The 72,089-nt window shown below is 40.0% G+C and overlaps 3 protein-coding genes across 3 annotated transcripts; all 3 read left to right on the forward strand.

Moving 5' to 3' along the window:
* The first annotated feature begins 5,169 nt into the window (after positions 1-5,169).
* On the forward strand, positions 5,170-11,408 carry LOC104591144 (uncharacterized). The gene is made up of 2 exons (XM_088888170.1): positions 5,170-5,257; positions 8,064-11,408. Exons 1-2 carry the CDS (start codon positions 5,170-5,172, stop codon positions 11,159-11,161), a joined length of 3,186 nt encoding a protein of 1,061 aa, XP_088744296.1. The 3' UTR covers positions 11,162-11,408.
* A 23,355-nt stretch (positions 11,409-34,763) lies between these two features.
* Positions 34,764-58,580, forward strand: NFU4 (NFU domain protein 4). Its single transcript, XM_010272136.3, has 6 exons — positions 34,764-35,136; positions 36,187-36,348; positions 52,013-52,188; positions 57,638-57,741; positions 57,852-57,963; positions 58,179-58,580. The coding sequence occupies exons 1-6, from the start codon at positions 34,920-34,922 to the stop codon at positions 58,239-58,241; spliced, it is 834 nt and encodes a 277-aa protein (XP_010270438.1). The 5' UTR covers positions 34,764-34,919; the 3' UTR covers positions 58,242-58,580.
* Positions 58,581-68,003: 9,423 nt separating this feature from the next.
* LOC148791416 (uncharacterized) lies at positions 68,004-68,932 on the forward strand. Its single transcript, XM_088887345.1, has one exon. It carries the CDS (start codon positions 68,085-68,087, stop codon positions 68,667-68,669), a length of 585 nt encoding a protein of 194 aa, XP_088743471.1. The 5' UTR covers positions 68,004-68,084; the 3' UTR covers positions 68,670-68,932.
* Positions 68,933-72,089: the final 3,157 nt, after the last annotated feature.

Below are 72,089 nucleotides of genomic sequence, written 5' to 3' on the forward strand. Positions count from 1 at the left end.
GAGTTCTTGTGCACCTCTTGCTGGTGACAAAGTGGGAGGTGAAGACTTGCACGAACTGCACCCAGCTTCTTATCGATTCGGGCGCAAGGTTTCGATACCATGTGTGGGCCACCCCTTTGATGGTGGTGGAGAAGGCCACACACATACAGGATTCACTGGCCCTTGCCAGGTGCATCTGGGACAGGAAGGTGTCCACATAGTCCTTCGAATCGACGGATTCGTCGTACTTATCCAAAGGAGGAAGCTTGAAGTCCTTTGGCATAGGGACCGCAAGATGTTCTGATGACAGAGGGGAAGGGACTGAAAGAAGAGGAGTAGCTTTTACTTCATCTGAGCTTACCTCCTCCTTACCCTTGAGCTCGGGTAGGATGCGGGTAGCAGTTCGGCAAGCTCGTCGGCGCCTCCGCTGTTGCTTCGTCGGCTCGGCGTTGGTGCTGGTGGCTTTAGTGTTACTGATCTCGATGGACTCGAACTGCTGATGATAGCTATGAACCGAAGGGCCCTGCCTATAATCTGCGGCTAGGAGCTCGAACTGGTTTTCTGCGAGCGGGAGCTCGAACTGAAAGTGCTGAGGCGATGCGGGCCTGACTGGCTGGGAGGCCCCCGACCAGCTCGTAGGCTGTGAGGCGGGGGTGACTGGTCTCTCCTTCCTGCCGTGGGACGAGGCTTGGCTTTTGGAAGGATTCTAGGTTTGAGAGGCCTCTCCCCGACAAGGACATTTGCTCCGGCGGGAGGGCTTGGCTTGCTTCGAGGCCGGATGCCGAGGGGGAAGCAGCTACTGGGCCTGAGGTAGTGAAGGGAACTGCTGTTGGTACTGGTACTGAGAAACTTGATGCAACACTTGCTGCTGGTAGAGTTGAAACTGTTGGAACTGTTGCATTTGAGCTTGCATGGCTCGCATGCACTGCACCAGGTCTTCAAGCTGGTTTTGGTGGCTCACTAGGGGAACAACGGAAGGTTCAATAAAGGTTACTCCAATCGTGGAAGGGAGTAGAGCGTTCACAGGTGCCACTGTGTGAGGCACGTTCAAGCTAGGAACTCCGTCCACGGAGAGGGGGACGGTGAACTGTCCAATGCAGACAATGGGGAGCTGAGGTTGTTCCCCATAAGCGTTCTGTTCGGCACCACGTCCGGCATTACTAGAGGAAGCCATGAATGCTGAGTTTTTGAGAGAGTTGCAGAGACTAGAGGAAGGCTTTTTGAAGCGTTCCCATAGACGGCGCCAAATAATGTTGCGCGATCCAGGCACTCCTAGCTGGCGGACGCTTGGCTCCTAGCTGGCGACGAACGGTACCTAAAATGAGGAAGGCAAGGGATTCCCGAGGAGCTCGCCTGGTGGGAATACTCCGATGCTTAAGTTAGAATACTTGGGAGAGTTGTAATGGATGAAAAGAGAGCTAAGAGTACAGATAGCGCTAGATCAGTAAGATTCACGATTGATTCAAGATACCTTCGCCCCTTCGACCATAGGGCTTTTAAATGCAGATGTTCTTGTCAAATCGGGCGTAACCGCCACTGGCCCTCCGTCGCAGCCGTTACTTACCAGGGCTGCGTAGGTGACTATTGCAGAGTACTGCCCAATCGAATGAGAGACACGACCCGAAAAGGACAGACACGCCACCACCTGTCGAGAGACGTGGGTGCAGTCTGCTGGGCTGGCAGGGACTGCGCCGTCAGTCAGAAGACGTGATGCAGTATGACGGGTACGGTCTTGTCAGATAAGAAGCTTCCTAAGAATGTCGCGTCGCTTAACAGCGAGCTGCTTTGTAGCGAGCTATCCCATAGCGAGTTGCCCCGTAGCGAGCTGCCTTGTAGCGAGCTCTTGGATGTGTCCCGAGGTGATTCCGCCTGAGATTGCCTTTGGGCAGTCTTCTTGCTTAAGTAATGGAGCGAGCTGATTCTCTCAGCTCGCGATCTGGGATAGACTGGACTTAGAGTATTCCCTTTCTACACACCGGGGTCCGTGAGCTCGCGCTGTAGCGAGCTCATTCCGTGGCGAGCTGTAATGTAGCGAGTTGTCCTACGAGGACCTTAGCGAGCTCGTTACTCAGTTGTAGCTAGGCTGTCATGCTGAGTTGTTGCTTATGCTGAGTCACGTCCATGTGCCGCCTTCTTAGGAGGTCGGGTCAAATCACCCTCCATCAGATATGGTGCCACTAGAGCTCTAAGTGAAAGTGATTACAAAAGCAATGGTGGAGGTAAAGAATGGGTCTACACATGGCTATGGTGCTGTTGGGGGAGCAAATGGCAGTTCCCTCCGCCTGAGCAGTCCCACCCCTTTGCCTTCCCGCGGTTCCCAACCGGAGAGTGGGAAAACATCACCGACTTCACCGTGGCTTTGCGAAGGAGCCGAAAGTCGGTCTCCCATGAGGAGGTGTTCAGTTGGGGAGGGATGGACCCTAAGCAGCTCGCCAGGCTAGCCTCCGCTCACTGCATGGTGGTAAGTGGCTACTTTTTTCTTCTTTTCCCTTCTTCTCCTTCTTCTTTCTTTTTTGACCTCGACCTTTTGTTGGTAGGTGAACTCCACCATCCACACCATGGCCCTCTAGACCAACATTCACTCCAGCGACACTCTCGCTCAGAGGTCAACCGTGCAGAAGCACCAGGGCGAGCTCGACCGGGCCCGAGGTGAAGTCCTTCAGGCTCGAAAGGAGAGCGAGGCCCAGGAACTGCTCGTCCGGGACCAGGAGGCACAGATCGCCCGGCTATATGAGGAGAGCGCTTGCTACCGGGAGGAGTCATCGAGGGTGGCAGCGGAGAGGGAGTTTCTTCGTTAGTAGGTCCGGGACTTGGAGTCCACGCTTTAGCATCAGACTCAGAACTTCGACACCATGGTGGAAGCTCAGTGAGCTAAGGCGGTGTGGGACTTCAAGGACTCCCAAGAGTACCATGACCTCCAGGTAGAGTACGGCTCAAGCTCCTACCATTCTGGATTTAAACTCTGCCGCTGGCTGGTCTGGAAGAAGTTCTCCGGGCTCAACATTGAGGGCATAACGATGAAAGGTCTGGATCCAGAGACGACGGACTTGGCGGAGAAGGAGGAGCTTGACTCTCCGGAGGATGACGAGGACGTGGAGGCAGTGGATCCTTGAGGTTGACTGCTGCTCTTCTTTTTCTTTGAATGAATTCTGGTTGTTCCTGGGTGTTTGGACCCGGTTTTAAATATTTCTTCTCTTGATGAACTTTCTCGGGTTGTTAGGCCCTGTTTTTTATTTGTGTTCCGATGAACTTCTCCCGGGTTGTTAGGCTCTGTTTTTTGTTTATAAAAGTTAGTAATGAAATGTTTTGTCTTTTTCTGCTAAATATTGTGTGCTCTTTACTTTCTGCCAAAACGATTTTATCACTTGAGTTGTTAGAGCTACATGTACGAAGTAGGATCTTTCGGTAGTTGTTACCCCGAGTCGTTCCTCCATACTTGGGGTAGTCCTATGGTATACCCCGAGGTGGTTATCATTGTAAGCCCGAGCTGTGTGCACCTGGGTTGATTTGGCATAGGTTATCTCATATCGGGTTCAACTAGTATACCGAGGTGAGCTACGCTTCATAGGGTCCACACCCGAGCTGCCTGTGCCTTCAGTATTAATACCTAGCCTTTGCCGATGAAACAGTTAAGTCTTACACAGTACCGAGGTCTTAGTTAGATCGGCGTTGTAGCCCTTAGGCTGAGGGAGTGCCGAGGTCTATGTTAGCTTGGCAGTTTGGCCCTTAGGCTCTGGGAGTGACTCGTGGCCTACTCAGTAGTTCGCCAATGCCATAGAGGCGACTGGGTCTTATTGCACCGAGGTCGTCGTTAGATCGGCTTTTTCGCCCTTAGGCTCTGGGAGTGACTCGTGGTCTACTCAGTAGTTTATAGGTAATATTGCCTTAAGTTCACAATATTTCATGCCCGGGGTACTTGTTTCCCTTCTAGGGTTTCGAGCTCGTATGCTCCTTCCCCGAGCACTCGCTTTACTCAGTAGGGTCCTTCCCAATTTGTTCCGAGAATATCAACACCGGGCTGGCACCATAACTTTATGAAGGACCAAGTCGCCGATGCGGAGGTTCCGCTTCTTGATCCTAGCGTTATAGTACCAAGCTACTCTCTGCTAGTAGGCCGCGGTCCTAATATCTGCGAGGTCCCGTACTTCGTCAAGCAGGTCGAGGTTGGTGCGTAGCTCGCCTTCATTTGCCTTTGTCATCATATGCTTCTAGTCATAGCAAGGAAACCTCGATCTCGACTGGGATGACTGCTTCAGTGCCATAGGTGAGGTTGAAGGGAGTCTCGCCTGTAGCGGTCTTCACTGTGGTCCGATAAGCCCATAGAACACTGGGTAGCTCATCTGCCCATAGTCCTTTAGCTCGGTCCAGGCGTGCCTTCAATCCGCGGAGGATAACTATATTCATGACTTCCGCTTGGCCGTTTGCTTGAGGGTGTGCGACTGAGGTAAAGCTCAGTCGAATTCCCATGTCTTGGCACCAGTTCTGGAATTTAATGTCCTCGAACAGCTTACCATTGTCAGAGATCAGTACCCGAGGTAGCCCAAAGCGACACACTATACTTTTCCAAAAGAAGCTCTGTACGTTCCAAGCTTTGATCGCTACGAGAGGTTCGACTTCTACCCACTTAGTGAAATAATCAACTGCTACCACTAAGAACCTCCTCTGGCGTGTTGCTGGTGGAAACGGTCCGAGTATATCGATCCCTCACTATGCAAAAGGCCACGGGCTGGTGGAAGCTCTGCGTGTTGCTACCACTAAGAACCTCCTGTAGCGAGTTGCCCTGTAGCGAGCTATCCCATAGCGAGCTGCCTTATAGCGAGCTCTTGGATGTGTCCCGAGGTGATTCCGCCTGAGATTGCCTTTGGGCAGTCTTCTTGCTTAAGTAATGGAGCGAGCTGATTCTCTCAGCTCGCGATCTAGGATAGACTGGACTTAGAGTATTCCCTTTCTACACACCGGGGTCCGTGAGCTCGCGCTGTAGCGAGCTCATTCCGTGGCGAGTTGTAATGTAGCGAGTTGTCCTACGAGGACCTTAGCGAGCTCGTTACTCAGTTGTAGCTAGGCAGTCATGCTGAGTTGTTGCTTATGCTGAGTCACGTCCATGTGTCGCCTTCTTAGGAGGTCGGGTCAAATCACCCTCCATCAGATATGGTGCCACTGGAACTCTAAGTGAAAGTGATTACAAAAGCAATGGTGGAGGTAAAGAATGGGTCTACACATGGCTATGGTGCTGTTGGGGGAGCAAATGGCAGAGGTGGAGGAGGTGATAGGGGTTCTGGTAGTGGGTCTGGCTATTGTTAATGGTGGACGTGGCCACTAGCCAATACCCTAAGCTGTGTTTGGTTTGAAGGAAAAGGCTGCAGGAAACCTATATAAGGTTTGTACATATTTCCCTTCCTTTCCTTTCCTTTCCTTACCGGTTCCTTCAAACCAAACATATTAGCTAGGGGACCTAACCACATTCCATACAAAATAATCATTCACTTTCTAAAGTAGAGAGCTAGCTACTTTCCTTTTATAAACTATACTTATCTCTTCTTTGGATCATTGTTTTCAACCTATCGTTAACCCGGACGATTGAATTGTTCAAATCGACCTCTAGATTTGATTATTCAACTCAGTCACTGGGTCGCGGGTAGTACACGTAATGTATGTGCAAACTTTCGAAAGCCATAACTTTGCACTCCAATGTCCTATTAAGGTGATCTTTTTATTTTGGGTAACTTTTTGACCCTGCTAATTTCGCAAGAGAACCTCAAATTGTATTTTTTAATATTTTTTATAAAAATGAATTAAAAACATAAATTAAATATGAAATAATACATATGTTATATGTAAAACATAATTATACACTATTTATTGATAAAATATGCATTTATACACACACATATATATAGTATTGGTGTGGAACAGTTTGACCCAATGGTCGAACAAGTGACCCGCGACCCAAAGGCAAAAGCGGGTCACCCTTCGAATCGGTTTTTAAAACAACGCTTTGGATTTGTCACTACATTTTGTTTTTGTTACATATAGCAAAGGAATGGGGTGGGTACCTTAATCCCTCACTACACAAGACTGAGGAAGGTTTTTGCTGAACAATGATCACAATTAACTATTGATAAAATATATAGAATTAGCAAATTAATTGACTTCCCCGGCCATGAAAGATTTACAAGTCCCCAATTCCTTTAATTTCAGAAAGATTATAAATCCTCTTCACATTGTGAGTTCCATTCTTCTCTCTATTTAACTCTAAATTTTCCACTTATCCCAACCCAGATTGCCTTCCTCTTCTTGTGTCTTCCTGCATTTCAATGTTTGTACAGAACAAATGGTTCTATGGATGAAATTAAAGGAGGACATATAGTTAAGTTAAAAAAAAAAACAAGGATACTTCCATAAGAGAATATCTTGTTTATCGGATATTACAATTAAAAGAAATTTTTGAATTTTTTTCACCATTATGTACAATTGTGAAATGCTTGTAATTAATTACTATCATCAGATATATGATTTTAAATGTCTGAATTCTTTTTCAAACTTCAACCATCTTAGTTAGTTCCTATTAGTCGACTTATTAGCTACTTGTTGTAAATACACATGCAAGCTCAAGGGACTATAATTTCTTGTCAAGTTAGACTTCCCCTTCTGAAGCAATGCCACCGCTGCTCACAAAAATGAAAATATTTATTAGAGTTCTAATGTCTCAGTTATTTTTCAAACTTCAACAATCATCCATCCCTAGACTCCTATTAGGCTACTTAAATACACATGCAACAAGCTTAAAGGATTTCTCTTGTCAAGTTAGACTTCCCCTTATGAAGTAATGCCACCGCTGCTCACAAATATGAAATCATTTACTAGAGTTCTGCATCATAAACCCGCGCGCGCGTGATTATAAAATTGTGTACAGATAAGTTGATATCTGATCAATTACCCTATATAATTGAGATTGATTAGAATTCAATCCATCGATCGAATATAGAAAAACTCTCAAATTGAGATTTGAGTTCTAAACTCATAGCTCATACTCTTCGTTCACAAGCTTTCCATGCATCGACATTATAGCTTATATTTTATGAATTTATAGCTACAACTTAAAACACCCATTCAGTGCACGATTTGAATGGGAGAAGAGGTTAGGGTCAATGATCAATGTGGAAGCAGCCTACCATAGCAAGAAACGCGCAGAAGCCAAATGACCGAATTGGGAGTAGCGTCATTCGGCTTTTGGAGTGCCAAACAAGGAAGCCAACGCAACAAAACTTAAGCTACGTGCATGGTGACGAGCATCGCTGCACCACCAAGTTACAATCAGTGTAGAGACTGAGACGTAGAGGAGACAAAACCGTTGGCATTCTATTCCCTAAGAAGACGATCGACTACCACCATTAAACAATAAACATGCTCTGTGAACTTTGCAAACTGAAATTAAAGTAACGTAGCTTAACACATTCTATTCATTGATGAGTAACTCAGATCCTCGATCGGGACTCCATTTTTAATTTTTATATGGTTGCTAGATGAATCCAAATCTCCGTGCAAGGCCTAGATGAGTACAAGGGGACTAACGGGGGAAGTGGCGATTCTGGTGGTAATTGACAAAGAAATTTGACTTTGTTCACATGATCTTTATTCTAGATTTTTATTGACCCTATAGTCAACAATAACTTAGGGATAGAAAATTTTCCCCAGCTCACGTGGTAGAGTTGTACTATAACCAATTGGATGCTCTTGAGATATTCCCTTTGAAGTGCATTCACTATAAATACCCAGATCATTACAAGCGCTTCATGCATCGCAAGTCTTACTACTTTGCATTTCATTTGGTTAGCGAAGTTCCTTTCTATCTAAATACTATATGGCTACATCTAGAGTGGTAGCCGTTGCATTCTTATTCTTACTTGTTTCCGAGCTCTCTTATGCAAGAGTTGTGTTTTACAATAAGTTAGGGGAAGGAGGCGGGGGTGGGGGTGGAGGCGGAGGTGGAGGTGGAGGTGGAGGTGGAGGTGGAGGTGGAGGTGGAGGTGGAGGTGGGGGTGGGTCGGGCTATGGTTCAGGCTATGGCTCTGGATATGGTTCAGGAGTTGGATCTGGTTATGGTGGGTCACAAGGGGGAGGATATGGAAGTGGTGGGGGTGGGGGTGGGGGTGGGGGTGGTGGAGGTGGTTCCGGATATGGATCCGGATCTGGGAGTGGTTCTGGTTCTGGTTTTGGGAGTGGTGGTGGATCTGGCTATGGATTTGGTAAAGGTGTAGGTGTTGGTTATGGAAGTGGAGGCGGTGGAGGTGGTGGCTTAGGATACGGATCTGGGAGTGGTACTGGTTATGGATCTGGCTTTGGTTCTGGGAGTGGTAGTGGATATGGGGTTGGAGGAGCTACAAGTGGACATGGCTATGGGAGTGGTGGGGGAGGTGGAGGTGGAGGTGGTTTCGGATATGGATCCGGATCTAATAGTGGATCTAGCTATGGTTCAGGGAGTGGTAGTGGCTCTGGCTATGGATCAGGAGTAGCTACAGGTGGAAGTGGAAGTGGCTTTGGATCCGGTAGTGGTTTTGGCCATGGTTTTGGGAGTGGTAGTGGCTATGGACATGGATCTGGATCTGGAGTGGTAGTGGGTGGGGGTTATGGAAGTGGCTCCGGATCTGGTACTGGCTCTGGCCAGGGTTCAGGAAGTGGTAATGGCGCAGGACATGGATCTGGAGTTGCTATAGGTGGTGGTAATGGAAGTGGAGGTGGAAGTGGCTCAGGATCTGGAAGTGGTTCAGGTCATGGTTCAGGGACTGGAAATGGCTCTGGAGTAGCTGTAGGTGGTGGTTATGGAAGTGGAAGTGGTTCTGGTCATGGGTCAGGGAGTGGTAGTGGCTCTGGAGTAGGTGCGGGTGGTGGTTATGGAAGTGGAAGTGGTTCTGGTCATGGTTCAGGGAGTGGTAATGGCTCTGGAGGAGGTGCGGGTGGTGGTTATGGAAGTGGCTCTGGATCTGGTAGCGGTTCTGGCCATGGTACAGGGAGTGGTAGCGCATCTGGTGGCAGTTCTGGAAATGGAAGTGGCTCTGGATCTGGACAAGGATCCGGTAATGGTTCCGGCCATGGTTCAGGGAGCGGTAGCAACTCAGGTGGTGGCTATGGAAGTGGAAGTGGCTCAGGGTCTGGATATGGATCTGGTGGCGGTTCCAGTCATGGTTCAGGGAGTGGTAGTGGCTCTGGAGTAGGTGTAGGTGGTGGTTATGGAAGTGGAGGTGGAAGTGGCTCTGGATCTGGATATGGATCTGGTAGTGGTTCCAGCCATGGTTCAGGAAGTGGTAACGGCTCTGGTGGGGGCTATGGAAGTGGAAGTGGAAGTGGCTCTGGGTCTGGATATGGATCTGGTAGCGGTTCCGGCCATGGTTCTGGGAGTGGTAGCGGTTCTGGCAGTGGATATGGAAGTGGAAGTGGAAGTGGCTCCGGATCTGGTAGCGGTTCCAGTCATGGTTCAGGGAGTGGTAGTGGCTCTGGAGTAGGTGCAGGTGGTGGTTATGGAAGTGGCTCCGGATCTGGATATGGATCTGGTAATGGTTCTGGTCATGGTTCAGGAAGTGGTAGCGGCTCTGGTAGTGGCTATGGAAGTGGAAGTGGAAGTGGCTCTGGATCTGGTAGTGGTTCCGGCCATGGCTCAGGGAGTGGTAGTGGCTCTGGAGTAGGTGCAGGTGGTGGTTATGGAAGTGGATCTGGATCTGGATATGGATCTGGTCATGGTTCAGGAAGTGGTAGCGGCTCTGGTAATGGCTATGGAAGTGGAAGTGGAAGTGGCTCTGGATCTGGATATGGATCTGGTAGTGGTTCAGGCCATAGTTCAGGGAGTGGTAGCGGCTCTGGATCTGGATATGGATCTGGTAACGGTTCTGGCCATGGTTCAGGGAGTGGTAGTGGCTCTGGAGTAGGTGTAGGTGGTGGTTATGGAAATGGAGGTGGAAGTGGCTCTGGATCTGGATATGGATCTGGTGGTGGTTCCGGCCATGGTTCAGGGAGTGGTAGCGGTTCTGGTAGTGGATATGGAAGTGGAAGTGGCTCCGGGTCTGGATATGGATCTGGTATCGGTTCTGGCCATGGTTCAGGGAGTGGTAGCGGTTCTGGTAGTGGATATGGAAGTGGAAGTGGCTCCGGTTCTGGTAGCGGTTCCGGCCATGGTTCAGGGAGTGGTAGCAACTCTGGTGGTGGTTATGGAAGTGGAAGTGGAAGTAGCTCTGGATCTGGTAGTGGTTCCGGCCATGGTTCAGGAAGTGGTAGCGGCTCTGGTGGTGGCTCTGGAAGTGGACGTGGCTCCGGATCTGGGTATGGATCTGGTAGTGGTTCAGGAAGTGGAAGTGGAAGTGGAAGTGGTAGTGGCTCAGGATCTGGGTTTGGATCTGGTAGTGGTTCTGGATATGGTTCAAGGAGTGGTAGTAGCTCTGGACAAGGATCTGGAGTAGCTATTGGTGGTGGCTATGGAAGTGGAAGTGGTAGTGGTTCTGGCCAAGGTTCAGGTAGTGGTAGTGGCTCTGGATTTGGTAGTGGTTATGGAAATGGAGTTGGAGGTGGTGCCGGTGTAGGATATGGATTTGGTAGTGGAAGTGGTGATGGCTATGGTTATGCTTTTGGGAGTGATGGTGGGTATAGTTATGGAGGGTTCATTGGTGGACATGGCTATGGAAGTGGTGGGGGAGGTGGAGTTGGCTTTGGATATGGATCTGGATTTGGTAGTGGTTCTGGTTATGGGTTTGGGAGTGGTAGTAGCTCTAGCTATGGTTCTGGAGTAATTGGTGGTGGTGGTGGTTATGGAAGTGGAGGTGGAGGTGGTGGAGGCTCTGGATATGGATCTGGTAGTGGAAGTGGTTATGGTTCTGGCAGTGGTAATGGGTATGGTGCTGGAGGATTTATTGGTGGACGTAGCTATGGAAGTGGTTCTAGTTATAGTTCAGGGAGTGGTAGCGGCTCTAGCTCTGAGTCTGGGGTAGTAGTTGGTGGTGGCTATGGAAGTGGAGGTGGAGGTGGTGGAGGCTCAGGATATGGGTTTGGGAGCGGAAGTGGTTCTGGCTCAGGTTACGGTTCTGGGAGTGGTAGTGGATATGGAAGTGGTGGTGTTGGTTTTGGTAGTGGCTCTGGCTATGGTGGTGGCTCAGGATATGGGTCTGGTTATGGTGGTGGAAGTGGCCAAAACCCATAAGTGAATGTATTCATTCCATACAAATAACCCTTTGGTCGTTATAATTTGTAATTGTTATTTGTAATAAGGTGTGGTGATGCATTTGCTTCACACTACCATGATTTGAGTTGTAATCTTCATGCATAAATTGACGAGTTTTTGTATAAGTTGGATTATCAATGTATAATGAACTTGTTTTATTGATTGATGCTCAACAATGGAATTTTATGATTGGAGGTTGTGCACATTGAAGCTATTGATTGTTTGTTTTTATATATGTTGACCACCATTTTTTCCATAATATGAGAAAATTTTGCTACAACTGTTTCACATGTGACACCCTACTACGAAATGTGAACACTCCAGCACTTGGAATCAAAGTTCCATTGATGTGATGCCTTGAATTAAGTGCAACTAGAAGCGTGTTTGAATTTTGTGAATCTAGATTCGGTCCTCACACCGTCTTCACAACCTTGTGGTCTTCCATTGGGAACATCTCCCCGTGAGTGAAAAAAATAAATGCTCCAAATGCACAACAATAAATGTTGTGAGGTTTGAATATTGAACCCAGTCTTTGTATGAACATTAATTTAGGTTGGGCTATGACAAAAGTCAACAAATCCAATACCCCCTACATAATTTGATATTCAATAATTAGCACAAGGTATAAACTTGAAACAAAGAAGAATGATTAAGAGTATAGGCCTCATCGCATCCGAGCCGATTACATGACCTTTTCTTTCTTTTTTGTTTTTGTTTTTGTTTTTGTTTTTCTAATTCACTTAAGTTAATTAGATCCAATTATCCATTTAGTCATAATTAGATTTGAAAATATGATCTATCTATTAATTAATTAGACTAGATTTGGACATTACTTGATTTAATCCACTAGGATCTAATCCAATCTAATTGTATATGCATGCATACAAAAAAAATATCGTTTTTTATTAAATTTTTTTAGAATTAAGTGGGATTTGGAATTTTGATAAACCTAATTTTTCAAATTTATAGTATGTATTTTTGTTTTTAGTTTAGTAAGTAGATGTGTAAATCAAGTTGGGCCGCGACACGACATTGGATTGGCCCGGCACGACACGACACAACATCCCACAGGCCATGCCAGTCCTGGCTCGATGGTCTATGCCCTGTTGGGCCTGGGGTTTGAAGTCTACGGATTGGTACGACACGACACGACCAAGCAGGTCATGCCGCCTAAGACCCACGTGTCGATACGGCCCAGCACGACTCATATATACTATTTATATATATTTTATATGGATATATAATATTTATATATTTTATATATTTATATATATATTATACAAATTATAATTATATAATAATATATAGTATATAATATATTAATAAAATAAACAATTATTTTGAATTTTATTATACTAATTTATTTAATTATTGTATATATAAGCAATTGTATACATCAAAATTCATATAAAATTAAAATTTTAAGTTTTTTTCAATTTTTTTAAATAAATAAGAAAAAAATATCTTTGGCCTAGTCCATGGCCCAACTTAGGCTAAGGCTTGGCCCACGAGCCAACCTGACCCGCGGCACGGCACGGGCCCACACAGGCCTAGGCCATGGGCCGTGCCAAGCCAACCCCCAAAATTTTCACCGAGAAAGACGGCACAGTCCACTTTACACCTCTATTAGTAAGTTTATTCTAATTATATATAAATTCACTAATATTTTAACCAAATTGGACATTAAAATATATAAATGAATTGAATCTATTGTTATATTCTAAAATGAAGTTGTTCACATCAGCCTACTCTCTCTTGCTTCCTTACCCTACTTAGAATTTTGTAGTTCTTCGAAATAAAAAATAAAAATAAATAAAACATAGAATGCTCACAAGATTTAGGTTTGGATCCATACCCAAATCCAAATTTGATCAAATTCATTTGCCACCTTATATTGGGGGTAGCCCTTTCCCAAAACCCCCACCGATGACGATGATGAGACCTAAAGCCCCAAGACATAAGAATGCACATGACACAATTCTCTTTTTTTTTTTTTTGTTAGAAAATAGGAAGAACACAACACAAGGCGGGGGTAGCTGTCCCAAGAATCACAAAAGCAAACAAATTAAACCTAAGGTTCCAAGGGAGACATTCTAGATTGACTGAGTCACAAGATAGAGAATCGCACATAAGCTAATCTACCGCTTGATTTACTTCATGATAAATATGCCAGGAGGTGATGCTGGAAATGAAGAGGAGGTACGCATACATTATGCTCTCCAATCTCCGCGTGGGCTTTACGTTCTTTCTCAGGCAATCAATGACGATTGACGAGCTTTGAGTCACCTTTAATAATGATCAGGGAGTCCTTGAAATTGGTAGCAATATTGATGGCTTCCCAAGCAACCCAAGCTTCAGCTAAATTGATCGCAGTGAACCAGCCATCAGTTTTGCAAGAGGCATCAAAATTTGTTTTTATTGTCTCAGGTTTGGGATTAATCCACACAGACTTCCAAACTTTAGTACTTTCATTAGCTTCATTCTCATGGATATTCTTCAAAACACACATATAATTTCAAGCTCTATCCAAAATAATCTATATGGGAGGATTTGTTATTAAAACATTTATCATTCCTAATTTTCCAAATAAACCAAAGAATAATAGCAAACTTCTCTTTGTAAAAAAGGTCATCAGAAGGATTCGACCACTTGGAGATCAGGTCCACCAGTTATTTATAAATGGATCATTATCATTTGGAACTGAGAGTTTTGTATTTACCATTAACCAATTCATGTAGTATTTGTCTCCTTATTTGTATATTTCTACATATACCTTTTTTTATTATATAATATGCATCCACCTCCATCTTCTTAGCTCTATTTTGTGGTTTTCATGGAGAAAATCCCCTAAGAATTCTACTCTCCGCTCACTCCTATATATCCATGTAGTCAGATTCAAATCCTAGTCTTTATTAGAATGAACTAGCAAACATTGCAATTGAGCCCATTGCAATTGAGCCCAAACATCAGTTGGCAACTTCTTCAGAATAGGAGCCCATATAACCTTTCACTACACTACAAAAAAATGCATATTTGTGACGTTACACAAACATCACTAAAGAGGGCGCAAACGTCACGGAAGCGTTTTTGTAGAAGTCACTAAAAGTTTTCAAGTCACCTATATGTACGCCTTCCTCGAAGACGTACCATCGCCGCCGGCAGCAACAGGCACCTGACCCACCGCCAGCAGCAGCAACGATTCAGTGATACTCATCCTACCCAGTTCAGCAACAGCAGCCTTATCTAGATTAGATTAGCTCATTTGTTTGTTCTTATCTCTTATCTTATCTTGTTAATAGCTTATCAGATTAAGATCAGCTTATCTTATCCTTAGCAAGATAGAACTGGAAGTCTCCCTATTCAGCAAGGAGACTCCCTTTGATTAGGACTCTTGTAATCTCCTATTTAAGGAGACCCCATTATTGAATGAGATATCGAATATTCAGTTTAAGAAGTGAGTTAGGAGAGTTGGTGATCTCTTGAACAAATCACCAGAGGCGCCAAGATAGGTTCATCAAGAGCAAGAAGGAACAAGGGAAAACATGAGGTTTTTCCCGTGGACCGACCCGTGACGAGATCCTATTCCCGGGCCCTCAGCAACTTGGTATCAGAGCAAGGTGTCATGGTGATCTGGAGCAGCTACCATCCAGGGTCCACGACCTCGAGCACCAACTCGTGGAGACCAGCTCCGAAGTCCGTGAGATCAAAGAAGAAGTGAGGGAGTTGTGACGCCGGATGGAGCTATTCCTTTCTAGGGAAGGGAACTCTGAAGGAGGGACAGCCGCCAATGGCCGCCGACCAGATCTGCCAGAGTCTTACGGCGAGCAGCAGTCCGTTAGCCAAAGAACCGCAGTCATCCCCAAGTACAGCAGGCTGGAATTCCCGTCGTACAACGGCAACGGAGACCTCTTAGGCTGGCTGTATCGCTGCGAGCAATTTTTTCGGAACCAACGGACAGATGACCGGGATAAGGTAAGTCTAGCCGCCTTTCACTTAACAGAGGAAGCACAACTTTGATTTTATCGGTTAGAGCAAGAACCCGGGCTCAGTTGGCCCCAGTTTAAGTCCTATTGCCTTCTTAGGTTCGGACCCCCACTGACCAGCAACCCACAGGGTGAGCTGATTAACCTTAAACAGATCGGCACAATGGCTGAATATCAGCGACAGTTCCAAACCCTCCTCGCGAGGGCATCCTCCATGCGACCCAACCAGCAAGTGGATATGTTCACGGCAGGGCTATCAAAACCCCTGCGGGTGGATGTCGAGATGCAGAATCCCCCAAATTTGGTCACAGCCATGAACTTAGCCCGCGCGTTCGAGCGCAAACTGCAGCTCAGCCGCGGAATTTTTAATGTGGGTCGGCCACCAAACTCATGGGTACCCCCAAGATCAGCAGCAACGACCCCCTCTTCTGCTACCAGCCGAGAACTGAAATCTCCCACCAGCACCGCCTCTAGACCAATGACAAGTATAGGTAGCAACAAGGCCGCTCCACCCATTAAGCGTCTGACCAGGGCAGAAATGGCAGAACGCCGAGCAAGAGGCCAATGTTTCAACTGTGATGACCTCTACTCGGCATGACATAGATGCAAGAGGCTTTTTTGCCTCCTCATCAATGAACAAGAGGAAGAGGAAGAAGAACTAGTCACATTCGAGCCAGAGATCTCTCTCCATGCGATCACCGGCATTAAAACTTCTCAGACCATGTAGTTACAGGCACAGATAGCAGGCCAACCGGTGCGCATTCTCGTCGATTCAGGGAGTACACACAACTTCATAAGTGAACATGCCGCCCTTCAGTTAAAGCTGCCAATGGAGCTTCAACCGCGACTATAGGTAGCCGTCGCAAATGGTGAGAGAGTTCACAGTCCAAGAATTTGTAAGGATGTGCCGGTACAGGTCAATTCTGAACTGTTTCTTGCTGATTTATTTGTACTTTCATTGGATGGGTTCGATATTGTTCTAGGGGTCAAGTGGTTAATTACCCTAGGGCCGATTTTGTGGGACTTCCACGCACTCACCATGACCTTCCACCTAAATGGAAAGCAAGTTTCATGGCACGGTTGCAGGGTTAAAGAAAGGACACCACAGGTCCATGCACTTCAGACAGAACCGGCAGCCATGGAAAAACTTCTCGCCGAGTTTTCAGATCTGTTCCAGGAACCCAAGGGCCTCCCCCCTTCCCGAGCTTGCGACCATCGTATTCCTTTGGTGGCGGGTTCAGCACCAGTCGTTGTCCGGCCTTACCACTACCCTCACTTACAGAAGGACGAGATAGAGAAACAATGTACAGAGATGCTGAACCAAGGAATCATACGCAAAAGTCACTCCCCCTTCTCTTCGCCGGTTCTGTTGGTGGCGAAGCAGGATGGAACGTGGAGGTTCTGTGTTGACTATAGAGAACTCAATGACCGGACGATAAAAGATAAGTTCCCTATTCCCGTTGTGGACGAACTGCTGGACGAGTTGCATGGTGCCCAGTATTTCTCTAAGTTGGACCTCAGGTCCAGATACTTCCAAGTTCGCATGGCTCCCAGTGGCGTGAAGAAGACTACTTTTCGCACCCACCATGGCCACTTCGAATTTTTAGTCATGCCATTCGAACTCTTCAACGCCCCATCTACATTTCAGTCACTAATGAACGAGGTATTCCAGCCCCATCTACGCAAATTTGTTTTAGTTTTCTTTGATGATATCCTCGTTTACAGCAATTCATGGATAGAGCATGTCCACCATCTAAGGACCGTTTTCGAGCTCCTACGCCAACACAAATTATTCCTGAAACGGTCCAAGTGCTCCTTCGGGGAGCGACAGGTTCTTTATCTCGGCCACGTCATCCATGGGCAAGGTGTGACAGTTGATAATTCCAAGATTCAGGCTATAAAAGAATGGCCCAAACCTCAATCAGCCAAGGCCTTATGCGGGCTCCTCGGTTTAACGGGTTACTACCGCAAGTTTGTACAGAACAATGGAGTGTTGGCAGCCCCGTTAACCAACCTTTTGAAGAAAAATTCCTTCCGGTGGGACGACGCAGCAGATGAAGCTTTCCGAACACTGAGAAATGCCCTATCTTCCACCCCTGTCTTGCAATTACCTAATTTCGCCCTCGAATTTACAGTCGAGTGCGATGCTTCCGGAGTGGGTATCGGGGTCGTACTACAGCAGCAAGGGCACCCGATTGCTTTCTTCAACCGCAGACTGGCCGACCGGCACCTGAAGCTTCCAGCCTATGAGCGCGAACTAATTGGCCTAGCCCGAGCCGTCCAGCACTGGAGGCCATATTTGTGGGGGCGGTCGTTCGTCGTCAAAACTGATCATTATAGCCTCAAATACCTGTTAGAGCAGCGTCTCACCACTTCCCCTCAACAGCATCGGGTTAGCAAACTGCTCGGGTTTGACTTCCGGGTGGAATATAAGGCGGGATCCTCAAATCGCGCAACTGATGCCTTGTCTAGGCGAGATGAAGACACGATGGCTATGTGTAGCATTTCCCAACCTCGGATCTCTCTGTTTGACGACATTAAGAAGGCAACACCACAGTCCCCGGAATGGTCGCTCTTGCTACAAAAGATCCAGTCCGGCACCGCCGACCCCAATTGGTCACTTCAAGACGGGTTGGTACTGTATAAGGGACGAGTCCATCTTCCACCAGACTGCCCGTTGATCCCCACCATCATCACCAGCATCCATAACTCCACCCACGAGGGCATTCAAAAAACACTACACCGCGTCTGGACTGATTTCCATTGGCGAGGTATGAAGACTTCTATTCAAAATTTTGTCCAGAATTGCTCCACATGCCAACAGCACAAATGGGAAAACCTACACCCGGCAGGCCTCCTTCAGCCCCTCTCCATCCCGACACAGATCTGGGCCGACATCCCCATGGACTTCATTGAGGGACTACCCAAGGTAGGTGACAAATCAATTCTCTTCGTGGTAGTTGACCGCTTCTCTAAATACGCCTACTTCATTCCTCTATCACACCCGTACAGTGCCACTTCGCCTTCTTTACACATGTCTTTCGCTTACATGGGTTACCAAAATCCATAGTCAGCGATAGAGACCCGATTTTCACTAGTGCCTTCTGGAAAGAGTTATTCCGGCTACAAGGCACCACCCTGGCCTACTCATCAGCTTACCGGTCACAAATCGACGGTCAGACGGAAGTGGTTAACCGCACAATCGAGATGTATCTTCACTGTTTCGTAGGCGATCAACCACGACAGTGGATGGATTGGCTCCCTTGGGCCGAGTACTGCTACAACACAGCCTACCATTCTTCTCTCGACATGACTCCCTTTCGCGTCGTTTATGGCAGGGATCCTCCCCGCTTGCTGTCCTATGAGCCGGGTTCTACTCGTTTGGAAGCAATTGATCACTCTTTACAAGAACGCGACGCCCTCCTAGCTGACGTCCGCCTTCGCTTACAGTAGGCCCAGCTCCGCATGAAGCTCCACTATGACAAGCACCACCGGGAACTGTCATTTGACCCAGGACAATTTGTTTGGTTGAAGCTCCAGCTCTACCGACAACGTTCCTTGCGCCACAAGGCTGCCCCGAAGCTGGCCCCTAAGTTCTATGGGCCCTACAAGGTTCTAAGACGGATTGGCAGTGTGGCCTACCAGCTGGAATTGCCTGAGACCAGTCGGATTCATGATGTCTTCCACATCTCCTTGCTGAAGCCATTTACGGGTGTTCCCCCGGACCAAGTTCCCTCCCTGCCACCCTTGAAAGATGGCAAGCTGGTCCCCCAACCTAAAGCTGTCACCCACTCTCGTTTCAATCGTAGAACCCTTGAAGTCTTGGTGGAATGGTGTAATTTACCATCAACAGAAGCCACATGGATCCCATTGGCAGAGTTCCAAGCCACATATCCAGAGTTCGAGCTTGAGGACAAGCTCGTAGTCCAGGAGGGGAGTAATGTTATGGACGCCTTCCTCGGGAAGATGTACCATCGCCGCCGGTAGCAACAGGCACCTGACCCACCGCCAGCAGCAGCAATGATTCAGTGATACTCATCCTACTCAGTTCGGCAACAGCAGCCTTATCTAGATTAGATTAGCTCATTTGCTTGTTCTTATCTTATTGTTCTTATCTTGTTAGTAACTTATCAGATTAGGATTAACTTATCTTATCCTTAGCAAGATAGAACTGGAAGTCTCACTATTCAGTAAGGAGACTCCCTTTGATTAGGACTCTTGTAATCTCCTATTTAAGGAGACCCCATTATTGAATGAGATATCGAATATTCAGTTTAAGAAGTGAGTTAGGAGAGTTGGTGATCTCTTGAACAAATCACCAAAGGCACCAAGATAGGTTCATCAAGAGCAAGAAGGAACAAGGGAAAACAGGAGGTTTTCCCTGTGGACCGACCCGTGACAAGATCCTATTCCCGGGCCCTCAACATATGCATAGATCTAGTGACATTTATTTGTTTATTTTTGTGACATTTTCTAAAACGTCACGAAAAACACCTCTTTTGGTGACATTTATTTAAATGTCACAAATAGTGCAAAAAATGGTGACATTTTGCAAACGTCACTAAAAGTTTTCAACAGTTGCCTAAACATAGATTTGGTGACATTTCTTTGTTTATTTTGGCGACATTTTCTAGAATATCACAAAAAAAATACTCTTTTAGTGACAATTGTTTAAACGTTACAAATGGTGCAAAAAATTAAATTACTTTTTGTGACGTTTAATAATAAACGTCTTGAAAAACCTTTGTGGTTGAAAACACCTCCACCTGTATGTTTGTCATGGCCCAATGTAGAGATTATATTAAATATGTTTTTCAAATCAATTATATACATTCATTTTCAATAAGAATCTTATGTCCATTCTGTAACCATTCAAAATAAAAGATAATATCATTAAAAACTGAAATTCAGTATTAGATAAAAAGTAATATATATTTACAATTGTTCACATTTTATTTCAAATGAAATTAAAAGATTACAAAAAAAGGAAAATAAAACACTCATCAAAAGAGTGTCTTTTCCTTGCCAAAAAGATTTAAAAAAAAAAGGAAAATAAAACTCATCAAAAGAGTGCCTTTTCCTTGCCCTCCCCCCCCCCCCCCCTTGTAGGCACTTGAGATGGATTATAGCAATTCGATACAAAAGCTACAATGCAATCTGAGACTTCTGCATGTTAAAAATATAGAAAGTCCATTTGTCCAAACATTATGCAAATAGATGTAAAACAGAACAATAACAGACCAAAGATTACAATTGTTGTGCATGAAATTGATATAGATAATTATTTTCTATCTTGAAGTGATAAACTATTTGAATAAGCTATTATCAGTGGTACAAGCTATTTGGGGTATTAGGAAGGTGCACTAGATAAGGACCTAACTTTTGGCATGAATGTTGAACTTCAATATTTGTCCTCAAGAATCCATCTTAGTGTTCAACATGGACACATCATCCATTTAAAATAGCCAATGCAACAGTGGTTCTCATGCATGTCCTTAATCATTCAGGAAAAAGTTCTCTAATGAGATCAAGTAGGAAGCTTCCCTACATGTCTATTCCTATTTCTACCAAAAGGGGCCTTTTGGTTATGTATGACAAGTGCATTATGCATTGTGGGGTCAAATTTTGCTTCATGAATAAGCTGTCTAGACAAACATGTGGGGCCCTTTAACCCCCCCCCCCCCCCCCGACTAGATTGCTTTCCACTAGATTCATGTATTGTTCAAGGAAGGTCAATAAACAACCCTATTAGCAAACCTGAACATAAAACAGATGAGATATTGAGTGAATACCTTTAACCCAAGTACCCAACATTTGAGTACATTTAGTTACTTTGATTTTTTTATGGATGTTAGTTACTCTGAATTTCTTTGTTTAGTAAGTCATGGTCGTTTAAGTCATGGCCTAAGTATAACTTTGTTTGTTCATTTCACTACTAGGATCACAACCTGGAAATTGGTGTTTCAGAAGTATACAAAAAAACCATCAAAATTCATAAAATAGAAATCAAAACATCTAAGAGAAAAGAGAGAGGAGTAAGGATGCCATCATTGAAACAATAACTGTTAGGGTGGTTCATTGGGTCAGGACTATGAAAATCTTTGCAGGTATTTCAGCAAGATATATTATCAAGAATTGGAAAGAAGTGGTTTCTTCAGCTCCTCTTAAATCTGTGACCAGTCCACTTTGCTCCCCTCCAGCTATTGGGTTCACAAAAGGAGGTTATTCCACATTATATGAAAGAGAATGGAGGTAGAATGAAGATTATTTGTTTGGGAGTGAGGTAGGAAACAAGATGTAGTGCCCAGTTAGCACTACAGCCTTGAGATCTTTCTCCCTTGGATGCAAATGAGACAAAAGTACAAATTTTGTACAAAACTGGAATGCATATCACAATAAAAAAACAGAACTAGGTCCAGAATTAATGTCCATGTCAGATTTACACTGCAGCCTTGAGATCTTACTCCCTTTGTTGCAATGAAATTTTATTTTCACTAGTACAAAACTACAAATCACTACAAGAAAAATGACTTTTAGCGGCAATCAAAACTGCCGCTAAATCAAGCAAACCCAGAACAGGCAGGGAGATTTGAATAATTCACAATCCACCATTACCCATCAAGGACTGTTCTAGTAAAGCTACGGACTATGACATGAAAATCCCTGTCCATATATGCTCTTAACGTAAGTCTTAACCAGTGTTTTGGTTGATCCCTCACCCTCATAAGCATCAAAACCTGGGGCCCTGGCAAACTGCCTCTGCTTGGGTCACTATCAACAGTGATTTGAAAACACTGCTCTTCTCTCAGTATGTAATTATCTTGAAAAAAACAAAAAGACACTTAACATTGGGTGATAAAGGCCTGTTTGGGAGTTCTTCAACATTGATTGAGCTGCATTGACTGAAGGTCCCGGAAGCTACAGAAAATAGTTTTTCTAGCTCATGTAAATCTATTTTTGATTTTCTGTGTGAGGCCTACTTTATAATGCTAAAAGCCACTGCATGAAAGCCCTCCTAAACGGGCATTGCAAATGTGATGCAGCGACAGTAATTAGATGTTAATTAGCATTCCATGACCAAGATCAAAGTCATCAGACAATAATGCACTGTTGTTATTATTAGGAGTGGAACCCAATTTCTAATTCCCAATTGATTCAACTTTTGTGATTCACCAATATCAATTAGCATTCCAAACCTGTATAGGCATAAATATTTTTCTAGTATTTTTTATGATCTCCATGAGACAATAACATTTTTTTTGACAGATTCATGAGACAATAACATCCAGCTGCGCACTGAAACAGTGAAATTCAGAGATTTTTGCTTGGTGAATAGTTTATCCCAACCTTTCCACATGGTATGCTAACATAATCATTTAAAAGAGTCAAGATCTATAAAGTACATCAAACTATAAGAGTAGTTAATCATGTCAAATGGCCTAGAAAAATAAACAAAGAAAACGTAGAGGCTATAACAGATATCTCAAGTTATTTCAACTAAAAAATCAGTAGATCTACATCAGAAGATTTAGAGCCGAATAGAGTCTAAGCAAGAACCAAAAGCGTCGAATAGCAGATCTACAGCAGATCTAAAAATTCATATGTACGCTGCTTAAATATCAGAACTAAAACAAATATTCTTAACTTCCTATAAGTGAAAGTATCAAATGAACGACACAAACCCTAAATCTATATGTTCAGGAAATGAGCTCGATTCTATCATGCTAAGAAAACAAACAGTAAATTGGAAAAAAAAAATCAAAATATTGATAAAGGTTGGAAAAGGCAAATGACCGGCGTTCAGGGCCAAACCAGAGAAAACAAAACAATAGAAATAAAACCTAGAACGCATATATTTTTCGAAGAACCGACCTTACCTCAAGTTAGGCTTTACCTAGAAATAAAACCTAGAATTCCAATCCGAGAAGAAGGCCTGAAGAAGCATCGACTTTACCTCAGAACACTATTTTGACAGAGACATCACTCCCTTGACAGAGCAAGAGAGAGAGCGAAAGAGGGACAACTGAGAGAGAGAGAACGCGAGAGAGGGGCGACTGTGAGAGAAAGGGGGAGAGAGAGAGAGACAGAGAGAGCGCGAGAGAGAAAGCGATAGACGACTGAGCAAGAGTGGAGAGAGACGGCGGGAAGAGGCGTGAGGAAGGCAAAAATGAAACTTGCGCCTTTTTATGTAGCGCAGCCATTTGTTGTGTAGGGGCAGTTTTAATCGACTGTCGCTACATATTAATATTTCTAGCGGCAGTCGTTAAACAGTCGGGTTTAAAACTGCCGCTAGAAATATATTTTCTTGCAGTGAATGCATAGGAGTGCAAATTCTGGTTTAATTATGATTTGGTTGTTACTTTATTCTGTTTTTGGTCTTATTTTACTTCATTTGTATTTCAATCAAATAAAATAAGGTAAAATTTGAATTAAAAAAATAAGCTGAGTGGACAAAATAAGGCTCTCTAGAAGCATTGAAGTGAGTTGAATAAACTTAGTGAATAAAATAGATAAATAATAAAATATTCAAGAGTATAGTAACCTTCTCAAGCTCAGTTTCAACCGTTAAGGAGCCCCAATATCGTTAAAATCTTATTCATACAAAGCAATAAACTTTGCAGTTCAACTAGCCACTTTAATCTATTACCATATATAAAAATGAGAATTATAGTGTGGTTAAATTTGTGCTGATTATGGTGAGTGATTCTAGGTGCTCTCTTTTCCTCTCTATTTTCTTTTTTGTTTCTTCAAAAACCCATTACAGTCTCAACAATAATAAATTTCTGATCGAGGAAGATCATCCAATATCCTCTCTCTCTCTCTCTGATGATAGTTTATTCCAGCCCTATTTCATCATTATGTGTAGGTGGCATTCAGGTGGTGAATGTCTAAATTGCATTATACTTCCCTAATTTTTCACTAATAGAACTTCATTTTGTGAAAGAGGATCTTGTTACAGCATCAACTATGATGATGATCTTTTTAATAAACAACGCTATTCACAAAAGAAAATAAGAAATTACATTATGATAAGAGAAATATTGTATTTTATTGGGGGTAGTTCTACTGTTATCAAACATAGGAAATGCCACCCCTAGTTCCCAACTGAAGTTTAGAGGCCACACATCATGAACTCAATTTCTAAATTAAGATAACTAATTTCCTTTAGTTTTACATACCTATAGAAAGTTAAATAGTTCTTAAAGTTTTGTGTTCTAGCATTGAATGCATCAACAGGTTAGATATTTTTTACTTAATAGCCATGTCTAAATCGAAACACAACCTATTTAAAACTTTTGTCCCCTGAACTCTCAGCCACTAAGAATATAGGAATTATAACATTTGTTGAAGGCTTGATTTTTAATGAGAGTGCCATGAGAGCAAGGTGTCAATTCATAAATGGTGCTTTAAGTTCAATGATTAATCTATTGAATAAAAAGCGTGCATCTGAGCCTTTAGTGCTCAAATGTATTAGGTTTTCTAGATGATCAAGTATAACACCTATTGAAAGACAATCAAGATGAAGCAGCAACCATTTGCATGTCTAAGATTTTCATACATTAGATATAATATACTGTAATAAGAATAGAAAACTTAGAGGAGAGCATTGATGAATTTTACTAGGTTAAGAATCAACAAGACTGTTATGAGGTAAAGACTAATAAAGTATACAAGGGTCCAAAATGTTCCAATCAGTTCTTTATAGTCTTGAAATTGTATGATCAAAAATTAGCAACTTTGATCACTACTCACTAGTAAAAATGATAAATCAATTTCTCACCTTTACTCCCAACTTACCTAATCATGATTGTCAGCACAAGCAACAATGGAAATACATAATTCTTGGAATTGTAATGACACTAAAACTAGAAATATACATGTAAATGCACAAGTTGTCTGATATACCACAAAAATACTCCCTTAATGTCAAGCCTTGACCAATCCACTCATTGGAGGGGTGAAGGGGGAGGATACAAGCATGCTAGACTTCTTTTTATCGTTCCCCTTTAGAACACATCAGTGGACATTTGTGGTATTGACATAGAGAAAAGAGAAAAGTCTGCCCAACATACCAAAAGCATGGAAGGAATAAACCAAAAGTAAATTAACCTTTACTAAGAAGTGTTGACATCCTCTTACCTTAACCCTGCCTCTATTTGTGGCACTCTTTGTAACTTCGTCAATTCTCACCTCCCCCCCCCCCCCTCCATATGGTGATTTGCCCATGTTTGATACATTCCATGAGTCACTCAAGGCTAGATATTAATGCCACTTCAAAGACCATATCTCTATTCTAGTTTTTTAAAGAAATTAAGTATGCATTTATTGCAAAGAAATGGCAACACTAAGAAAAATACTAGTGAAGTGTTATTATTGTAAGCGAATTCTGGGTGTTTCTTAAGGCTATAAGAGCATAGTGTCACGGGGTGACATAATGGGTTGCTTGGCTAGAGGGTTTCTAGGTGTTTCCTGAGACTCCTAGCCAATTTTGCATGTTTCAGGGCTGTTCTGGAGCATTTTTGGGTGTTCTAGAGTGTTCTCCATGTGTCTAGAAGGGGCTAGATGTTGGTGGAACTCTCTAAAACCTTGTGGAACAATCCGGGTTTGTATGGAACGCCCTAGAGAAGTTAGGAATAATCAAGACTTCCTCTAGAGTGTTCTTGTATCGTATGGAATGGGCATCCCCTAAAAGAGTGTAGAATGTAGAATGTTCTAGAGGTGCTTCTAGATGATGTCAAGTGTACATAGTTCTAGAAGATTCCTTGAGGGGGTTAGTGTATAAATAGGGGTCCGATCCTTCATTTGCAAGGGGCATCCAAGTTGTAAGAGCATTCTTTAAGTTGTAAGTTTCCTTTTAGTGCAATACAATCTCTTCATCCTACAATACTTGGTGTGCTCTTGTGTGCCTTAGTGTGTGTCCTTAGCACTTAAGCAACCTAGCAAGAAGAGTCTTGGGTGTGTAGTTTGGCTAACTTGCTTGGAGGGCCAAGTGAGTGCCACACGACTTAGCCAATGAGAGTAGTCAAGTTGTAACAGGTGGTACCAAAGCATCTTTGCTAGGGACGTGTGGGAGTTTGTGCGTGGACATGATGTTGAACGGACTAGACAATAGTAAGACATACAAACGGGAGAAGGGCCACTCCCAAAAAACAAGTGTCAAGGGACGTCCTTGCTGCTTTGGAGGCTAGGATGGTGAGGTTGGAACTTGCCATAGGAGACATGCAAGACAAGTTCACAAACATGGGCAGCCAAGTTGATGGCTTGGAGAACAAGCTGGTGGAGCTCAAGGCAACCATGGAAGAGGTCATGGATGTTGCTTGGAATGAGGGAAACAAAGAATGAGAAGGGCTGGAAGCCAATCTGATGGGAAGTTTAGCCAAGGTCCATTCTAATGTAGACAAGTTGAAGGCAAACATGGTGCTCTGCAAGAAGCTGCTAGCACAGGACGAGGTGGGGACTCTACAGGATGTGCCAAAGGTTAGGGCACCTGGGCCATCTCTCTTTAATGGTGCCAAGGATGCACGGGCATTAGACAACTTCTTATGGCATATGGAGCAGTACTTTGAAGCCACACACATAGGGGATGAGCAAGGCAAGGTAGGTGTTGCCACTAGGTACTTAACCGGTACAGTTGTCTTGTGGTGGAGGCAGTATTGTGCAGACATGGAGAAGGGGCAGTGTCACATTGACACATGGGATGAGTTCAAGCGAGACATTAAGTGCCAATTCTATCCGAAGAAAGTAGAGTAATTGGCATGATGCAACTTGAGGAATTTAAAGCATACTGGGCCAATTAGGGACTATGTATGGGAGTTCTCCACACTCATGCTTGAGATACCCGACATGGATGACAAGGAGTTGTTGTTCAACTTCATGGATGGACTCCAGCCATGGGCGGAAATTGAGCTATAACATAGGGGCATGCAAGATCTAGCCACTACCATGGCCGAGGCAGAGAAGTTGGGGGAGAGGAACATGGGTATTTCAATGGAGCCCAAGTTTGCAAGGGGTGGCCACAACATAGGTGGGGGAGATCACCACAACCATAGGTACAATCAGGGCATGTAGAGTTATTACCAAGGCAAGGGGGCCCAGACCAAAGCTCAGGATGATAAGACCAGTCCACCTAAGTCAAGGGACAAGGGCAAGGCAAAACTAAGATGCTTCATTTGTAAAGGGGACCACTATGCTTGTGATTGTCCACAGCACATGGCACTTAGTGCACTAGTGGCACAGATGGGCCAGTAGGAAGACGGCTACGAGGAGGCCAAGATTGGATCACTTACAGTTACTTTGCAATGTTAAGAAGTTGAAGTGGCCGGCTAAGGGGGCAGCCAAGACCACGATTGGGTCAAGGCTGATGTATGTGGAGGCATTAATCAATGGTGAGAAGACCGAGGCCATGATTGACACAGGGGTGACTCACAACTTTGTCTCAAATGGGGAGGCAAAGCGCTTGGGCTTAAAGATCACAAAGAGAATGGGCATGATCAAGGCAGTTAATTCCTAGGCACATGAGATCGTGGGCATTGCTCAGGGGGTGAGCATCTAGCTAGGGAGCTGGCAAGGTGCCATAGATGTGATCATGGTGCCAATGGATGACTACCAGATGATGTTAGGTATGGACTTCTTCAACAATGTGTGGGCTATGCCCATACCTTATGCGTAGGTGTTGTGCAACAAGGAGGAAGGGGTCTCCTGCATGGTCCCTTTGGTGGTTGGGACATGTGCAACAGTGAAGAAGTTATCAATCCAACAACTGAGCGTGGGGCAAGGCCATGGGGGCCAATCTAGTTCAGGGGTAGACAAGCAACCAAGGGCAACACAACACAACACAACACAACAAGTAGGTCCAAGGTAAGGACAAAGTGGTGTATGCAAGCACAAGCCAAGGCAAAGGTTGAGGCAAGGACACTGGCAAAGGTCAGGCAACTGATCAAGGTTGGAACAAATAAGTGGCTATAGTAGCAATGCAGACCACATATCCAAAGGGAGGGAACCTGAGGAGATCATTACTAAAACTATGGCCTTTTTTCTCGGGGTAACTCCATGGGTGGAGTACGCAGTCAAGTGGAAAGGGTTGTCTGCATCAGAAGCCTCGTATGTACAAATGGACAAGTTAATTGTGGCCAGTCACAAGGACTTGATTAGGCAATGGGATGCACAAGCCCATTGAGTGCAACGAGGGCGTTACACAATCAGGTGGGGGAGAATGTCATGGGGTGACATAATGGGTTGCTTGGCTAGAGGTTTTCTAGGTGTTTCCTAAGGCTCCTAGCCAACTCCACATGTTTCTAGGCTGTTCTAGAGCGTTTTCGAGTGTTCTCCATGTGTCTAGAAGGGGCTAGATGTTGGTGGAACTCTCTAGAACCTTGTGGAACAATCCGGGTTTATGTGGAACACCCTAGAGGGGTTAGGAGTAATTTAGACTTCCTCTAGGGTGTTTTTGTATCTTATGGAATGGACATCCCCTAAAAGAGTGTAGAAGGTAGAATATTCTAGAGGTGCTTCTAGATGATGCCAAGTGTACATAGTTCTAGAGGATTCCTAAAGGGGGTTAATGTATAAATAGGGGTCCCCTCCTTCATTTGCAAGGGGCATCCTAGTTGTAAGAGCAATCTGAGTTGTAAGTTTTCTTCTAGTGCAATACAATCTATTCCTCCTACAATACTTGGTGTGCTCTTGTGTGTCTTAGTGTGTGTCCTTAGCATTCAACCAACTTAGCAAGAAGGGTCTTGGGCATACAGTTTGGCTGACTTGTTTGGAGGGCCAAGTGAGTGCCACACTACTTAGCCAACGGGAGCAATCAGGTTATGAAAAATGGTATCAAAGCAACTTTGCTAGGGACACGTGGGAACCTGTGTGTGGACATGATGTTGGATGGACTCGACAATAGCAACACATGAGCGGAAGAAGGGCCACTCCAAGAAAACAAGGGAAGTGTCAAGGGATGTCTTTGATGCCTTGGAGGCTAGGATAGCGAGGTTAAAGCTTGCCATGGGAAACTTGCAAGACAAGTTCATAGACATGGGCAGCTGAGTTAATGGCCTATAGGGCAAGCTGGTGGGGCTCAAGGAAACCATGGAAGAGGTCATGGATCTAGCCTAGCATGGGGAAAACAAAGAACGAGAAGGGTTGGAAGCCAAGCTAATGAGAAGTCTGGCCAAGGTCCATGCTAATGTAGATGAGTTGAAGGCAAACGTGGTGCTTTGTAAGAAGCTGCTAGCACAGGACGAGGTCGGGACTCTACGGGACATGCCAAAGGTAAGGGCAAGCTTAACCCATGAACAAGTCTAGTCCCGACCCTAACAGTTAGGAATGGCAATGAGGCTATTACAATATAATACAATATATAATATTATAATATAACATATATTAACATATATTAATGTTATATATATATTATGTTGCATAATATAATCCAGGTGAGTTTGGGGCTTGGATCAAGATAAGGTGGGCAAATACCATCCTTGTCCCGAACCTCAATCAGCGGACTTTGGATATAAAATACTTTATATTTTAATAAAATATAACATAACAAAGAAATTTTAAAACCAATTGATAGAAATGTAAAAGCCAATTAGCAACAATAATAAATTTACTAAAATTTTCACAAAAAAAAAGAATTTTGGTGACATCACTACCTAATTAATTAATTGATAATAAGTAATAAATAAAATAGTTGAACAACTTTAAAACCAATTTATAGGAATGTAAAAGTTAATTTGTAACAATAATTGTTATTTTTTCACAAAAAAATGATTTTTGGTGACGTTTAAAAGCTTTTCACAAAAAACACTTTTTGTGACATTTAAAAACAAACGTCATTGGAAACGCTTTGCACAATTTGGCAAGGAAGGCCAATGGTGGCGGGAAGTGCCATTTTCTAATGTTTGACCTAAACATCACTATAAATGACAACAAATATAAAAAAAAAAAAAGTGGTTTTTTCACGATGTTTACGTTTAACGTCAAAAATAAATAAATTTCGGTACTTCACAAATATAACATCGCTAGAAGCCCTTTTTCTTGTAGTGCTACTTCCTGCAAAAAAAAATCAATCATTAAGGCTATATTTGGCATTAATGTTGTTTTCTTAGAAAATGGCCACGCCTTGGAATTTGGTAAAATTATTATGGGTTCTATGCATTTTTATATTGATATTTGGTTTCATTTAGGTGCCATTAAGCACACATAGGCAAGCAAAAAAGTGAACATGTTATCTCCATTGCAAGAAACACCAAAATGACATTTTCTCCACAAGTGATTGTCATAAAACCAAATACATACAGTGTTGCTCGAAATGGCTTCAAAACATTGAACCAAACAAAAAAAATAAAATAAAATAAAAGTGTGGGATAAAACAAAACAACTGTCCATTTAATAATATGGAAATGCCATTAATCATTTTTTGCCCAAAACTTGGTGTTCAGGTACTAATTCTTTGGAGTAGTTTAAAATTTAAAAATAACAAACTCAATAAAAGATTTCGAGAAAGAGAAGGAAATAGAGTGGTTTAGCAAATGCTATATCTTCAATATGTAACTCAACGATGAGTTTTCCTGTGACACAGAAGCGTAAAAATCCAACTACCTAGGGAGTTGTGATTGTAATGAAGCAAGACAAAGACAAAAAATTGTGTGCACTCCACTCCGTTACCTCCAAGCTAGTAACATCCCCTATAGCCTGTAGTGATTCTAGTGAACACATTCCCTTCAATTCATAGTTACTTTGGCATAATATATGTTAGGGGGATCAATATGTGTACAATGTATCTACATGAACAAGAGACCACAAAGATGGAGATTGAAGAGCGGAGGATGGAGACCCCAATCTGTTGAAGATGCCAAAGAAAATTGATTTTACTCACATGTTTTTTTGCTTTTTGTTTTTCTTTTATTTTGGATTTTTTATTCTTCTTGTACACAATGATGCTTATTATTTGTATTCATGTAATTGCATGTACCCACCAATCGAAATGAGCATTAATTCAATCCAAAGATATGGGTCATTGAAGTGGTATGTTTAACTACTAATACAAAGTAAATTGTTTTTTCTTGTTGTTTATTTCAAAAACATATTAAAAGGTTAAAATCATTTGATTTGAAAATAAACTGTTTCTTAAAATAAAAACATAAAAAAAATATGTTATTGGATGTGTTTGTATTTTTTGTTTTTCAAATTAAAAAAAAAATGTTCTTGAATTTTTAGTTTCAAATACATGTTTTCATCTTGTTATTTAATATCATGTTCCATAAATCATATAATTTCTTCACTACAATATTTATTTTTGTTTTAAAAACTGCTATTTTGACGATTCCAAAAGCATATATTGTTTTTTAAACAAAACCAACTTATTTTTATTTTTTTCTGCTAATATATGACGATTTCAAAAATTAATGAAAACAAAAGACATTCTTGTTATAGAATACTCCCTACATTATTAAGAAAATCAAAACCCTAAAAATGATATCTTATGAGTTATATTAATGGACTAATATTCTTACCCATCTAAGTGATAGTATAGAGTATAGACATGGTAAGAAGTAAGAACATGTAACCTCTACTGATTATCAAAATCATTGCCATCTATCTCTAGACTGTCACTATTATGATTAGTTTACTAATTGCATCTTTCAATTCACTTTTCTTCACTACCACCAATTTCAACCATTCAATAATATATCATGATTTAAACACAAAAAAGGGAAACTTCACTTACCCCCACTTAATAAATTATAATTTCACCATACAATTGGGGAATTGATGTCAATACAAGAGGGTATTAGTGTTTAGGTGGAGGTGTTGGAAATTTTGAATTGTTGTAAATATATGGTGGAGTTAAAATTTCTCTCGTAGATTTCAAAGAGGTTTTCCCAAAACAGAAAAAAATGATATATCATGATTTCAGTCATTAGGCTTCTCTAACACCATTATCCTCAATTATGATGCCACCCTCATTTAGGGATGTCAATGGGTTAGGTTTAGCATAGTTTTATTCAACCCGAATGTAACCCAATGTAACTTCTACAAATACATGTTTTAGAAAGTATGTAGCATGCCAGACGTGCAAAAAGTACTAAGTGTCAAAATCCAACTTGATGCTTTTCATGCTTTTTAAAAGTAAGGAACACCCCATTCAAATGTGAAAAGTATGAAAGTACTTTAGAAAAATACAATCAAACAGGGCAGAGGCAGAGCCAAGTATATTGGGGGGGGGGGGGGTCCTTGGCCCCCCAAACTTTTTGTTAAAGCCATCATTTATATAGCTAATAAGTGGAGGCTTAATTAAAAGGATAAATTTCTTAAACTACCCTTATGGTTTAACTAATTGACTAACTGTACTCTTACTGTTTGAAAATTGACTGACGCTACCTTACTATTTCTGACAATTGTCTAAACATTACCAGGACTGCTAAACATGGACGGAAAAATGTAAATTGATTGTTTTACCCTTAAACTCAACCAGATGGAGCCACCGGAGAGATCGATGGCAGTAGAGATCTGAGAGAAAAAAACAATCTCTTGTATTGTTTCTAATCTGAATCCAAATTTGAGATAACCCCGATGAGAGCCATTGGAAAAATCGACGGTAGCAGTGATTTGAGAGAAAAAACTAGTCTAGAGATCTCCAGACAAATATTAGACTGAGTGGGTATTTATAGGACAAAGGAAAAGAAAATGTGGGATCTAAGATAATCCAAATTGCCGCTGCTAAGAGTTGTAGCGGCGATGAGAGCTACCGAAGAAATCTCCTACAAATACTAGTTTGAGCGGGTATTTATAAGACAACGGAAAAGAAAAGATGGGATCTGAGATAACCCAAATCACCACTACTAAGAGTTGCATCAGCAATGGTAGGGGAGGATAAACAAGGGAGGTGAGGTTGAAGAAGAAGGGGAAAGAGAGAGAGAGAGAGAGAGAGAGAGAGAAGATGGGTCTAGGACTTGCAGCATTAGTGCAATCTCCCTCCCTTTGATTAGCTCGTTGAGAAAAGCCTTAAGCTTGAGGTTGTGTATGGTTTGTTGCTGAAGTTTCAATAGGCATTAGCTTTATTTGAGAGACAATATATCTTCAGCAGGCCTACTAAAGTTGTCGATGGTTTGTTGCTGAATCCTGAAGTTATATTCATAGGAAAGAAAACGAAAATGGGGTTTTGGGAATGAAGAAAAATAAGGAATAGAGGGAGAATTCTAGCTTCGAAGACTGAAAAGATAATAGAAGATGGAGTTTTGGCAAGTTAGGGAGGGATTCGGGGAGAATGGGTCAGATCTCGTATGGCATTCTGAATAACATAAGTCAAGCGGATGCTGCTTGGTTGAGGTCTTATTACATCGAAACTTAGAAGGAGCAGAACAAGCACACATTATGGTGGTTGTGGCCATGGTATCTGTAGCAAATGCTGCCATTGCAATTGTGCAGGTGGTGGTGGCTGTTGTGAGGCTTACAAGTCAAGGCAGAGGGACAAGATTTGGTGGTGGGCGGGAAAGGTGAGTCACGATAAAGATTCAGACTGTTTTCTAGGGATATTTGGTAACTGTGCTTTTGATCTTTACCTATTTTGTCTGGTTTGTCATCTTTTCTTTCTTTCTTATCTGGATATCGATCTTTCCCTATTTCGTCTGATGTCTTTGTGGTTTTTGGATATCAGCCTTTCAAGGATTTGGAAATTTGTATGTAGCTAGAAGCCTAGCAAATGTTCCTTGTATTTATCCCAAACTAAAAAGGGTATTTGAAGGAAAGGAGGAGAGCCCTTCCCTGCTCTTCGCAATGAATAGGAATTATAAGAACAGAAAGGGGAGCTGATCGACTAAGGGTGTGCATTCCACAAATCAAAGTAATGGGGGATTTTCAAAGATTTCTTGATTTTTAAGAGGAAATCTCCTCCGACCATAGGTAAGAGAGAAGACACCGGAGGTTTGAGGAAGAAGGGGTTATTGGTCAGAGGAAGGGGATGAGGGAGGGGGTAATTTAAAAGAAGTTTAAACGTCATGTGATCTCATGTGTATGCGGGTTTTGACAGAATATTAACGGATGTTAACGGTAAGAGTAGAGTTAGTCAATTATCAGAAACAAAACAATAAGATAACATCAATCAATTTTCAAACAATAAGGATATACTTAGTCAATTAGCTAAAGCTAAACCATAAGGGTAATTTTAGAAATTTACATAGTAAAATGAGTCCTTGACCCCCAAGGACTTGAACCGAAATTTTGAAGATCACACTCTAACACTCCAACTCCCAAAATAAAAAAAAAAAGTTATTTTTTTTCTTTAAAAAAATCTGTGTTAGACCCAAAACCTTCCCACCTCATTTATCTTGAAACTTTACCTCTTCTACTTCTTATTTTATTTTATTGTTTAACTTGACCCCCAAAAAGAAAATTCATGGCTCAGCCACTGAAACAGGGCCTTAGTTGCTTGTTTACTTTTGATTCATTTACCCAAAAAAGAAAAAAAACACCCTGCAACTCTCCAAGTGTCACAAAAGAATAGATATTACAGGAGGGGGAGGTTCAATTAAGTGGACTGGGATGGATCCGTATTCAATCCAATTATATACCCGGTAGAATTTGGATTGCTTTAGATCCGATTTGAACGGCAACACCGGCAAAGTACGTAACGGGTAAGAAGAGGCGAGCGGACGTAGGCCGGAGGGACATGTTATATTTTCTCTGTGCTTTAATGAAAGAGGGAGTTCTGCATCGTTCTTTGTCTTGGTCGAAAAGCTGAAATTGTAGAGGAAACAGCTATGAGGGGCGTGGGACGATTGCTTACACGAGTCGTTAGAGGAAGACCAGAGCTTAACGGAGAAAATAAAACTCTGTTTCTCCATCGCGGCCTCTTCTTTGCTTCTTCAACAGCCACAACTCCCTTCCAGCGAAATCAGAACAGCTATAGTACTTCCAGTCTATTGAAACTCTCACCAATTCCAGCTCTTATCTCTACGAAATGGAGTGTTTTTGGAGGTTGGTTTTCTATTTCATATTCTTCCCTTTCCACGTTTCCTTTATTTTGACTGTTTTTTGTTGCGAATTCATTTGGGATTTTGACATTTAGGGCGTTCGGACTTTTCCTACCAGAGTTTTCCTCTTGTGTGTTCCTTTTTTTGTTTTCGTTTTTCTTGAGTTGTTGCATTGATTTTTGATATATTGGGGGAACTTTTCTTTTTATACTGGTTGAAGGTTCTAATTATTGAAGCTGGCAGGCTGTAGAAAGAAAAAGAATATCATTCTAACCGATTAGGAAATTTTTGTTTAGTAACTTGCAACCATTAGACAAGTTTGTAGGTCAAGTAGAACATAGTGGAGCTGCAAATGAGATATCAAAGAAGTTGGAATTTTTGGTGAATATTTTAGCAGTTATAGGAATGATAATAATAATAACAGGAGTAGAACTATATTTTGTTTCACAGTTTTTGGACAAACAGATGAAATAAGAACAAAAAGAGAGCGACTAGTAAGTTTGGCACTTTAGTTTGGCAAACTAATTTGAATGTTGAAACTGTATCTACTTTAGTTTGGCAAGAATAGATGTTGGGTGCCCTCTTTCCCAAGTTTGATTATTTTTGGATTGTTAAGATTATTTAAGGGGAAATATTACATTTATGGAGACATTGGCGATGAAGGAAAAAGACAATCCTCCATGCAGATGAGAAATGTCCCAAACAAACACTCATTTAGCTGGGAGATGAGTTTCCTTTTACACGTTCTATACTCTCCCTGCCAGGGTCAAAAGAAAAGAAATTAAAGAGAAAACTGTATTCTGCATTTTCTGAGACTCCCTCAGTTTACTAGTTAAATAGTGGAATTAAATAGAAGTACCATGGATTGTGGTTTTAAGTTTTTGACATCTTATATCTATATACTTCAGATTACTGTCTGTTTCTTCCGTTGGTATGTTTGTGGAGATTCTATTTGTTAATAAAATAGACAAATTTTCATATAAGTTGAGGACTTTGTTTCTTTAGAAATATAAGCTACAAACTGTTTTTCATATATGCATCCTGATTTGCACAGGGCAGAGGAGGAACGTGTTCATTCAGACCCTGTCAACACCAAACCCTTCCTCTCTCATGTTCTATCCTGGCAAGCCTGTTATGGAAGTTGGGAGTGCAGACTTTCCCAATGCTCGTTCAGCCATGAATTCTCCATTAGCAAAAGCCCTATATGGCATTGATGGTATGTCTCCCATACTTTTTTTTTTTTTTTTTGAGATGACATGACACTTTTATTAGGACAGAAACCAGACAATGAAAAATGATAATGACAAATCATAAGAAATAATAATACCAGGGAGAGGCTCCTATAATAGCATGCTTATCCATACTTTCAATCTTCATGTTGCCTAATTAGGTTTGGCCAATGAATGCAGGCTATGTTTTCCAGTGGAACATATCTGCATTTCATTATTGTTTTCCCTTAATTTTCTTGCTAATTTAGTTTTATTCTAAATCCTTTTAAATGTTGAGTGTATAGTGGATCAAAAGGAATGAGATGGTTGCACTAAAGACCGCCATTATACAATCATTGCCTTGATTTATCCTCCTTGGCTAGAGAATCAGTCTATGGTTGTGTTCTGTAACTAACATCTCAATGCAATCCAAAACTTTTATCCACACAATTCGCAGACCTCAAGAGTTCTTCTGCCTGAGCTGAAGATCCATTGGAGTATAGCATTGAGGAAAAATTTCAAGCCAGTAAGTAGAGTGTATACTTCACTTTTATTAGAGTTTTTATGATCAGTGTGCCTAAAGGATGCCAAATGAGTATTCGATCTCATCAAGATACAAATACCCTGTATCTGGTGGACCTGGATTGATAGGAGAAAACCTGTTGAAGTTCATTTAAATCCACCTTACTCTGGCTACTAACCACCTCGTCATTTTCCTATCAACTAAATATCTGCATTCACTAGTAGATCGTATGCATCCAAATAAACATTAGCTCTAAGCCTTGAATTCCTAAAGGATAGGATTTGTATAATCTTCATCTGGATGCATGGGGACAGTTCAGCAGTAAACAGTGCCTTTACCTGAACCATCTTTAGATTACTTTTCCCTAAGACAAAGCTGGAGGCCAAGCATACCATGGAATCTTTCTTAATGCTTCAAAAACATCAGTGATCGATCCTCTAGTGAGAGATCAAGAATTTTGCCCGGTAGAGTTTATGGCACACTTAATAGGGAGAAAAATCTCCACTAAAATTTCCTAACAATGGGGAGTAAATAAAGAGGTTCTTTTTATCTACCTGCTTCATCATTATAATCATCTAAGCCTCGTTCCAATTATGTGGGGTTGGCTACATGAAGCCTGTTTTGCCATTCCCTTCTGTTTGGTGCCATTATCCATTGTTAAATTATAGGAACTTAAATCACTTATTTATCCCTAACTCTTGTAGCCCCTTCAACTTGTAACAAATAACTTCTTCTAATGGGATATTAGTAAGTTGATAGTAGATTAGGTTTTGATTTTGCTGGATTTTTCACAGTTTCCAGATCAGAATTTGGGGATCGGTTTTGGGAGGTTTTAGAAATGCTGAATTCTGTTCCATTGCTTAGTTTTCAAGGCACCAAGATGAAGCTAGGCGATAGGGGGGTGTCTTGTTGCTTTGTTTACTAGGCAGACGCCTAGGTAATGGATTTTTTTTTTTTAATTTGAAAACATATATCCTAGGGTAGTTCCCTAGGTTCCATAACCATATTGCCTTAATAATTATCCATAATTTTCATATGAGAAGTATAAACTTCATGTTAAAGTATAGAAAATCAACATATTCCAACATATTCAATATGTATATATTTTTTAAAAACCACAGATGGGCCACTCATTGCAAGAGCCAAAAACACTTGGCCTTACACCAAAGCGAGAAACAAAAACCAAACCACAACAGCCAACCATGAGAAAGACCTTACAAGAAACCCCTAAAAAAACCTGGGCCAGCATCCCTCACCCAAGCCCAAAAGACTAAGAGAGAGAACAGACTGTGAGCTTTAAGAGGCAACCTTTCTTCCCCTACCTCCCCTACCTCTACCATTCGTGCTGCAAGCACCTTTACCATTTGGGTGCACCACCACATCTTCATAGGACTCTGCCAACCACTTTGATTTCTTGCAACTGGAAGGCTATCTATGTTATCCAAAGATCATTCTGAATCAGTATCACTCAGTTGCTAGAAACTCTTGTTCCCTCACCAAGTTCTTACTAATAGGATTATCTACTAAACGGTCTGCCAAACATGATTTGAGAAAAACATGATTGTTTTTTTCTCCATTAGGAAAAGTGACGCCCAATAATTTAACAAAATTCATGAGGCTATCTATCTGCTCACTAGAAGAGAGCACACCACCAGCCTTGTCCACAACCAGTGGGGTTGCTGCATAAGCCTGATGTTCACCGAAACGGATGTTGTGCTCACACCTATTACAGGCCTCCGTCTTAACAGACACCTCCATGTTAACCGAGGAGGCATCATTCTTCTGAGTAACAAGATTAATAAAAGCAGATCCAGAGTCCAGACAACAACTTCTAAGTAGAGCTATCAATTCCTTTGCTGACGGATGCTTGTAGAAAATTTTAAATCCAACTGGTTAAGAGACCCTTTGGATTAGCTTAGAGCCTTTACACCAAGAAGCTGGGCCTTATCCTTCTTAGGGCCCAAATCATGATTTAGCCTTTTCCAAATGGAGGTGAGAGGAACAACCAAGTTAGTCCTGCCAAAATTTGAAGTGGATCAACAATTCGAACTAGATCTAGATTCCGACCTACACCCAAAACCTTGAAAAAATTGCATCTCTTTCACCTATGGCTCAACAGGTGGGTCAACAAATGAACTCAAAAAGGAGGCTGATTTGAAATTCAAATTTGAGCCAGAAATTCCTGCTTCCAAGCCTTGACTGCCTGCTACCACCTCCGTCAGATCATCATTGGTTCCAGTGGTAACATCAGCCTTCAAAAACTGCAACTCAGGAGTTGTTGACAAAACATTCTAGTTTCTATTACTGGTTCCCGCCAAAGTCATAGCTCCACCCCTGGGATGTCCAAGATGCAGAGGTGAGCAACGACATCTCTGCTTGTACCTGCATCCATTTCTCTTTTGCTGATCTTCACTTTGAGGTGTCGCAAATACCTCAGGCTCATTCAGTGGTTCCAATTCTAATTGCTGCGAAACCGACCTCAATAGTTTTGGCTGCCACACTCCTAAAGAGCAAGCAAACATGGGTCTAATCAGTGAGACTACAACGCTTTTGACTACTACCCTTACCGCAAAGCGAGTACCTTTGACAATTATTTCTACTATCTTTGGGATTTTAGCAGGGGATCTGCACCAGATTTACAGCTGCACACAGTCTAACCGAATCCAGTCTAGATTGGCCAAGTCCACCAGGATAAAGCCTCCCAAGGCATTCCCTACCTCCTTGTGCGTTGCTTGAGACCAAGCATGTAGGGGAAGGCCAGATAGGAGAACTGGAGAACCCACCGACTTTACTTTTCTGTATTCTGAACTTCACCGACCCTAGGATCCCATCTCCACAATAATAGGGGGATGCCCATTAAAAGACTTTTTACCTGAGTGTAAAGCTCCCAAAGCTCTCAACTCTGAGTAGAAAAAGATCAGAGACCTATTTCCTTCAAGCCTCCTTGCTGTAGGTCTTGTTTGATACCCCCAAACTTTCTTAGCCCACCTTTCAACTTCACCGAAGTTCGGGCAGTGATCACCAAAAGACACAATCAAGCAATGTTTTGGAAACAGTTATTGATCAATAACACCTGTTGCTCTGGGTATTTGATATTCCATTTTGGGATTTCTATCCTTAGTTCATTTCCCTATGAGATTTTTGGATGATAGTTAGGGGCTAAGAAATTGGTGGTTTGAGATGTAGAGTTATTTGGAAGATCATTCCACATGTCACTTTTTGGGGCCTGTTGAAGGGAACATCCAAGATTTTGATAATAAGTCCATCTCCTTGCCGATTTTTAAAGACGGGAATACCTATTTATGGATCTCTTTGCTGGAGGACTGTATTACCTCAGTGGTAGTGGCATGTCTTCTCAAGCTACTTTATAGACTTTCATTACTCCCTTTTAGTAGCATTGTCAACTTGGTTATCCATCCCTTGAGAAGTTGAAGTTGCTGGCTCCTACTCTTCAGAAATAGTCACTTTCATGTCAATTAAGCAAGCAGCATATAGTCACTTTCAGTCCTAGAGTCAATTGTCTTGTTTCTAGTCCTATTGTTCTTGTTCATTCAGATGTTTGGGATCTAATAAAATTGAGTCACACAATGGATACATGTATTTTGGCATTTCTATTAAAACATTGATATTTGATGATAGTCATGATTATCTTTTTCACTCCTTTTTAAGATTTTTGTGCTCATAATGGCATATCCATTAGACATCTTGTAGATATAACCCTCAACAGAACGGTGTGGCAAAGAGAAAGAATTACCACTTGCTGGATAATGCTAGGGAACTTTTATTGTATATGAATGTTCTAAAAAGGTAAGTTGAAAATTACACCTACAGTAATTCAGATAATGCAAGAAAAGAAGAAAAGAGAGAAAGAGAAAGAAGAAGAAAAGAAGTTTCAGCAATAGGTTGTGGAAGAAGAAAAGAAGGGAAGAGAGAAAAGAAGAATTCGAACCTCTCTCTAGCCCCCTTTCATCACTTTTATTAATAATTCTAAGTCTGAGTACAGTTACTTGGATGCCCTTAATGGGGTGGCCAACATTAAAAAAAATAAAAGAAGGCCCATAAGTCCCATAACTAAGAAACATAATTTTTAAACACTACTTAAAAGAAATAAAGAACACTAGGACCCATTCGGCCCATTCTCACTACAAGGTATTGGAGTGATGTTCTTACTAGTTTCTTGATTAACAGAATGCCTTCTTCCATTTTCAGTGATATTTTTTTAAAGGAAAGATAAAATTGTATTAATAAGTTGTGGGTCCCACCTGCAATAATCTGAAATAAAGAAAAGAAAAAACAGAAGAGAAGAAGAAGATTGAAGATGGAAGAGAGAAAAGTAACGGACGGAGAAGATGGAAGCAAGGGAAGGAAGAAGAGAGAGTAGTTCGATCCTCTCTTCAGCCCCTAATAATATCTTTTTTTGATATCTTTTGAAGGGCTACACAACAGGGGGTAGCCCATCCCCCAACACATAACCCCCCAAACCCAGGTGCAGGCGGGATACGGTCCCAAGTCTCTGCTATGACCAGTAGGAGACCTTACCAAACAGCTGGTTGGCACCTTGCCCCCCAATAATATCTTTTATTCTTTAGTTGTAATAATGTGGACAATTACATGAGTACCCTTAGTAGGGCGGCTAGCATTAAGGACAATAATAAAAAAGAGAAAACAGGTCCATAATTAAGGCCCACTACTTACAAATACAAGTCATAAGCATAACTTAAGGAAAATAAAGAAACTAAGGCCCATTCGGCCCATCATCTCTACACTCCCCCTCAAGCTGAGCATAGATATCAATCATTCCCAGCTTACTTACACAGTGCTGTAACTTTGCCTTGGGGACACCCTTGGTCAAAACATTTGCTAACTATTGCTCTGAGGCAATGAAAGGAAGGCAAAATTCTTCAGAAGCTACCCTTTTCTCTTATAAAATGTTGATCAACTTCAGTATGTTTTGTCATATCATGATGAACTGGGTTGTGATCTATGTTGATCGCAACCTGATTATCACAGTAAATCATTAAGGGCTTATCATTGTAATACCCATACTCTCTAGAGGTGACTTGAGCCATAACAACTTTGAAACTCCATGTGCCATTGCCCTGTAGATCTGGCTACTACTGACTATTTCTTACTTCTCTAGGAGATAATGTTCCTTGCAACTAAGGCACAATAACCCGATGTAGATTTCCTATCATCAATACTGGTAGCCCAATTGACATCTATGTAAGCCTCTAGCTTTATGTGTCCATGCCTAGAGAAGAGGATACCCCTTCTCGGAGTTCCCTTCAAATAACACAGAACTCATTCTGCAACAGCCATATTTGTGTCTCTAGGGGCATGCATAAACTGACTAATACACTAATAGCATATAAGATATTTGGCCATGTCATGCAAAGGTATAACAACTTCCCCAAAAGTCTTTGGAACACTCCCCTATTTGCCAAAAGGTCACTATCATTAGTTGAGAGTTTATGGTTACCATCAATAGGTGTAGAAGTAGGTTTACACCAAGTTTCCCAATCTCCATGAGAAGATCTAACACATACTTCTGTTGGGAGATGAAGATCTTTAGACCTAGCAATTTCGACTGCCAGGAAACATCTTAATCCCCTAAATCCTTAGTTTCAAATTCTAAGTTAAGGAAGGTTTTGAGTGCCTGGACTTCCTCTGTATCATTCCCTGAAACTACAATTTCATCAACATAAACAATAAGGAATATTTGAGAAGGATCTTCTTTCATACTTTGAGAGGTTTGAGGTTATACATCAGATAGTCCTTATTGTTTAATATATATATAATATCAACTTATATATATATATATTAAATGTATAATATATTAAATAAATTAATATTATATATATTTTCAGTAGGTTTATTATAATTAGGTCCATCGGGTCATACCCGATTGTCCTAAGAACTGATTGGTTCAGTTCTGGGTTTAAAATTACAGGCCCTATCGGGTCCGGTTCGGTTCTGGGTCCTTGGTATTTGTTGTTGGGTTGGTTCCAATTCTACCTGGACCCAATCCATTGATAGCCCTAACTCAGCCATGCTCTTTGGCTTCCACTGATTTGATTTATCGGTACCTCTTCTTTGTTCTGTTTTTTATTAAAGATCCACATGTTCCTTTCACCTCAGATAGGGGTGGAAACGAATCGAGCTTTTCACGAGCTATTTGAGATCAGGTCGGTTTAAACTGAGCTTTGAACCTAGCTTGAGCCCAATGGAGCTTGGTTTGTGACACTCGTAAGCTTAATTGACCCTAATACATGCATACATACATATATACATATATATGTTAATAAATAAGTTATATTATATGTATAATATTATAAATTTATATATAATATTTTTATTTTTTATATGTATGATAATAAACAATTTTTATAATTCTTAATTTTTTGTATGTAAAATAAAAAATAATTATTATTTTTTATAGGAAGCTTGACTCATAGTTGAGCTCGAACATATGAGCTTTTGAACTGAGCCGAATTTGAGCTCAAGTCTCTATCTCAAGCTCGAGCCTAACGTTTTTTTTTTGGTGAGACGAGCTCGAATAGCCAGATATTTGGCTCGGCTCGACTCGAATCCAACCTTGACCCTAAACAGCCCAAATTACAGTTAAAGGAATAGCCACCCGTAATATCTGTCCCTTTTTGGTCATACCTCCAACTTTCCATCTTTCAAAAAGGAACTTAACTGAAACAGCCATGCAAATTTGGAGATCTATGGCTTTGAGAAAATATGACCAAATTCTAGTAGAGAACTTATAGTGAATAAACAAGTGATGAATTCCCTCTCTCTTGGTTGCATAGAAGACGCAAGGTATCAGGCAAATTCATCCCTTTTCCGATCAACATATCCTTTCAGTCCTTTGTGAGGCATCTCTCTTCAGCAGCCAACTAGGAGAAGAACTTAATTTTTTTTTTTTTGATTGGAAACGGTAACTTCATTAATATAACTTTAAAAATAACTTTCCAGATTTAAGTACAGTTGTCAATTCCTAAGTAGGTGTTGAGCCCCCAGTAATCTTTCTTACAAAACTTCCCAGAACATACTCTCCCTCACAGTCCCTTGTTTAGCCAACGTGCCAGCTAAACCATTATCTGATCTCCTTGTCCATTTGAAGCATGCACTGATCTCCCTTGTTATATTGAGGATTTCCCTTATGGGCTGTCTATAAATCCAGGCTCCCAACTTACTAGATTGCAGCCACTCAATCAACAATTTAGAGTCTCCCTCTATCTCAATTTGGTGTAACCCCAACTGTTTTGCATATCTTACACCTTAAAGCAAGGCCATCACCTCCGCTCTTAACGAGTCCCCCACTCCTATTGGTCCTGAAAACAAAGCCACAATTCTGCCATTTTCATCTCCGAATACTCCTATACCTGAAGGGCCCGGGTTACCTCTTGAACTCCCATCAAAGTTCCATTTCACTCTTTGTTTTGTTGGCGGGGACCACAATTCCTGCACAATAGGTTTCATGGAAGTTGTAGAAGCCACCACTTCCCAATTCCTGTGAATGTCTTCAACTGAGAAGTCTTTAAACAAATCCAAAGTTTTCAACCAATGAATAGTCATAATAATTATCCTTTCTACAATTGCCTCCTTGGATTTCTCAACTCCTTTAAATATTCTATTATTCCTTTCTTCCCAAACTGACCATAAGATAGCTGCTCTTGTGTCTCTTCACATTAACCTTCCACGTCTCTTCAGTTGCTTGGAAAAGCTTGGGTCAAAAAGGCTTGCCACATCTAGGGGAGGTGTCCACCTACAACTAAAGATAGAAGAGAACCAAGTCCAAATAAAGCATACAAATGGACAAGAAATTAATAGGTGTGTGATCGTCTCACTAGATCCCAAGTAGAGGCTATAAACATGGGGTGATAGGCAACCATATGGCCTTTTTCTTTGCAACATATCTAGAGTATTGATTTTTTGGATAACCACCTCCCAACAAAAAGCCCGAATTTTTGGGGGTATAGGCTGACACCAAATCTCCTTTGAAGGAAAGCTCCTTACAGGGTTTGATGATTGAATGAGGATATCAAAAAAGGAGGAACAAGTGAACACACCAGATGGGGAAGGTTTCCAAATTCTATTGTCCAAACAAGATTGATCCAGGAAGGTTGAAAGGTTAATTAATTCATCCACCAATGTCATTTTTGACTCCCTTATACCTCTCCTCAAACCCAAGTCCCAAGAGTTATCAATAAAAACTGAAGAGATCACTTTTCTTTTATTTTCAGAAAGTGAATAAATAGAAGGGAACCTTTCATTAAGGGGAATGTTTCCAACCCAAGCATCTTCCCAAAACAACACCTTATTTCCTGCACAAGCATCAAATTTGACATAAGGAAGGAATGAAGGTAAAATACCATGAATAGCTTTCCAGGGAGAGCACCGGGAAGCCTTGGGGTTGACTCCTGCATCCCAACCATTGTCTGCCAATCCATGAATGCTAATAATCACTCTATGCTAAAGTCTGTCCTATTCCAATGGCAATCTCCATAACCATTTCCCCAATAATGCTGTATTTCTTAGCCTAAGATTTCCTATTCCTAGTCCCCCTTCATCTCTACTTCTAGAAACGACCTCCCACTTCACCAGGGTCTCTTTTGGTGTCTCCTGGTTCCCAAAGGAAGTCCCTCGTAATCTTCTCTAGCTGGTTTACCACTTTCACCGATAGTACACTGGTAAGTTAGCTAACGTTGACTTTATTAGGGTTATCCTATCTCCCAAAGAAATGTAGTTTCTCTTCCAATTCGCAAGTCTCTTTGTAAATCTCTTAATCACTGGATACTAGAAACTATCCATTATTAGGATCCTAAAGGTAGTCCTAAATATTGTAATGGCCAATCTCCTACTTCACACCCCAATAGTCCAGCTAATCGAATCACCTCTTCACTCCCTAAATTTACTCCTACCACACAACTCTTGCCCCAATTAATCTTAAGGTTGGAAATCCTCTCAAATTTATGAACTATCCTTTTTAGGTTCATGAGTTCTTCTGTTTTCCCTTCACAAAACAAAATAATATCATCTACACATTGTAGGTGTGTAACCACCACTTCATCCCTTCCAACTCTCCAGCCTCTAACCATATTGCTGGCATCTTCCCTTATGATCAACTTACTCAACACATCAGTTACTAGAGTAAAAGGGAAGGGAGATAGAGGATCTCCTTGTCTTAGGCCCCTTTTGGCAGGAAAAAAATCTCTTGCTGCTTCATTTACCAAAATTGAAAAATGACATGAAGAAATGCAGCCCTTCACCCATTTACACCATCTCTCTCCAAAACCCATACTCTTAAGAATTTCCAACAGAAACTCCCAATCCACCATGTCATAGGCTTTCTCTAAATCCAACTTGCACACCAGTCCCTTTTGTTTTTTCCTTCTTCTAACCTCTACACATTCATTGGCAATGAGAATTTGATCAATTATTTGTCTCCCAATCAGAAAAGCCCCTTGATTTGGAGAAATCATCGAGGGAAGAACATATTTTATTCTTAGGGCTAAAACCTTGGAAATGATTTTGTACATGCTTCCTATTAGGCTTATGGGCCTAAAATCTTTCGGCTGGATTGCATCCACTTTCTTTGGTATCAAAGCGATGAAGGTTGCATTTGCACCTGAGTTAAATTTGCCCCTCTCATAGAACTCATCAAACACCTCCATCAAGTCACCCTCAATTATTTCCCAACAATCTTGATAGAAAGCCATTGTAAAACCATCAGGTCCTGGGGCTTTAGATCTCTCCATTGAGAAGACTGCATTTTTCACTTCCTGAACCTCAAATTTCCTTTCCAAGGAATCCAACAACTCTCTATTCCCAACCCTCCAGTCCAGGTCCTCTAAGTTTTCTCCTGACCTCCTTGGACTCTCATAGAGTGTTTTGAAGTGATTCACAAAGGCTTGGGCTATGTCCTCATCTCTTGTCAATACTTCCCCATTCCATTCTAATTTCAACATTGAATTTTTCCTCTTTCTCCGATTTGCCAACATATGGAAAAAACTGGTATTGCCATCCCCTTCCCTGAGCCATTGACATCTAGATTTTTGTCTCCAAGTAACCTCATCTTTTCTTAGGATGTCTTCCAAATCCTTCTTCAATCCCCATCTCTTTGTCCTCTCTTCTGAACTCAAACTTCTCTCAGCTTCCTCACCATCTAGCTGCTCTATTCTGCTGAGAATTTCCTGTTTTCTTTCTTCAATCTTTCCAAAGCTCTCTTTATTCCACAACTTAATTCTTGCTTTCAACAATTGCAATTTCTTATAGAATCTATAACCCTTCCATCTGAAATCCACATGATCTTCCTCCCACCACTCCTTCACCTTTGGCAAGAATTCAGGGTGCAAAAGCCATATATTCTCAAATCTAAAAGGGCAGGGGCCACCCCCCAATCTCTCTTAGGTCAAACTTATTGGGCAGTGGTCTGAAACAGGTCTTGGCAGAGCTGTAACTACTAAACCCCACCAAGCCACTTCTCAATCAGTTGTGAATAGGAATCTGTCTAACTTATAGCAAGTGGGAACCTCTTGAAAATTTGACCATTGTAACAAGATGATTTGGGTTGTTTGAATCACTCAAAAATCTTATGACACTAAAATCTCCTCCCAAACACCAGGGTCCCTCCCATAGACCTCTCACTGCTGCTAATTCCTCCCATAGTCCCTCCTTTTCCTTATAAGAGGTGGGTCCATACACATTAGTTAAAACCCATTCCCAGTCATCCATCCTCCTCTTCAACTTGATGGACACTGAATACTTCCCAATTATCTCCTCAATACACTCCATCTCTGCATTTTTCCACAAAGTTATAATTCCCCCTGAAGCTCCCCAAGATTGTGCGTATGCCCAACTTATGTCTCTCGCTGACCAAATACTTTTTACCCAATTCCTATCTAACTCAGACAACTTAGATTCTTGAATCAACACAATATCTGTTTTTTCTCTTCTCAACAGATCCCTAATCACTCCTCTTTTTCTTGAGCTTCCTAACCCCCTTACTTTCCAGCTAATCAATTTCACGGAGACCGCGACAAAATACCCTTTAACAAAACAAACCACTCACCACTTCTCCTTTTTTGCAACACTCCCTTTATCATAATCCACTTCACATCTTAGCCTTTCCACCTCACTTAATTTTTCCTTTCTCTGCTTTTTTACACTAGCTCCTTTAGATCTAGGATCCTCTAGCTTCCCTTTTTCTTTGTTTTCCCCATTTGTTTTTTTGAGCCAACTTCTGCATTTAATCTACCATCACCCTTTACTTCCTCTTCAACAATAGGATTAGGAGTGCCACCCTCCTCATCCCTTTCAATCTGTTCAGCCATCTCTTCCTCCACCTGAATTCTAAACAGTTCCATAATCAGCTCCCAAATTCTATCCCCGAATTCCCTGTCTACACTTTATGAAAATAAATCTCCAATCACCTCTGTTTCTTATATTTGATCATTCTGATTGGCAGACTGCATGGTTGGGTTAGTCTCTCCTGTAGGCACAACATACACAGGACTAGAAGAAACATTAGTAGCAACAAAAATTGGGTTCAAAAGAGACTTTTTTAAACAGGTAAGATTTACTGGAGGATTTGGTGACCCTTTAACCCCAATCATTGGGCTAAAGTCAGAGGTATTACCTTCAGAATCACCCTCTAGATAGTTAGCCATGGGAACAGGGCAGCTTGTAGCTCTACTAAGAGGTTCTGGGTTGACTTTACAGCCCCTACTAATATCCTGTATTTGGTCTTGTTTTGAACACAGATCTCTGCTATTCTTTGTTTTAGATTTTACTTCCCACGAGGTGGTGCCTAATCTTCCTTCCCCTTTGTCAGGCTGGATTGAGAGTCTAGGAAGTGTAGTAGAAAGATCGTCATCAAACAGTAGTTTCAAGCCATCTTCTGCTTCTTCCCCAAGTCGAGCTAAAGTTTCATCTCTGTTCTTTGTTCTATTGTACCTTGGATTCAGATTCTCTGGACTAGTAGAGTAGGAAACCAGTCTCTGCACCCAAGCAAGCCTCAAACTAGAGCTTCTCATTGAGCCTGCAGCTGGAGAGTTGTGTTTGGAGGAAGAATTTGCCGCTGCAACATCAGTTTGGGACGATGGTACACCCAAACAATGGTCCCCCAAAATTCGACCTCTTACGTGATCACTTAAGTGATCACATGATGCCTTTTTTAATGGGCCAGGTCTAATCAGCCCAGCAGCCCCCCCCCCATTATCTACTGAAGTCACGTGTCTATTTAATCTTTCTTGTAATTGGGCCAAACCATTCGAAGGCCCACCGGGATTTACTTCTCTCCCATTTGTCCCCACCCCAGGCCCTTTGTTTGAATTTGAACCTGCCACGTCTCCACCTTTTAATCTCATTAAAGCCTGAGGCCCTGAGAGAAAGTTTTACATCTGCCTGTTGAAGTTCTGACCTGCTGCTTCGAATTCTCACACTGAGAGGTAGCTTGATTTACACCTTTCCAATTCTCAATCTCTTCAGTTTCCTTATTCATGAAACTTCCTAATTTTCTCTGTTCTTCTCTCTTTCCAAGGTTTCCTCGGTACCAGGTTTTGGTCACGTCAGCATCATCTTCTCCAGTCCTTCCTTCCACCATTGAGCTTCCACAGAGGAGGCTATCCAAGCTTTGAACATTTGACCATCTGAGAAAACATCTACAGAATGTGGGATGAGTTTTGGCTTCGCTCCATTCACCTCTATATGCACAGCTCGGAGATTTGAGACATCCACAGTCGAGAGTTCCCCACCAGACAACTTTGCAATTCTGTTAAGAATCTCATCCGACCATAGATGATAAGGCAGCCCCAGAATTCTCAACTCAATGCTATCTGTTGGGTTTACAGTTTTCTCATTACAACTTGGGGACCATCTTCCTACCACTGCCAATCCTTGCTTTGTTACTGCTGACACAGCTTCATAATCCGGCCAGGGATTTTTACAAAGAATCACAGCCTTCTGCTCATCAATAGGAATAATCTGCAGCCTTTCTGATACCTTCAAAATTTGTTGAATCTCTTCACCCAGGGTTTTCCAATCTGTAACATCCTTATTCATGGACAACACTAATTTGTTCTCCCGTTCTGTTTTGGCTTTATTGATCCGCATTCTCATTGACCCTAATCTTGCATCAATCTGAACATCCTTATCTGTATTGGTTCCCTTATTTTGTGTTTCCTTCCAGTCTGTTAATTCCATCTTCTCTTCAAGCTTCTTCTGACCCTCTTCCTTTCTGATTGGAGAACTTCTTCTTTCATATACTAACACCAGAAAATCCTGCATTGCTTGTATTAATTTATCCCAACCCGATGCTTCTCTCCCTTCAGGGAAGCAAGTGAACTGTTTCATACCATTTCCATAATATTCGTAAATACCCACAAATCTTCCTTTGTTGTTTTCTCTTCTTCCAGCAGCATACCTTCTTCCCTCTTCCACAAGACTACACTTCCATTCTATTGTTCTTAATGTCCTCTTCGCTCCCTCCAGGAATCCCTGAAGCCAGGATATTGCTTTCTCTTCAAGAATCAACGAAGCTTTTCTCAGTTCCACTATCTTCAGGGCAACTCCTCTTCTTGTCCAAACTTCTTTCAAGACAAACTTTTTGCCTCAATCTTCAGAACTCTTCTCTATCTCCTTGCTGGTGCAAACTCCATCATGCCTCTTTGAATCCTATGATTTGATTAATAAATCTTACGATTTCTACGATTCAAATAAATTCAATTAAGAATTAGTTCTCTATTTTGTTATGATTTTGTTATGTTTTTCTTTATATCTAGTTTTGTCAAGGGAGATTTTTTTAAATCATATGTAGGTTAACGAGCCATTATATGTGGACTTGTTTGCCTTTCAAGTCAAACTTGATCATATCATCCCAGGCTTCTATTGTATAAGTGGTAAATTCTATTATTTTATGTACATAAGACAGGGGAGGAGGGTTGAATTATTTTCTATTGGGGTCATAATTAAGTGTTTGATTATTTTAAGTGATTGGAAGAACAAGATTGAATAGCTGAAGAAGTTGAGAGAACTAATGAGGGGCGTGGTGTTGAAGGAGATAATGCAAGCTATGGTGAAATATAACCTGAACAGGGTATTTCAGAGAAGTGGTAATGCATCTATGTTAGAGGAAGAAAGGGCATGTCATATAAAGTGCAACAACAGATTGTGACGGGAAGGCAAGGATTTTGGTTTCAGATTGGGAAGATTTTGTGCAGTCAGCATTTTTTCTGAGTCTGGGTCCTAGGTGTTTAAGATCCACTTATCCATGCCTTTCTGTGGCACCTATCTGGTTGCTTGTATCTTTTGAGTGCTTCCTGTCAGTTAGGTTTCTTTGGATTTTTGTTATAGTTGGGTCACTGGGGTTGTGAGTAGATTGTACCTTTGTATCTTGATGGTCTAGCAGAGTGGTCTTTGTTTTTGGTTGGCCCTTTCATTTTTGTTTGGAGTTGTTGACTTCTCCTAATATACATCTTTCTACATGTATATATGTATAGATATTGTCTTGCTACTGATCAAATTGGGGGAAAAACTAAACAAGAAGAACAAGAGGTTCTGGTGGAGATCTGGAGCAAGAGTTAACTCCTGAGGGGGAATATATGATGTGGCCAACTGACCCACAAAGTAATATCTTGAATTTAAATATTGATGGTTTGCTGCTTTTACCACAAAAAGAAAAAACACTGATTTTTAATGATCCAGACATTACTGCCTCTGGTGTCACTGGCACCCTTTGTTTAATTGGGATCATGTCTAAGCACATAAGATAGGGGTTGGTCTTTCATTGACAGATTATCATCAAACATGTACTCTCCTCTAAAATGTAGGTTACACTCCATGAATCCATCTTCCTGTAAATAAGTTTTTTGGAATGAAAACTACCAATATTTGAAGAGATTTATCCCCATGAGTGCCCAAACAATGGCCTTGAAGGTTAACCAACCACACAGTAGCCTGCATTCCTAACTTTCATGCATCTAACCATCAACTGTGGTGTGGTGAACCTAAGATCCCCTATTTCCTGTTTGTCATAAAAGCATTGGAGAAAGTTTCGCTTTTCTTCGTTTCACTCTTGCTAGAAATAGATAAAAGATGGGTGAGCAATATTGATCTAACCCCGTTTTCTGTTTTTGATGCAGGAGTTACACGAGTGTTTTTTGGGTCAGATTTTTTAACAGTTACAAAGTCAGATGAAACTTCTTGGGATCTTCTAAAACCTGAAATTTTTGCAGCTATTATGGACTTTTATTCTTCTGGTCAGCCACTCTTTCTAGATGCCAATATGGCAGCTTCCTTGGACACAGCCATTCATGAGGTATCATTTGGACTTTGTTTTGTTCTATCCTTGTTTATTGGCTTCCAATGAAACCAAGTTGTTTTTACTGAAGTGCTTCCTTTTGCTGGCAATTGAAAACAAAATAAACCTTCATTCAGTGTCAAATTTCTGACTCTAAGTTGGTGAGACCTTGGAACTTTTGATTTTGATTTTCTTTTGTCTGAATGTTAAATTCAGAGTATATGAAGCATTTGGCATGTGTAATTTTTGGCTGACACTTTGAAACCAACAAATAAATAAGAGGACAACTATGATAAAAAAACAAATGAGAGGGGGGGGGGCGAGAAGATTGCCTTGCTAGGAAAGGGAATCTCTCTTCAAAATTTCATAAAAACAATAAACTAGATGTTTTTTTTTTCAATTTCTATAGGAATAATTTAATATTTTTAATATAATAATATATTTGAAATACTAAGTATGCGTTTGGTATAGCTTCCGTTTATTAAATAAATGTTTGTACTTGATTTGTCTTCAAAGCCGAGAAAAGTACTTGATAAACCATTTATTGACAACTAGGCACCACTAGGCGCCACATCAGTGAAACAGTGAATAAACGCTCAATCATTGGGGGAAGCATTAAAATGAAGTTTCCTCCAATGGTTGGTGCGCACGTAAATAAAGGCCAACTTTTGTGAATACCTATGCATGCGGATGGACATGATAGGATAAATGCTGATTTGGCGATAACATGGTGGCGTTTATCAAAATGCCTATCACGAAATGCCCACGGAACCAATCATATGCTAAATTATACAAGGAAATCATATAAAAGGTACAACTGGTCAGTCCAATGGATTTTTTTTTTTCAAAAATTAAAACAAAACAAATAGATATTTGTGATGTCTATCTGTCATAGTTTTTGTAGTGTGGTAGTTCTTATTGTTTAATCTTTAAATGGTGAATGTATTTTTTAATTCAAAATACTAAGGCTCAATTTGGAAAGGGTAAAAATACAAATATGTACAGTACAAATACATACAAAATAATACAAATTCAAGGTGTTGCACTACATATTTGTATTTGTACTCCTTCCAAACTGAGCCTAAAGAACAAAAAGATATTTATAGCAAGTATTTAAATGTGTGTTATATAATTTGTTGTTGATAAGAGGATGTAATACACTTGAACAGTCATTTTCTTTTTATGAATGACTTTTTAAGGTGTCCAGCTTGTGTCAGGGTGTAGCCACTTGTATCCTGTATTACCTAGTTTAAATGGATGTTTCGGTCTAATGATTCCTAAGTGTATTGATGCTTATTCTTTGTTTATACCCACTCGCAATTAGATGAAGAGGTCTTTGGATTTTGAAATTCTACTTTCTCTTGAAGTCTCCTTCAAGGCTTGTAGAAACAAGGCAATTGGGGCTAGAGTTACAAGGCATAGGGCCATAGGCCTGAAAAGTTCTGAACAAATCAGCAACTCAGAAATTCATTCATTCATTACATCTTAAAAGGAAAAGATTACAAGAAGTTGTGAAAAAACTGTCTAACCCATTACAGGACAGACCCACCCAACTGTATTACAAATGAGCCTAGTACATACATTGTCTTTGAATCCCTTGCTTGGCTAACCCACTTTGTTTGAATGATCATATCTTTTGATAGCTATTTGAAGCACCTGAATTCATTTCTTAGCTGCCAAATCACCCCTCACCTTTCTTTAACCACCTCACTACCAGCTTGGAATCACCTTCAAGAACCAACCTCCCAATTCCCAGTTCTGTAGCTATCTTTAACCCAAAAACTGCAGCTAAGAATTCTTCTCTTACAGAACCACCTTGCTCAATTGGGCCCGAGTACAAGGTACATAACTACATATAATACCGGTCTCATCTCTTATCACCCCTCCAATTCCTGAAGAACCTGGATTGCCCACACTACTACTATCGAAGCTCAATTCTACCACCTTGCTCAATTGGGCTTGAGTATAAATTAAAAAAAAAGGTAAATTACAAAGACCCCCCTGTACTATGGGGTCAGTGACAAAGACCCGCCTATACTTTTTTTTTGCGAAAAATACCCCCTGAACTTTGGCCGTTAGACAAAGACTCCCCTCCATCAACATTCTGTCAGGTATATTCGAAAAAGATTCCATTTTTTAGTTATCATATTTTGTAATTCCTAAATTGCCCTTATGATATTTTTCTGGACAATTTTACCCATATTATTATTTACTCGTAGCTTACAGATGAAGTCCCCACTTTCTTCTCCACTGTGCTGAAGCATCTGGAGCTGTCACACCTAGATCTGAAGCTGCCACCCTCATGTACAGATCTTGGCTGCCATCCAGGATGTATTCCCAAAGATCGATCGATTACCGACCCAAATCACACAACCCCTTCTGCCTCGGTGATGTTGGTATTCGCACAAGCTGTACAAGAACAATTTTTTTTTGTTCACTTAAACCACTTTCCAGTTCTATATGATATATAGAATTCAATTTTCAAACCCATCACTGGATATGCATCTTGAAACAACATTTCAGGAGCCAAAATTCTTGGAAGGCTTGTAACCTGATTCCGCTCCCCTGCTGTTCAAGTCTAGATCTTCGAAGCCCGATTCAATTTCACTCTGATACTGATTGTTAAAATCAAGTTCATCCTTTGATCCTAACTTTCTAAACTGGTTATCACAATCCTTCTTATGGGTTGGTAATCTCTTAACTGATTGCTGATCAACAGAATTACCATCAGAGATGGTGCTCCCACTTTGCTTCCGTCGACCAATTCAATCATTTGAGTTGCCCCTGTTTGGATTGATCTCCATAAATGGATGCACGTTTGAATGTATTTTACATTCATTGAGGTATCCATCTTCCAGCTTCTGTGGTTTTTCCTCTTTTCTCTCACAGCTCTTAGAAAATGTTAACAAATTGACCATTGAACAATGCACACCACTCATTAGTTGCTTCTCTGCCTCTTCTCAGCTAAAACTTCCTCCTTTAGTTAGTTCTGAGAAGGAAGAACCATGGAGACCAGATGAGAGAGTTCAGCTTTTGCAACTTCGAGTCCCACACATGAATTATACGCGGTCAATGTTTCCTGTGCTTTCTCTATAACTGACTGTAGGTATTTTCCTTGAACTTCAATCCGTAGCTGTGTCTCTGCACCTAGAGGAGAAAACTAGTTGCTGATGTGTATCCATTATTCTTTGCCAATAATAACTGGCTTTAAAATAAAGCTGGGTTGATGAAAAGCCAACCTCAATCTGTTCAATAAGCTTCTTCTGCACTTCCATTTGCAACTGTAGAGCCTGAGTAATCTGAAAATTTCTGAGATACATGTATCTATATCAGCTCAATCATTTCTAATTAAATTTCTTATCAGACAATTCAAACGGAGGAACAAAATCTCTTAATCGAACTCAGCTTGCACAACACAGCCATTGGGCCCATCTCTGAGATCCCAAGCCTTTTGGTTCTTGTGCTTTAATCCCCCATTGAAGGGTCATCTGGGCTCTTCCAAGATGTCAGGAAATGATTCAAACCAATCTTCAAGTTCTACCCCATTGAAGGTTCTCTCTGTATCTTGTACATTCACCCATACAGAAAACTTGATATGTTTACTTGAGCAACATCGGAATGGACAGCCGAGATTGCAGAAGTATTTTTTTGTTGAGAAGTAATGGGGATATTTCTGGGTTAGGTTTTAAGAGAAAATGGCAAAAAAAAAAAAAGAGCAAGTTTAGCAGGGTATTTTGGTAATTTAATGGTTTCCATTATCTGACTTAACGGCTGAGGGGTTATTTATCTTATGGCCAAAGTTCGGGGTGTGGCAAAAAAAAGTGCAGGGGGGTCGTTGTCACTGACCCCATAGTACAGGGGGGTCTTTGTAATTTACCCTTAAAAATATTGAGAGAACATTGTAGTTATGTACCCATTAGCTTATTTGCTTGAGCAATTGTTTTATAGATGAATGTCATATTTCTTTGAAATTAGATATTTGTTTTTCCAGTAAGTGTAGCTTAGCATGGAAATACCTGCTTATAAAGAAAAAATTCGAATATAATTAAATCTAACATATCTTCTTAATTTTTATGAAATCTTTAAGATGCAATCAAATCTTTGATCGATTTGATTTAGGGAATCTTCTACTCGGCACATGGACTCACTTCAGCTGGAAATTTTTAAATTCTTTTGCTTGCTAGAATAGGTATAGGTCCATGTTGACAGCCACATGAAGGCCCATATGGCCTGAGAGTGTGAGTTTGACTTCCCTTTTTATAGACTTTGGCTGCACATCTACAAATTAACCTTAAACTGTTGAAGTACTAATGGAAATAGAAATGTTGAATTGTGGTTATTTATATGAATAAAATTAGCATATATCTGAAGTTAACTAGTAACAAATGAAGAATATAATTTGTTGGGAGGCACATCATACTCCTAGCATGCTGCATGCCATTCCTTTATTGTTCTATTAGATGGGTAGATTTCTGACATCAAGAGTGAAAATTTCATTTATATGGATTCCTTAATCTGGCAATTCTTTGGCTGATAAGATGGCCAGGTGGTAGATATAGATCTATATTGGAGGGCCTTTCCTCAAGTGTGGTTTGGTATTAGGAATCTTCTTGATCTTTGTTATATTACTTGTTGTTTGATTCTTTTTTTCTTTTTTGGTGGTGGTGGTGGGGACTTGGTGATTGTTCCATATTAAATTTTAAGAAGATTTTGTTGTTGTTTGCACCATAGGCTTGTGAATCAGGAGTTAACTTAAGTGACTCATCTGAGTTGACTTGACTGTTAAGCATCAGGATCTGAGTCATGGTGTTGACATGAAATTTCTTAGGCTTGGCCAAGTGAGATCACATGATTGGATGAGTCTCACAACTTGGCAAGAGTCATTTAAGTCGGTTGAGTTTTACATATTAATTTGTAAGTGAAAAGCTCCAATAATCGAGATTAGTCATGTGGACATTGCTATTATTGAAATCTGCATGTATATCTTTTTAGGAAAATAATGGGGTTTCTTGAAAGGAATTCTTATTCAACCTTCATTTTAGACTAGCATACTTTGTCTTTCCAACAGAAAGCTATGATCTATTTTTCTTCTTTCTTTAACGAAGTCGTGAAGGTTTTGACGCACCACAGAAAGTTATGACTAGCATACTTAGTCATGACCACCAGCAAGCATACTTTGCTCCTTGAATTTTTGATGCAGGCATCCTTTAAAACACACTATGGATGGACATGTGACCAGCATTATATTAAATGCTTGAGTTTTTTTTTTTTTTCTCAAGCTGATGCTCAAACTGGTTATGTATTCTTTAGTTGAAAGCTTTATAGACACTTGCATCCTAAATTAAGGAGCCAAGTTAAACTTGTTAAATTTGTGCATTTAAGAATTTTATCTTTCTGAATATTTCTAATTATATATGTAGTTCGTGTATTTTCTAGACATGACCCTTACTGGTGCTTGGTTTTGAAGGATGATTCAGAAACAGTTGCAATGATTAAAGAATTGCTTGAGACTCGTATCCGCCCTGCAGTACAAGATGATGGTGGGGATATAGAATATCGAGGATTTGACATGTAGGTTTTGCTCCTAGTTGAACTTTTCCTATTGACTCTTAATATTGGTAGTGGTAAATATATATTTGGTTTCTGGCATTCAGTTTTGGCTTTCTTTGTTTATTTCTCAGAGAAACTGGAATAGTCAAGCTACGGATGCAAGGAGCCTGTAGTGGTTGTCCTAGCTCTTCAATCACTCTGAAATCAGGCATTGAAAACATGCTTATGCATTATGTACCTGAGGTAAGATCTGTTAAGTTTGTACTCATTTGCACTTGCATAAATATTACAGTTTGACTGAAAAACATTTGCACTGACTGAAAAGGAGTGTTTGGTGCTTTTAATCACTTGATACTGAATTTTTCAGTATACTTTGAACCTTGTTGGAGAACTAGAGATTAGTTGTTAGTTCATTGTTCTACCTTTTTGGCATGCTTGTAAAAGCTTCAATGTTACAGGTTAAGGGAGTGGAACAAGAGCTAGATAATGAAGATACAGAATTGACTGGCCAGATCATGTAACACTTATAAAAGGCGGATGCCTCAGCTTGAGCCAGTTCATGTTTGCTAATGACTTAACTTTCAAAGTTCATTCTCAATTGGTAATTTACAGTGTTTGATCATGATAGAATCAATTTAAGATGATGCATATATGGCAAGAGTCATGTTTTGCCCTTGTGACATTCTTTTATTCCTTTATATCCATGAGCACATCTTATACTTTCCTACTCGGGTTCCTTCTACTAAGCAACATAATGAAGAGATTGTGTGAGCCTTTTGCGTACTTTCACATTGTTTACAACATGAAGATGGATGTACCTTCTGTACAAGCTGAAGTTCATTAAATCATCATTAGTGCCACATTATAAACTTATTTAAATAGACAGTGGACTGGCATTGCATCTTGGAGAAGATTAGGGCAGTTTCAACTTGGTTATGACTTCTGACAAGATTATGAATGGTTAACATGATGTGAAACATAGTTTTTAAGGCGTCTGGGTGATTCTGGGCAGAATTGGGGCGTCTAGTTGCCTAGTTCCCTAGTTTTGTATACCATTGCAACATGCATATTAATTGAAAAAAATAGCAATTTTGTTTATTAAAAACATTAAATCTCTTCTAAAAACATGGCAAATCATCGCATCTAAAAGATAAAAATCTTTTACTTATATTAATTTCATTATTTTAAAAAACAATACTACTATAATAAGTATTTAATAGAGCAATTTCATATCAATTAGTAGTTAAAGAAGGTTATTAACTTTATATGATAAACTAGGAATGACCCCTGTACTAAGTATGAGACCATTAATCTGAATTATTTCAATTTTTAAATTATTTATATTGGACATTTAGGTTAGGTTTTTTATTTGATTTAAGAGACTTACCATGTTTTATCTAGAGAATGACCCCATATTAAGGGGCAACTACAGTATCATTTAATATAAAATTTACTATTTAACTATAAAAAATTAAATTAGAAAAATTAACTTGGGTCGTACATCTTTATAATTGACAATCTATTCTGACCTACTTTGTTTGAAAATCACTATTAATATTAATTAATGTTGTATTTAATGTGATTTAAGAGATTAAATGAGGTCTTATTGGTAAGCAGCAACCCACTTTAATTGGTATTTACTATTTATTTGATAAATTTATTTTTAAAAGCTAAATTAGGTTATGCTTCCAAAAAATGTTAAATCTAGTTTGCAATTAATAAACTATTTCATCTAAAAGAATAAAACTCACACCATTTGTATTAATTGTTTAGTCATTTTTATGAATTTCATTTATTTCTATTTTTATCCATTTAATATTTTGAATATTTTTAAGTTAAATTATTTGTTTAATTGTTACTTTTGAAATGGTTGTGTTTGAATAAAATTCAGTTACTACCATAACATTTGAAATGGGCACTTTTTAGGGATTAGGATGCTGTGTGAATTTTAAGAGAGTGGAGTTGTCACTTTTTTGTGAGTAGATAGACTTTTTCAAGAGGGCGAGTTTAACCTCCTCTAAGATTCTTCTAGTGAAATTTTACAATGCCATGTGCCTGAAGGGTGGGGGTTGTTGCCTGAAGACCTTCCAGATGGAAAGTAAAATAGAAAAAACAAGGATGGAGTTTCTGTTTTATTTAATTAGAGAGAGAGAGTAGAAAAAAAAAAGAACCTCTTTATAATTCTATTTTCTTTCCTCTTTCTTTTTTTCTTTTTTTTTTCTCTCCTCAAAGCCCTTTGATCTTTTAAATTTCAATAGTAAAACATTAATATGTATTAACACATGCATTAATAAGATACAGCAATACAAATGATATTATAAAAGGTGCCTACATTGTCTAGGTGGGTGTCTAGTTGCCTAGAGGGGCACCTAGTTGCCAAAAGTCAAGGTGTTTGGGCGGGGCGCCTAGGCAACGCCTTGACAACTAGGATTTTTGTGTTTAATTTTGATAAGCAGTGGAGACAAATATTGGTAAATGGTTAGGGTGGAAGTGCAGATGAAAAATAGGACCTTTAGATTCAACCGCATGATAAATTACCGGTTCAATCTGGCAGATGGGTGTGTGGCTCAAACCTGCTGTGGTTTCAAGCATCATTTTCCCTAAAAGCAAGAGGGAGTTTATCTAGTTGGATAAAGAAAGCCAAGTGGCCTCTATATGAATTGGCTAAGCTAGTGCTTTAGGTGATCTCAAGGGCATCATCTACATGAAGTAATCGCCTGGTTACCAGCTGGCAAGACCATTACAATTTTAAGGTGAGAAACTGGTGGAATGACACTGGCAGGATGTTAAAATGGTTTTTATGAGGCAAGATGTGCCTCTGCTTGTAACAAATAAGAATTGGATATGGGAATGCGGGTTGAAACCTTAGACCTAAATTTAGAATCCATAGAGTACATATCCTTGTTGCCAACACGCAATGGTGGCCCGTGGGTTGTCTCCACACCTGCTGAATGTATTGACTTGCAATAAAATTGATATTGGGCCTTTAAAGCGTTGTTTAGCCAACGCTTGGAATTGGAATCATAACGGTCTATTCTTCCCATCTGGTTCAGATGGGAAAGGAAATCAGTAATCATGTGATGGATTCTCATTACCAAGGGGGAAGGCCATATCCTCAAATTATTCCACTAGGAATGGAGATAGGATTCTGATCCACACAACTAACAGGTGAAATCAGAATGAAAATTAGTTGAAATAACATTCTCATTCCCAAGGAAGGGGGAGGGCCATTCCTTTAAATGGGGAAATGCCATTACACCAGGAATGGATCATTCCAATTTCGATTTCAGAGTTCGGATCTGCTCACGATAACTCTGTTCACGTCTACCCACAACACACTATTCGCCGTGAATTGGGAACATCTCCCTTATGCAGAGGATGAAATATTCTCCGTGTGTGACTGCAATAAACGTGAACAGGAGATCTGCACTTGATTTCAGACTCCAATTTCTGCCAACCTTTTCTGATTCCAGATCCCAATTCCTGCAAACCAAATAGGTCCTAAGTTTTGGTGATTATAGAACCAAGTGGATTGGTGGGTGAGCTGACTTGCAAGGACAAATCTTGCCCAGAAAAATGAAAGTTCCTTCCACGGGATGAGAATGTGATACCTAAACGTGTACCAAACGTCAATACAAATGTACGAGGCATTGTGCAATATGGGTGCCGCAATCTTCTTGGTATATTTCTGAAATTCTGATCATTCCTACTTTACAGTAGCTGGAGTCCATCTTTGGGTTCAGAAGTCAAAAAGTGATGGACTGAATGTGTGAGTTTAGTGCGTTCAAAAGTAGATCCTGAAGAACAAGAAGAAGACTGCAGCCATCCATAACCCTTCCAATTGGACCTACTTTGAAGACAGTATTTAAGGTGGATAAAGTAGGAGACCAAGAGACGCGTTTGTTGTTACTTATTATGAATTTATGATACATTTGCCAGCATGGATTGGGGATAGAGGCTTAGATATAGGGAATATAGTTGTTGGAAGACACACGATTTGCAAATTTTCTCTCTTTCCCTCTCCTCCCCACCATCATCATTACCACCACAACACTTGTAGGGTGTTTAATACATTGTTTAGCTGCTCTTGCCATAACAGTGTTCAAAAGAAATGAAAAGACCAGATAAAGAAGTGGGAATTCATTCAACGGTGCAAAAAAAAAAAAAAAAAAAAAGCAAAAATCAATATCAAACAATACGACGTTAGAACATGGCTTATCCCTCTGTTGACTAACTAGTCCAGAACCAATGTAATTGACATTTCAGCTACACCAATCTCTTTTCCATGCAAAAGGAAAGAAATAAGGGATAGTAGCATATAAGGACAACTTTTGAGGTTTAATATCAATAAAAGTAATATATTTAAAAAAATTTAAAAATAGTTTAACTTCTTAAAAATAATATCAATAAAGAACAAAAATACTGTTCATCTTTTTCTTCTTGCCATTTGTTCATCAGAGCCGCCGTCCGCTACCGCCATCCGATGCCGCCCGCCGCCCCCTCTGCCCACCTTCGCCTCCGCTTCCGGCAACATTGCCGGAGGTGGCCGGAGGCAGAGGTGGCAGCGGCGGCGCTGGTGGTTTCTCTGTCCAATGCCGCCACTTCCGCCCACCTCCACTCCGCCTCCGACAACATTGTTAGAGATGGATGGAGACAGAGAAATGACCACCAGCGCCGCTGCTGCCACCTCTGCCTCCGGCCACCTCTGGCAACATTGCCAAAGGCGGAGGCGGAGGTGGGCGGCGGGCGGCGGCAGACAACGGCTCTGGTAAACAAATGGCAAGAAGAAGAAGAACAGTATTTTTGCCCTTTATTCATATTATTTTTCAAAAGTTAACCTATTTTTGAAATTTTTTTAAATATATTATTTTTATTGATATTAAACCCCAAAAGTTGCCCTTATATGTTAGAAACCCAAAAAATAAATAGAGAGAACCAAATAGAAACTCCATGTATCCTATTGTCACCATAGATATTTGAAAGTTTGAAACCCCTATGCATATTAGAAAGTTGAAGAGTTCAGTAAATTAAACTGAATGCATAAACAAGGTCATTGATAATTTATGCCAAATGCAGTCCTTCAATATAAATTTTCTCTTTTTTTATTTATTTTATTCTACATTATTTTATCTTTAACAAATCAAAATGTTACATTTTGATCTGTTATTGGCCACGTAATTAACCTACGTTCAGTCATTTATGTTTCCCACCCCAACAAACAATTTTAGAAAGAGTTGTTGAATGAAACTCTATAAGTCGAGTCGTGATACCAAGATTAATCTTTAACTAGCTCTGTTTTTTAAAAACTCAACTTTTATTCAAACACAGCAAGTTAATCGCGCTTCAAAAACTTCCGACTTTGATTCAGAGAATTGGTTTCTTTTACATCGCCTCCAGATATGTTTTCCGATCACCGAATTGTATGACTTTTCATGGCAATTGTTTGGAACCTTTGTAATATGTTTTTCGAAACAGGGGAGTGTCTTACTCCCAGCCCTATAAAAAACACTGATCATTGGCGATCAAAATGGTCGGTTTTTCTATGAATAATGGTCGTCGGTATTGTTCCAATGAGCAACATGTTCTTCACAGTCAAAACCACCATTTTAGCAACCTGTTTTCTCGCAATCACATCAACCACCGTCTTTTCTAAAACAGGGGAGCATATTGAATTTGAAATGACTGGAAGCATATTGAATCAAAATCAATTTAGATGGACTGGACGCACCAATAAGACATATTGATTTTGGATGGATTGGACGGACCAATTAGACATATTGGATTGGACCTGGTCCGTTCATAATAAATTTATATTGGATTGAGCCATTATTTGGTCCATTGATAAAAGATATGAATATAGGTATCAATGGACCAAATTTGAATTGAAACCAATCTAAATTAACAGGAATTTGAATAGATTGGACAGTCCAGACATTAAACTGGAGTGGTCCAAAATATTTATTGGACTGGATCGGACCCAGGCCATTTGTCATGGACTCACATTGGACTGAATCGGATTGGACCAAATCCAGTCCAATTGACACCAATCACTGGTTTAATGGATGCCAGTGTCAATCCGACGAGGGATGCATTTTTATGCCGTCAAAGCACACTAAATCTACCCAGTGTTCACTACTGTGGTCACAGCATCGAGCGACCAATGTAAAGAAATCCGGGTCAAGAAGGTGATTAATGCAACCCGGATTCTGGGTGTTCCGACCCATGCCCATTTCCAAATCCACAACTTCCCCAATATAAGTTATTTATTAATTTCAGAAAATTAATAATTCTTGAAGAATTTATTGGTTAAATTATTGCTATTGATGGTATTGTTAACAAAATAAATTTTCTTATTGTAAAAATTGTCAATTTGTTGTTCTGAAAATTATTCATCACAAAATATTGAAATTGTCAATTTTCATATAATTTTTGAAAATTATGAATTAGTAGTTATTGATAAATAATTATTGAAATTATTTAAATTTGTCACTACATTCTTGATTAACTTTTGTTCAATGAATTAATAATTAGTAATTCATGGAAACTAATAAATATATAAAATTTTCAACCAATAATTTCTGTAATTATGGAAACTTGATTGGAAAAATATTCAATAATTTTAAATAGTTATTGGAAATTGGTTGAAAATTATTGTTATTCAATAATTATTCAAAAACAAAAATAATAATTATTTACTTAAATTGTCAAATATTGAAATGATTTTTTATCTATTATTTGGTTGAAAAAATATTTAATAATTTTCAATACATTAACAAAATAAATTATCTTTTTAATTTTCAATTTATTAATTTATTTAATAAACTAATAATTTAATAGAACCCCACTAGTATATAATAAAACATAGCAGCCTAGAAAATTTCTCCTTTTTTGATTTTCTTGTTCCATGTCATTTTTTAAACAACCAATTCTCTCTCTCTCTCTCTCTCTCTCTCTCTCTCTCTCTCCCTCTCTCCTTCCCACATGTTCCCAATAACCTAAATCGAGGTTCAAAGTATTGATACGTATAGGCCCATATCGGCCAATATGTATCGTATTGGGAGCTTCCCGATACGCCCATACAAAGGGTTTATCGAGGTTTTGACCGGTTCACGGGGTGGATAGACCTTAAACTGGCCCCTTTGAACTAGATAAAAAAAAAAACTACAGATACTGCCCGATACGTCTCTATTGTCGTTTGGGCATATCGATATTTTGAACCTTGACCTAAATAATATAATCTCCTAAAATTTCTCCTAAACTACCTCTCCCACTTTCTCCTAAATTATCTCTAAGTCCTATCTATCCTCTCCCCCACTTTTTATCTATTTCTATCTAAAAAAGGTTTGAATTAAGAAATTTAAAAACTATTTAAATATTATAAATATATACATAATAACTTTAAAATATTTATTAAAAAACAAAAAATAGTTATAATCGATATAATAATATTCATATTATTAACAATTTTATAATTTTACAAAATACATCACGAAATCATGTACTAACAATATAAGTTAGGTTTTTTTGGATTATTCAATTTAAAAATTTAATAGTAAAAAATAGAATATTATTTAAATATTTCAAGAACTATATCTTAAATAACAAATATTAAAAATAGCTAAATGATTATATAACAAAATATTAAATATTATGTATTAACTTTAATCGAAATAAAATTAAAATAAAGAAAAAATTTGAATAGTATAATTATGTATTAATAGAAATTTAATATTATACGAAATTAATAAAAAAATTATGTATTAATAGTATAAATTATAATTTTATGGATTATTAAATTCAATAAAAAATAATATTTTAAAATTTAAATAATGAGATTATTTAAATAACTAAATAATATTGTAAATAACTATTTTCACTTATTCTAATTAAAAATTCTGGAAAATAACTTTTGAAAATAATTATTGAAGATTAATATATAATAAAATTAACTTTTGAAAATAATTTTAAAATCTTAATCTATATTTATTAAATATTAGTATATAACAAAATTAAGATTTGTTGTATTTTAATTAATGAATTATTATTTTTTGTGATAAATATATTTTAAATAATTATGTATAAATCTATTTTTGTTTTTATTTAATAGAAATTTTTTAATAATTATTGAAGATTATACTAGTGTTGTTTAACTTTTTAAGTTTAATTTATTGTACTTATTGTATTTATTGCATTTTTGTTATAATATATTGATTAATATTTATTAGAGATTAAACTATTATTTGATATTACACTATTTATTGGCTAATTTAATATATTTTTTAGTAATTATTGTATTTTTGTTGTTTTTTTATTATCGATATATTTTCAATAATTATGTATTTTTGTAGTAAATTTTCAATAATTATTGAAGATTAAACTATTATTATTTATTAGAGACATATTAAACTATTAATTTAGCTGAAATTAGGAGTTCTCATGGGTTGGTTCTATTTGGTTCTTGGCTATTTGGCCAAACAAATCAACCTGGTCAGGTTCGGGAGTTGGTCACTTGAAGCTGACTGACCATTAGTGAAAATCGGACAACTTGGGTTGTATCAGATGACCAAAGTGAAACTGATCCAACTTGGTCAGGTTGGGAAATTGTTGAACCAAAGCTAATCGGAAATACTAGAATATCAATCAACTCACTTCAAGTTGGTAAGGTTGGTCAGTTTCATCAGTTTAATGAACAACCCTAGCTAAAATTAATTATTATTATTTTTGTATTGTAAAAAAATTATTAAAAGTAGTATATAAAATATAAGGGAAAATCTATGATGCGGGAATGATATAGTAACAGAAGAGTTTTGAACAATCAAAATCCACCCATGAATTTTGATAAATAACACCTGATTTGGTACCACACTTATGATAGCAGTTGATTGGTGAAAAAATTTTCAGACATCATATCTTTCACATTTCGTAGTTGAACCCAAAATATAAATAATTACTAATTATTAAAAAATTAAAAGTATAAAACAATTATATACTCTTATGTGTTTCTATTGTTTAGCCTTTGTTTAATAAATCCCGTGCATCGCACGGGTCCCCACTAATTATTCTCTAAGGGTGAACATGCATAGGCCCTTTTTCAAATAAATAAATATAAAAAAATAAGCATAGGCCCACTTTTATCTTGCTGAAATTTAATTAATTAAATTATAATAAGAACAAGGAAGATCGAATAATAGAATACTAAACCATTTGATCAAATAGACTCTGATAATATGCCAAAAAACTATTCAACCTAAAAGGTTAAACTGTTAGATGAGACACCCACTTTGGAGTGTTTTTGTTTTTCATCTTTCTGTTTGGGAAATGGACCTACCCATGTAATGCAAGTAGGATATTGGATAAGGCCCCATGTCTTAGGGCCTCTAGTTTGTTTCTAAGTTCAATTAATTTGTTTATATATATATCAATGAAATCAAGGGTCCACTACTTATGACTTAACCCTGAGTGAATTCCGTGTTATAGAACAGTGAATTTTGGCTACACATGTTGTTGACGATGTCCATCCATGGGCTCGCATCATTAGGAGACAATAATTTGAGTACTGATTTTCAAAGAGGCTGGCCTTGGAAGTTGAAATCAAAATTATGGGTGGTTTGGTTCAACCCGGTCAACCATGGTTTCAACGTAACAAAAATTGGAGATGTGCCACTCATAAGGCTATTAGACCGGCCACTTCATATCATAAGGCTATTGGACTGGACAGAGAACGCTAGCTTCGTCATTTAAAACATTGGGCACCAACCAAATTCTTAATTCAACACTGAAGATCATATTGAGGGCGAGTTCGGCTTCTGTCAGGGCCATATGATCTTCAGTTGGACGAAAGATTTTTATACTGGGCCAATCATGAGTTGCCATGTCAGCATGATAGATCGGTCCCAGGTGTACGGAGCTGACGTGGTGTATCGTGATCCTCAGTGTTATAAATGTAGAGTGTTTGAACTCATGTGTATGAAAGTTCTAGCACAATTCACACATCACACATCAACTTGAGGGTTCTCTTTCTATGCGCGTGTTGTTATTCCTTCATCAACCACCTTGTCGTTGAGACGTTTTTATCTTCTTAAGAACTGAGAGTTAGAGTGATAGTGATCCACTTCACCTTCGCACTTGCTAAACAATTCTAAGTTGTCGGCTGCTTTATTTGCAGTCAAAAGGTAGAATAAGGATGAAATCAGGCGTAGAGACGCGTACAATAATGAAAAGGATATGCACTTAACCGACCGACATGCTCTGTAGATGACACACTCCCTCTATAAATACTGCACCTCGTTGCGTGAGTTCCTCTCATTCAGTTCTCGTTATAAATCATTCCCGGGAATTAACAAATAACTCACTCTGAAAAGAGCATGGCTTCTTTGAGAGTGGTTACTGTTGTTGCTTTTTTAGTCCTACTCATTTTCCAATTCTCCTCTGCAGCTAGAACCCTGTCCTATGGAGAGGGAGGTGGGGGAGGTAGTGGCGGTGGTGGTGGTGGGGGTACTGGATATGGCTCTGGGGGAGGAAGCGGCTATGGCCATGGAGGTGGAATTGGAGTAGGAGTTGGTATTGGGGTAGGTGTTGGAGGAGGTGGTGGGGGTGGTGGTGGCCATGGCGGAGGTCAAGGCTCAGGGAGTGGTAGTGGGTATGGTTCTGGGAGTGGTAGCGGATCAGGATATGGTGAAGGAGGAGGTTCCTATGGGAAAGGTGGTGGAGGTGGAAGTGGAGGTGGGGGTGGCGGTGGCAATGGAAGTGGAAGCGGATCAGGCTATGGTTCCGGGAGTGGTAGCGGCTCCGGTTATGGTGGTGGAATAGGTGGCCGTGCTGGTGGAGGTGGAGGTGGAGGTGGTGGCGGTGGTGGTGGTGGTGGTTCTGGCAATGGTTCAGGGTCTGGTTATGGGTCTGGGTCGGGGTCAGGCTATGGGTCTGGAGGTGGAGGTGGTCGTATACCTTAAGAGTATTTGGTAACGTATCAGAAATAAGGAGTTACAAACCCTCAACTAATCATCCTGTCCTCCCCCTCCCCCTCCCCCTCCCCCTTAAGCGTAAGGTCTGGGTTTAATCACTATTGAGGTATATTTAGATATATTTGCTCTACTGGGTTTGTAGCTTGGAATAGCTTGGATGTGCACACTCTCATATCCATGCATGTATTTGAGTTGTGTGTAATAAAATAAGGTTATAATATTTCAATATATCTCTCTTTCTCTCGCCAAAATCTGTCTACAAATTAAATTCCATCTTTTTTGAGTTTGAGCACTAATTTTGTATATGGTACCTGGTAATTAAAATCAATAATGTATTTTAGAGTTGCCTACGTATGACAATTAATAAAAAAATATGGTAATGTATCCTTTATTTTCTGGCCGGAATCGTATTTAGTGGAGCCAAACAACAGATCCTAAAATCAACAATGAACGAGATATGAGGCATTCAGGTTGTCGATCGATTCATATATATACTGGGTATTCCACTTTTGATCTCTTAAAAGGTGTCAGTGACCTTGTGGACAATATGAATACAGGAAGCGATAGAAAAAAAGATTTTGATTAGTGAGGCACTGAGGCAGGGACAAGCTGGTTACATGCAATTCAAACATGGTTCTAAGGTTACAAAGTATAATTTGAATTTAGTTCTACTTGATCCCGGTAGTACATTCTACAGAAAAAGTTTTTCAAACTCGATGAGTCAATGAGAACTTGGGCTAGTTATAAATCCATTAGATCGTATACTTCCAGACCGGAGGAATATACTCTTCTGTTTTCTTGCGAGCTGATATTGAATATTTTAATTGCTTAGCTCTAATGTCGAAACAGAGTCCCAGGAAATTTCTTTGTTCTGATCATGCAACCTAATGGATGGTGGGTAGTTAGCTAGCAAAGATTGAGATAGATCGTTGCCAGAAGAACGAAGTCCGTTCTGTAGCACGATGAATGTAATCAAAGAAGCCTAATCCAAACGTCTCTAGCGATAATGTCTAACTCATCTTGCAATATCGGTATCCCATCGATCTGTGTTCTTGTATATTTCTTCCCGTTCTTACTTTACAAAAACTGAAAAGCTGGAGTCTATCTTTAGCTTCACAAGTCAAAAAGTAATGATTGGACATGCAACCATTTCATTTTCGTTTTTATGCGTGTGATGCGGATTTGCCTAACAGGGGGCGGACATTGGAAAAGATTGTTCAGAGAGCAAATCACTTTGAAGTTTGAAGGCAGTATTTCAAATTTGCCAGCAACCAATATTTTTAGGGATGGAATTTTTTTTTTATCAGTAACAGTGAAATTTTATTAACGATAAAAACAAGATTACAACGAGATGGAGCTAAAAGGTCTTTTAACTCCAGTTACCCAATAACTTTATTAGTGATTATAAAGCAGCCCAGAATAATGTCTCTATTTACCCCTTGCCTAGCTAGACCATCAGGCAATGCATTTGCATTTCTCTTTATCCAATTACATAGCACTGTCCTCTGTTAGTCATTTCACCACCATTGTAGAATCACCTTCTATAACCACCTTTTTGATCTTCATTTCCTTGACCCTTTAAATTCCTTCAATAGCTCTAAGAATCTCAACCCTCAATGAATCTCCCATCCCAATTGGCCCGGAGTACATGGCTAACACGTTCCCTATTCCATCCCTTATCACACCTCCAATTCCCGAAGGCCCTGGGTTGCTTACGCTGCTACCATCAAAATTCAGTTTGGTGAATCAAATAGGTAGAAGACTCCAACAAGCTTTTAATAACTTTCTACATAGGCCTGAATCTGCAATCTCCTTCCAATTCCTTAACAACTCATCAACTGAAAACACTTTGAACAGCTCCAATGTTCTCAACCATTTTGTCATTCTAATGTGAATGCTCTCTATAATTTCTTCCATACCTCTCCCTTTACTTGAGAAGATCCTTGAGTTCCTCTCCTCCCACTGCAGCTCTACCACACCTCCACATGATTTTAGCCCCTTTAGTTGGCCAATTAGGCATGGAAGAAAACAAGTTTTGAACACTCAAGGGGGGGGGGGGGGGTCCATCTGCATCCAAACAAAGAAGTAAATCATACCTAAATAGCTTTAACAAACTAACAAGAAATTAGCAAGTGATATCCGGACTCACCGTCAGACTTATAGAAAATACACCAATGATGAGACAAACAACTGTTAGGTCTTTTCCTTTAGAGTAGATCCCTTGTATTAATTCTTCCAAGGAAGGCTTCCCAACAAAAACTCCCAACCTTAGGAGGTATAGGTCGACACCACACTTCTTTAACAGGAAAAGAAAAGCCAGCGGGATGAGAGGGTAATAGTGCTTTGAAAAAGGAGGCACAAGTATAAGAGTCTGAGGGAGTGAGTGTCCAGATTCTGCAATCTGCTTTAGATGGATCAATAAAGACCCCTTCAAGGATAGAAAGTAAGGCTATGATACAAGCAATCTTTGTGTCCCTAACACCTCTCCTCTAGCTTAGGTTCCAACCAAACCCAGAGGGTGAATTAGAAGGAGCAATAAACGAAGAAATTAGTTCATTCTTGAGGGAGGACAAAGCAAAAAGGCCTGGAAATTGATATTTCAGAGGGAAGTCCCCAACCCAAACTTGTTCCCAGAGTTTGATAAGGGTACTAAAATGCAAGTCATACCTAAACCATGGAGAGAATAAAGGCAAGATGGCTTGAATGGCTCTCCAAGGGGAAGCTCTTGTGGCCCTTGCTAGAATTCTTGAATCCCAACCATTATTTGCCAGTCCATGTATACTTCCCACTACCTTAACCCACAACTTATCTTTCTCTAGTGAGAATCTCCATAACCATTTTCCTAGTAGTGCCAGGTTCCTAGTCCTAATATTACCAATACCCAACCCTCCCTCCTCTTTAGCTCTACAAACCACCTCCCATTTGACTCTATGGTCCCTCTTCTCCTCCCCCGGCCCCACAGAAAATCCCTCATTAGCTTTTCCAACCTATTAGCCTCCTTCAACGATATCTTAAAAACTGACAAAAAAATATACAGGAAGGTTAGCCAACGTAGACCTAATTAGGGTGATTCTCCCTCCAAGGGACATAATTTCTTTTCCAGTTGGCCAGTCTCTTTTCAAATCTCTTCACAATAGGGGCCCATAAATCATCTCTCTAAGGATTATCTCCCAAAGGTAGGCCCAGGTAGTTTAACGACCAATTAGATACTGTACATCCCAAAATATTTGCAAACTGCCCCATCTCCCCTTCCCCCATATTGACTCCAACTATACAACTTTTTTCAAAATGCATCGTAAGATTTGACATTTGTTCAAAGAGCTGTATAGAGAGTTTCAAATTTTTAATCCAATTGACATCCCCACCTTTGCAAAACAAAATCGTATCATCTGCAAATTGTAGATGTGT

This window comes from Nelumbo nucifera, chromosome 5 (assembly GCF_055504915.1).
Source record: "Nelumbo nucifera cultivar China Antique chromosome 5, China Antique-T2T, whole genome shotgun sequence".
In the NCBI taxonomy this organism is placed as follows: Eukaryota; Viridiplantae; Streptophyta; class Magnoliopsida; order Proteales; family Nelumbonaceae; genus Nelumbo; species Nelumbo nucifera.

Excerpts from the sequence above, each read along its gene's own strand:
- NFU4 (XM_010272136.3), top strand. The coding sequence starts at position 34,920 with ATGAGGGGCGTGGGACGATTGCTTACACGAGTCGTTAGAGGAAGACCA. Across the intron at positions 35,137-36,186 it reads GAAATGGAGTGTTTTTGGAG|GGCAGAGGAGGAACGTGTTC; the intron begins GTTGGTTTTCTA and ends TGATTTGCACAG. Across the intron at positions 52,189-57,637 it reads TGGACACAGCCATTCATGAG|GATGATTCAGAAACAGTTGC; the intron begins GTATCATTTGGA and ends TTGGTTTTGAAG.
- LOC104591144 (XM_088888170.1), top strand. The coding sequence starts at position 5,170 with ATGGTGGAGGTAAAGAATGGGTCTACACATGGCTATGGTGCTGTTGGG. Across the intron at positions 5,258-8,063 it reads AGGAGGTGATAGGGGTTCTG|GAGTTGGATCTGGTTATGGT; the intron begins GTAGTGGGTCTG and ends GATATGGTTCAG.
- LOC148791416 (XM_088887345.1), top strand. The coding sequence starts at position 68,085 with ATGGCTTCTTTGAGAGTGGTTACTGTTGTTGCTTTTTTAGTCCTACTC.